The sequence below is a fragment of the Panthera pardus genome, unplaced genomic scaffold, assembly GCF_024362965.1.
Source record: "Panthera pardus isolate Hobbes unplaced genomic scaffold, ASM2436296v1 HiC_scaffold_1, whole genome shotgun sequence".
Lineage (NCBI taxonomy): Eukaryota > Metazoa > Chordata > Mammalia > Carnivora > Felidae > Panthera > Panthera pardus.
Window position 1 is genome coordinate 79,009,195 of NW_026526654.1, and position 72,089 is coordinate 79,081,283.

Sequence of the window (72,089 nt, forward strand, 5' to 3'; positions counted from 1 at the left end):
AAGTTAATTCGTTTTTACCATAAAATAAGCATATGGAAAGATAATAAGCAAAATTAGAAACTCTACCAAGGATTTTTGAATCACATAAAAATTTAGTTAATGGGTCTTCAATTATTCAATAACAATATACAAATTTCCGTGTTTCGTCTGTGTCATTAGATTGTTTCCAAAGAGCAGATGGCGGAACACACTGATATAGAAGCATCTTCTGCCAAATGATGTTCAGGATTCTATCAATTCAACATTCATAAAATTCACAGCCAAGAAAGTAATCTGGTATTATTAAGTAACTGTGGGGATTCATATTTTTAGTCTGGTTTCACCCATGGGCATCCTAGGACGATGTCTATTCAAAGTCACAAACGAAATAACGAAGGGACTTCAGGGTGAATTGTATTAACTGTAACAGTCCCTGGTCTTACTTAGGGTCTTACTTACTGAGCTCTGAATATCTGATTAACAAAAAATCATACGCACATTAAAAATAAGTGGAATCAATCCAGAAAAACATGTCTGGTGGAGGTGCTTTATTTATTGAATAGTTAGTATGCTCAGCACTTTGCTATTATAGACATTCCCATTTCAAAGATGAAGAAATTGAGGCTCAGTGACATTTTGGAGGCAGGTCTACTGACTCTTTTCTGTCTGCCTTTCTGCATCAATTAATAGGTAGGTTGAAATTTTTTCCTTCTCTAATCTGTTTTCTTCTCTAATCTATTTCTCAAACTGAGGCTGGAATATCAGTCACCAAGCCTTTTCTGGTACGTAGCAATTACATCACAAAATAAATTTCATTTGTAGGCGTCCTATCACAGGCAGTAGAGTATTTCCACCATTTACTCAAGGTTCCTTGTGGTTTTTCTTGACCTCTTTCTCCTTGATATCAAACAACGGGTATTTACCACAGATGTATGAAACAAAAATGTCCCAGGAAATGCACTGCCACAAACAAAACTCTAACAATACTTAATGGTTATAAAAATGGAAAAATATAACAGATCTGAGAAAAAAGCAACATATTCTTGGAAATTGTATTTCAAGATGACATAAAGGAGTTCCTGCTAGAAGAGGAGTACCCTGGTACTTATTTGCATATAAAGAACTTAACCTATAACAGTACTTGCAAATAGAATACTGATTGGCTAAGGGACAATGTGAATAAGAAAGAAAACAAGTTATAATCCTCTCACTCTGTGATTGGTCTAGGGGTGATGACTTAGGAAAGCCGTGTTACTGCCTTGTTACCTAGAAAGGCTATCAAAGGTTATCACATGGAAACTTGTGTTCCTTCCTCCGGATACACAGAACTGATGCTGTGTGGCATCTAACACATGGCAATTTCGGATTCTTGACAGTCTTTATTAAATGTGTCTCTGGACAAAGGTGATGTCAGGGAGCTAATTCTGTTAATTCCTGTATTCCGTCATTCATTCATACATTTATTCAACTAAACAACATTTACTGAACAATATTTTATAGGAGGCTCCGGGCTAAATACTAAAAATCAAAACAAAACAAGAAGACATGGCCTCTGATTTCCCTTTAGAACCAAGACTCTCTGTCAAGGTTGGTCCATGTCATCTAAATTAACATTCTCCTTCCCAGGCAGAAATTTTGAGCAGCATTGCTCAATATTAAATATTCAATGGCGATGCTACAAGACAATATAACTGCTCTATTCATTTGGAAAAAGGCAATTTGAATGAGAGAAAAAATGGAATTGTAGATTTATGTAGAAACAAGAGCAGTTGAATTCCACCACCTGAAATACTGCAAGATTCAGAACTAGTTACGGAATTCTCCCTTCCCTGAAGATGTTTAAAAATATTTGTCTTAATCAATAGTTTAGCTTAATTGTAAACTTACTTGCCAATTTATTTCCATGGACTGTAGAGCTGGAAGACTCTTGAAGAGTTTATTCTTATAGTTCGTTAAATATTTGGGGTATCTTAATTATGCTAGTAATTGACTTGGCAGAGCAAGGCTTTCTTTACAGACTTGCACTGTCCAGTGGGGCGGCCATTAGGCCACACGTGGCTATTGAGCACTTACAGTCTGGCTAATCCAAATTGAGCACGGGATGTGCCATACTTGTAAAACACACACCAGATTTCTAAGACTTAGTAAAAAAAAAACAGTATGTAAAAATCTTAATCATTTTTATATTGATTACCTATTGAAGTTAATATTTTGATGATGTTGGAAACATAATGTATACCATTAATCTTTATTTTTTCCACATTTTTAATTTTTTAATGTGACTACTAGAAAATTTAAAATATGCAGCTTGCATTATCTCTGTGTTGGACCGCATTTGGTATAAACAGTATAAAGGAAAAGCTTCCAAGGCATTAATAGATTCTAATTCTTGTCTGTGGAAGATGAAAATAAAATGAAAAGTGTCCGTATTGAATCTGAAAAACCGTCCATGCAAACCCAGGCAAAAGGAACTGGGCAGAAGTGCAAGGGGTACACCGGGGTCCAAGAAAGGAACTGCGAAGGCAGAGCAAATACAAGTGTGGCAGAAATTAGCCCAAAGGCCTCAGAAAACCACAGTACCACCTAATGCCCTTGCAGAGTTGGCCCCACAACCTAATGAGAGGTGTAGGAGTTCCAGGGGAAGAGTCTCTACCTTCAAGAAAATATGCAAAGTGGTGAAGTACCCAGCACTAGTGAGTAAAATACTAGAACTGATGCGGAAGGAGAGCGGTGGACAGGAAGTCCCGCCCCTGACCCCGCCCCCTCCTCCCTACCCCTTCCCCCTCCTCCCTACCACTTCCGCCTCCTCCCTACCCCTCCCCCCTCCCGCGGTCTGGGCGGACCTTTGCTCCTTTCCTGCTGCTGTAGGGAGCCACTGACCTCCTAAGGTCAGTGAGGACTCAATGTTAATATGCTGCTCTCACTGTGGATGGTTTTGAGATGTCATTTCTCCTTGAGGCTTTGGCATGTCTGTTTGGTCTCTTTCGGCTCTTCTTCTATTTTGCTTTCTCAGTGTCTGAAAGTCTCCGCTCAACCACAGGGATGAGCACGAGGCACCCTCCACCCCCTTCCACCTTCCACCCTGGCTGTCCACCCGTTTCTTCACTGCTCATAGCCTATGTAATTCAGTCAACTCAAAAACCTGTTTTTTAAAGAAATTCATCCAGCAGCCAGTCAAATGATTATGAAAGCAGTAAAGTTGCAGGCAGATTTATTACAATACTTCATCAAGGGACAGAATTGCTTCTGTCTACACTCAAGGGAATGAAAATTAATATGGTAGCAAGAAAACTTTTAAACAACATTATTTAACAGTAATTTACAATAAGAAACTAGTTCAACTGATAGGAATGGTTAAATAACTTGTGATAAATTTGTATAGTGGAATTACTCTACGACTATTAGAAATCATGTTTTTGAAGACTAATGACAAAGGAAACACAATAAAAATTAATAAAGATACACAACTATTTACAATATGATCTGACTCTAATTATGTAAAATAAAATACACAGGCTACGGTAATAGTGACTACCTGGGTGCGATGACAGGTAATTTTCTCTCTTTACGTAGAGTTTCTGTGTTTTTAAAATTTTTTTACAATGAACATATATTACTCTTATAATCAGAAAAATATATATACATAAGAGAAACTATTGTTCTCTAGTTTCTAATTTTAATAATAAGTCCCATTTTTAAAAGAATACCAACAAAAGCTTATCTTTCATGGAAAAAAATCATACCACCTCTAAAGATGATACATAATACAGTACAACATTTTATTATACACTATAACCCTGTGTCGGCAAGATTAGTTATGCCTGCTACGATAGTGGTTTACCTTGCCTGATACGATACTGGCTTATCTATAAAACAAACATTATGATCGTCCACAACTCCAGTGTCATAGAAAGACCCCTGTCTGAAAATCAGCAAAACTTGTTTAAGGGGCATTAAAAGATAAGACCTCATTAGCCCTTTCTAGAAATCAGTAGCATGTTTCAGTGTGAAAGTTCAAAGCAAAACTACTTCAAAGCTAGTTCCACAGAAGGTGCAGCAAAAATAGAAAATAAACCTCAGCGATCACAGAAATAAATCTTCCAGTGTTATCAGACCAAATGCGAACCTAGTAAGAATTTTTAAAAACTCGATTCAAAGAAATCAGGGCACTTTCTAAAGAACAGCAAGTGAAGTCACTCTTCATAGGATGAGTGATTATTTCGTTCTTGTTCACTCAGGAAAGGTCACATCATTCATGGAAAGGAGTGCTCTAAAATCAAAGGGTTTCTAATCAAATTAATCATACTGTTGCTCATAATATGCCCTTTTTCCTCCTTTCCTCCTCGCCACGCAGTATAATGAATTGCACGATCAGTTTATGCTTCCTGAAGAGTCCGACATCTCATGATTCATATTTATTTTTCTGCACACATTTAAAGCCCTCTATGTACAGACCCTTGACAAGGCCCCAGTGACACAAAGCCCTCAAGGACCCCAGGGCCTGAAAAGCGCCTTGAAAGTCACATAAAATAAAATTCTACAATTTGCTCTGCTAAGTACATCATTAACCAGATATGTAAATTAATATTAGCAGCATTTGATAGAAACACTGCTTTTAAAAGGAACGTTCTAGCCTAGGGCCCTCTGTCATGTCTCTAATATTCTACCATTTCTTTTTCAAGGGAAACTGGGTCCAACAGAGACCATTAGGCATATCATGGAAGTTTAGAGATGGTTATTTGGGACTTAACTTTTTATTTCCACATTTGTTTTACTTCAAGATAATTTAGGAACGGGCACTGATCTTGCTATTCCATTTCTATAAAAATGTTCCAGAATGGGTCCCACTTCCCATACATTTGTTACAGAATGTGTTGCAGAGATGATGGCCCCTAACCGTTTTTGATCATCCTCCAAGAAAGAACAAATCCAGGCACTATTCACATTATTCAGTATTTTACAATCACCTATGCTCACTTCCATACCTCTGTCATACGCCACACATTTTTTTTCTAGAAGTCAGATAAGTGAAATCCAGTCTTACGGCACTGAGAAGTGCAAATGGTGAACAGCTGATGTGTGTGCATAATCATTTCAAAGTAAATGAACAGGAAAAAGGTCAGGACTACTTGTAACTTCTTTTGCCTTTCTTAGAGTAGTAAAAAATCAGAGAAAGAGAAATAATAAAAGCAAAAAGTAGGAAAGCTATGAAAGCCAGTAAAGATTTGCGGGTATGAAAAAAGCCGCATTCGGTGCACAGGGTCAATTCTTCTGGACAAAATCTCCCCAGAGTTTCAGGACCGGAGAAGCCATTGTTGTCAATCATTTTCCGATAATGTTTCATGGACGGTTTGGGCTCAAACTGATTTGCAGCATAATGATAGAAGCCAAACTTTGGAGCTGTGCGATCATTGAATGAATAAGCAAAGTATCCACAAAGATTGACACCATCCAATATGTAGGCTAGAAAAACAAAAGGACAGAATAGTTATTAAAATTTTTTGCACGCAGCACTTCACTTTTACACAGCCTTGGTGCATCGGAGAAAATTTCAATACTATTTAATAAAACTAAATTAAGTTTGATCACAACAGGCTTCCTTCATGCGAGGACAAACACTGAGCTACAGTTAACGTAGAAGGTTTTACATAAGTAAACCTACTATGATGTACTTGGGTTAAATCTTCATGCACAATGAAGGAGGTAAGACTGCTGTGAAGCCGTCTGAAATGGGGGACAAGAAAGTCCATGCTTTTACAGGCCCCAGCAGGTGCTAGGCATCCCCCGCCCCCCCCCCCCCCCACCGCCCCCAGCCTAGGGTCTTCGACTTTTAGCTAAACTCCATTATCCTGAAGGGAAAATACTCTCTCTTGGACTTTTTCAGTGTGGCAAGGAATGGATAGCAGGCACTTTGCTTCCCAGGCGACAGTGGGTGTATTCGTTTGAGGGTGCCTATGGAGTACCACGCCCTCGCGTGACATACGCTTCGAGGGGCTGCTGTTTCCGGGGCTCCTTACCTTTCAGAGCTTCATTTACATAATTTTGCATGTAATACACCCTCAGCTTGTCTTGCGCTGCCTGCGGATCATCGTCTATGCCGTTGGATATTATATACATGGGGAGGTCTCCGTACTTCAACTTCAGCCAGTTGAGAATTTTGCGTAAGCCCCAGGGCACTACTGCCACCTGACTGGGGGAGTTGAGCCACGTGATGTCGGTCATTTCCTGCACCTCCAGGTAATCGTTGTATTTCATTGGATCTTCTTTTTCCCAGTCGACGAGGATGGTGGTGTAATGGCTTACAGCCAGAAAGTCGAAGGAACCCCGGATCAGCTTTTTTTCATCTTCAGTGAAATAAGGTAGAAGGAAATTGTTTCTCTGCGTGAGCCAGTCCCTCATCACACGCGGATAATCCCCAGAGCCGAAAATGGGCTCGGCCAGCCAGCCAATGTCAAATTCCAAAACTCTCTCTGCCACCTCTTTGTCCTTTTGGGAGAAAGGGCAGGCCGGCTCTATCCAGTCGGCCTGCAGGGCTATGGATATTTTCCCCTTCTGAGAGCCCCGAAAGTTTTCATCGTACACGCGCCAGGCCAACGCGTGAGCCTTCAGAAGATTGTGCCCCGCGCTGTAGGTCATGTTCCGTGTGTACGGCTCGCCCATCGTGATCCAGAACTTGACGTGGTGGCCGAGATCCTTGAAGCACAGCCGGGCGTACTCTGCAAAAGCCGAGGCGGTGTGGGGGTTCTCCCAGGCTCCGTGCTTGGCCAGGGGCCGCGGCAGCCCTTGGTGCGGGGCCGCGGGTCGCCAGAGCGCCACCACCGGGGTGATGTTGGCGCGCACGAGCTCGCTGACCACGCAGCGGTAGTAGTCGAGGACCGTGTGGTTCACCTGCGACTGGTTGCCCAGCGGCAGGATCAGGGCCCAGTCCAGGGAGAAGTGAAAATGGGAAACGTGCATGTCCTGGAGTAAGGCTATCTGGGGCCGGATGGCAGCAAAGTCCACGCAGTAGGACTTCCGCTTCTTGGTCACAACCCCGTCCACCTTAATTAGCCTCTTACTGTGGTGGACGTCCCACAGGTAAACGTTCGGGTCGGTAAACTGAGACAGAGTGGTGTCCACCTGCCAGCAGAGGAGTAAGCGTTAGCTTCACGAAATTCCACGCAATGCCTTCCGCGAAACTAACAAGCAAGAGGGGCAAAAATAGAGCCTCCCTACCCATTTCAACCATTCCTCCCAAGTCGTTAAGTTCCTGGAAAACAAAAACAAAAAACAACATTCCACTCTTTGATGCATATTTGTTTTACCCCTAGCTCTAACTCTTGATCATTTCAGATGACGATGTTTCTCACACACCTCTGGTCTGTGTTAAGCAAGCATGTTTGAACGATTGCATTTTAATATAAAAAAAATTACTAATATTATGAGACTCCCAAATTAAAAAAAAAAAAAATGGATGAAAAGATAAAGCCTAAAACCTGAGTTAGCATCAGAAAATGCAGAATGGTATCTAAAAAATTAAATCGTGGGGGCGCCTGGGTGGCTCAGTCCGTTAAGCGTGGGACTCCTGGTTTCGGCTCAGGTCATGATCTCACGTTTCCTGAGTTCGAGCCCCATGAGAGGCTCTGCGCTGACAGCTCAGAGCCTGCTTAGGATCCCCTGTCTCTTCCTCTCTCTCTCTCTGCCCATCCCCCCCTTTCTCTCTCTCAAAATAAACGTTAAAAAGTATATTTTAAAACATTTAAAAAATTAAACTAAATTGTACTTCTTAAAATCATGTTCCAAACTGAAGTTTGCTGTAGGTAGAGACCATGCTAAAAACCAGTGACTTGCTTTTTATTGCCTTTAGTGTCAAAGACCAGATTTAACCAATTCAATCTGATGGTAAAAGTGATAGAGAATGTGGTAATGAGGAACGATGTTGTCATTTCCACATATCGGGCTATTTTAACATAGTTTTTAAGTTTTTCTACATTATTTTTCTGTGATGATCATGACAATAATGGTTGTCAATCATCTGATCCATAAGCCTCCAAAATGGAAATAAGTATTGAGGAAGAGCAGACGCGTTGTAAAACTGAAATCATAAAATCCTCCCTCCACGTGTAAACCATGGAGGAAAATGCAAACTGAAAGTTCATCCCAAGGAACCACTTGATGGAACCAGTTTTCTCCTCAGAAACAATCCTGTTCAAACAGGCCCCTTGGTTTGACCCTCTGTATGCAAGCTGGGGTCTAACTCCGTTTAGGGACCTCTAGCAGAAGTTTTGTTGCATTTCGCGGGCCTGAGTTGCTGTTCCTCTGGAGGGGTCAGTGCTGTGTTTATAAAGGAAAAGTAATAAAAACCCAGCGTGTCAGAGGGAAATGGCTTCCTCTGGAGAACCGTCTTTTGCAGATCACCCACGCATGCGTGTCCCCTAGTAGGGTGGGAATGCTGTGAGAAGTATTTTTCCACTGTGATGCACCCGCAAATCTTGTTTCCTCAGCTTTGCAAGAGAAAATATTTGCATGCTCTTTTGAAGTGAAAGTGTTCATAGCTTGAAGGAGTTCTTTGGCTTATTTTTATAGAGCTCTGAGTTGACTAAACTTATACATTTTCTGCCACAATTTTTCCAAAACAACAGGTTTTATTCAGTCCATCTGCAAATAAATATGAGAGACTAAGGTACAATTTCTGGGGGGAGGGGGGAGGCGGGGATCTGTTTCTTGAAACTACAGGACGCTTAGAAATAAGTACTTAGGCACAATTCTATCTAACCTCTATTAATTTGTCAACTTTTCTTAATAAAAAAATGAAAAAATTAAGGGCAGCCTTTCAGAAATGGATATAAAGTATATATTTCCTTTATCATGGAAGAAACCTTCTCCTATTAGTGGCCAATGTTAAACAGGCTTTATGTCCCCAGCATGTGGCAGGTTCTGTACCTATATTGACTATGATCATTAGTGGTTGTCCAGGGACAGTGATTGTCCTTGGGTCCAGGGACAGTGACCCTGGGAGTCACTGAAATACCAGCCAGGAGGGAAAAGATAACTTTCAATGGTTTAAAAATTACTTCTCAGGACTTTAATTCAATGTACGAAAAGTAGAGAGACCAGCTTGTAAATGAAAACATAGGCACACACTCCTCAGAACTGCCCTAATTTTACTTTGTCGGTTAGGAAGTTCCCTCAGGAAGTGGCCCTGCCAAAATAATGCCAAGCTCAAGGTGAAAAGCAGGAAGAACAAAAGAGCAGTGGCAACCTTTTCCCACTAGAGAGCTTCTGGAGAAGTTTTACCCACCGGGGGTCTGAGAGTGAGTTGTTTTGTGTTGGGCTGGTTCGGTGTGGGAGAGACTGGGGAGCTCCAGTGGGTGGAGGAACAGAGACACCCCCCCCCCCCAACCACCACCACCACCACAACCCCGGAAGTGATGAGGTAAAATGGCAATGCAGCGTCAGGGGAAGGGTCCGGGGCTAATGTCTCGTTGGCATCAGATCAGATTTGAAAACAACTGCCCCCGAGGGGTAGAAAAAGCAGTTCTCTCCCCCTCTGCCCTCCTCCTCCCTGCCATACTTGTTGCATCTGCCTAGAGTTTCCCTGCTCTCTTGAGGAAATAGGTGGTCCTCTTAAAACCTTCTCACTACTTACCGGTTCCCAAGGCAAACACAGTCCTGGGGTGGGGAGCAGAGCAGGAGGGAAGGAGTTCCCTCCAATGTCCAGTCCCTCCCAAGTTCATGCTGCCTGCACAGAGGTGCTGGCGGAAAACTGAAGCGGGAACTACCTGCCCTGCTATTAGACATCAGGGCGGAGCATGAGCCCTCAGTGACCAAGGGCACAGAGCCTGGCAGGGAGCCGGGCCTGGCACAAGGTCATGAGAGAGAACAAAGACCAGGGACTAACCTGTCCAGAGCAGAAATACAGGGGAGGGAGGAAGGATGGGGAGCCCATCTCACCAGCCACTTCTGCACCTCCAGACCCTGTTTGAAGCCCACTGTGGTTCCCACTTGCAGGAGAGAAATTAGGAAAAGGAGGTAGGAGCAGAGGCTGAGGGAGGAGAGAGAAAGAGGGCGGAAAACCCCAAACCCAACAGGGCAGAGCTACACTCAGACATCCTGGCTAATACATGTCCCTCAGTCTCCTTTTAAATGTAAGAAGGGATTTAAGACTGAGACTTAAAACTAAGTTTTTTCTTAAATGTTTATTTATTTTGGGGGGGAAGGGGCATGCACAATCAGGGGAGGGGCAGAGAGAGAGAGGGAGACACAGAAACCGAAGCAGGTTCCAGACTCTGAGCTGTCAGCACAGAGACTGACACAGGGCTCGAACCCGTGAGATCATGACCTGAGCTGAAGTTGGAAACTTAACTGACTGAGCCACCCAGGTGCCTTAAAACTAAGTCTTTTAAACTGAGGTCTTCAGAAGACATAAGAATAATACAACCCAGCAAAAAATGTATGAAGGAATGTGTTATTTATTTCCTTATAAAGGACTGCCATTTGATGTTTACAAGAAAACAGCAACCCAGCTCAACTGAAAGACCCTCCCTCAGATCCAACCATTCTTCCAAATACTTGTTTTGAACTGAAGGGTAACAGAATATGCCACCCCAAAATGTGACCATAGTTCAGGGCCTGCCAGCCCAAAATATGCCCCTCTGGTATACTATTTTGAGCTGTAGGCACTCAAATAATAACATGCAGGGAAAGGCTTTCTCTGAACTCCCCTTACCTGCCTAAAGACAGATGCTCCGGAAGGAACTCTGTTCTCATCAATCCCTCCCAGGAGTTTCATCACCCAGGGAAGATCGAGTCACGTCACAGGAGACCAGAGGCCACCATAAGACCCAGACAGACTTTGTTAGAAACTCTTGTGGCTCCCATCTATCCTTCTAAGGGCCCATCCATCTTTCCTAAAAATTGCTTATTCTTCCCTAAGAGACATATATCCTACCTCTGCTTCCAGCTTTTTCTATTAAGCTGGTATTTAAGCCTGAATTCTAAGTCACCTCAAGGACTTAACTCATTTTTGTCTGAGTATCTCTCATGTATATATCAGGTACACATGTTAATATACTCCTGCTTGTGTTTCTCTTTTTAGTCTGTTTTTAATTTTCCCTATAATTAAAGAACTCAGAAGGGTAGAGGGAAAGTGATTTTCCTCTCCTACTGCACCAGTGAGTTGGCTAGAAGCATCTGACAGCATGCTAAGTGCCAAATGCCTTTGCTTGTCTATGGATACCACACTTTGTCTCTGTCTTTTATTTTAATATTTATTTATTTTGAGAGAGAGGGAGTGTGTGTGTGTGTGTGTGTGCAAGTGGTGGAAGGGCAGAGAGAGAGAGAGAGTTCCAAGCAGGCTCGTGCTGTCAGCATGGAGCCCAACACAGGCTTGAACTCACAAACTGTGAGATCATGACCTGAGTGATCACGACCTGAACCAAAATCAAGATTCGGATGCTTAACCAGCTGAGCGGCCCAGGCGCCCATGTCTCTGTCTTGATTTCTATTTTCACACTCAGACTTTTCAACAACACCCCACCAGCACCTGCTCACTTAACACCATGCCCCATGCACTCTATTATATTATTTGTACATCAATCATTTTCCCTCAGTAGACCTCTATGAGGTGTTTGTTTGTTTTTTTGTTTTTTGTTTTTGTTTTGAGACAGGCTGCAAATAAGCGAGGGCAGAGAGAGAGGGAGAGAGAGAGAATCCCATGAGGTGCAGAGAGAGAGAGAGAGAGAGAAGAGGGGCTCACCTGAAGCAGGGCTTGTGTTCACCTGAAGCGGGGCTCAAGCTTACCCTATGCGGGACTCTAAATCACAAGCTGTGAGATCATGACCTGAAGCGAAGTCAGATGCTTAACCAACTGAGCCTCCCAGGCGCCCAGCAGTAGACATCTTTGAAATCAGGGGTCAATCTTACCCATGCCAGTGTGCACTCCCCTCTACGGAGCATCCCCGGCAATGAACACAGGGCTTTGTGCATGCTAAGCACCCAATAAGTGCCTCCTAAAATAGTCCATCAAGCTCCAGAAAACAAATTCCTTTAAAATTGGGAAGTTAAAAATATACTGAGGATTAACTAAATAGTAAGTGCTCAATAAATATTGGTTGACCATTTTGAAGAACTTCCTTACCCTTTCGATAACTAGTTCTAGAAATGAAACTTCAAGCAGTGAACCATTGGAGCAAGAGTTTTCACCGCTTGAGATGCTTCTGCAACAGGGTGCAGCCAAGCCCCGGCAGGGCTCTGCCTAATGTTCCTGCCTCAGACTCAGCAGCTCCACTGAGATCTCAGAAAATTTGAAGTTGTTTGTCCTATCTTGTTTATGGAAGAACTCAACTGCTTATTTAAAAAGCATCCAAAACCACTGTATTAAAAGGGAGTATTTTTATCGTTTTACTATCTTTTCAGATATTAAATATTCATATATTTTAAATCTGTTCCTCCTTTGGGACTGATTTAAAGTGCAAGATGAAGCTAGGAAGATTTGTGGAGAGAAGGGTGCAATGTTCCAAATTGTGCCCTTAATGTTCTCATTAAGGAATCACGTCTGGCCCAAAGAATGGACAATGTGTCATGACAACCTAATAAGGAAGCACTACTTACTAGCGATAGGGCTTGGTGAGACTGCTGATTGGTTTTGTCAGCTGACTTACTTGAATGTAGTTGTCAACAATTCCCCAAGCAAAGTCACAGGGAAATGTCCCTTCTAGAGGTTGATTTTCAGGTAAAGGAGGGAAGCCATTTTTCTCTATCAGCTTTTGGTAGAACAAGGCTGAAGATTTCGGCAACAGTTTCTTATCCTGGCTTAGAAAGTCAACATAGAAGAGTCCACGCCTGATGCTGTAACCTCTGTGCCATTCGAAGCCATCCATAAGGGACCAGGCCGTGTACCCAATGACGTCCACCCCATCCAGCCTAATGGCTGCAAAGAGAAGAGAGGACAAGAACAATGTGACCCCTAGCCAGGCACTGGCCTCATGTGTCAAGAGCATTTGAGGGGTTTACTACTTACGGAAATAAGTTGCGTATAATGGTCACTGTTTGGTAAACCAATGACCTTTCTTACTAATAAAAGGCTGTCACACTTGGGTAATTCTACAAACAAATGTCTTCACCAACATGCTTATCTCCAGTATGTTTTTACTTGGAATATTTTTATTTCCAGTAGGTGTTCTTTGGGCCTGAGATGATGGTCTTGCTCCATTTTCTATCCTAGCATTGTGCTTGCCACAATAAGTGAACACAATCTTTAAAAGAATAAACTACTTAATATTTCCTTCAGAAAGGGTTGATATTCTTTTTTCTTTAAAAATTGTTTTATTCAGTGCAAATAATAAGAACCCAAAAACATGTACAGAGATCTAGATGTCCTGGGATTCACTTAATCCTTAATATAATCTAAAATTCTAGAGTACTAACTCTGAAAGTCAAGTGTTTTCACACATTATAACCCAGTTTCTCATTTTCAAAATGAGTTTAAAAATGAATTTAAGTTCCTCAAGTCCCCAAGTGAGAAAGGTGTTACATAAGTGCATTTCTACTATTGCCAAAATGAATTTCTTCATTACAATTAAAATCTATAAATTCACATAGTTTATTACAGATCATCTGAAAGATTTTCCTGTTGCTTTCGGCAAGAAATTAGAATTTTATCCCCAATCCTACCTTTTAAGGTTTCCATTACAAATTTTTTGAGGTAATACATATATTTGGCGTCGTCTCTCTTGGTGGTCCCTGAGACAAACCAGCCATTTTCCACAATAAATATTTGAGGGTGGTTATATTCAAGGTCAATCCAAGAAAGGAGTTGCCTCAGGCTGGGAGATTCTAACTGGCGGAACTTCATGTGGGGGTCCAATAGTTGAAAACTCAAGGTTGGTCCAAAAGAAAGAGCAAAAAAGTCAGCTGTTCCCTTAATGAACTTTTTCTCAGCTTCAGTAAAATCAGGCAGAAGACGTGAAAGATTATTCTTCATGCTCTCAGGATAGTCACCATCAATAAATATGGGTTTGGCAAACCAGCCTAGTACAAAGTCAAGAGACTTTTGACATTCTTTGATGCTGTGGTCGGTCATTCTTCGAGGATTGATCCAGTGGGAGCTTAGGGCAATGGAGACCTGGCCTCCCTGAGTTGGACGGAAAGAAGTATTGTAGAGATGCCAGATTTTGGCATGAGCCTATAAAAGAAAAGCCATGGTGAATTTCTCTCTGATTGCGAGAAGAAATATGTAATACATTTCTGAATCCTCAACTCTATTGGTGTCTGTTTCACATCAAGCCTAACTTAATGAATCACCCCACAATGTAAAAGTCACCTGGAAACAATAAATTATTTCAGGGGTAGGTCAGCCCACAGTGAGCTGCTACCACGACTGGAATTATTTCTATTGTTTTTCAGTAGCCAGTGGAAAATGTGAATTTCTTGTCTTGAAGTCATTATTCATACTTTGAGAAGTTAATGAAATAAGAATTTGTTATAATGTCTTACTACTTAATTGACTTTGGATTATGTAATTTTTAATTAATAGGCTTCGTGAAAAGAACCAATCCTGCATTATGATCACACCAGGAATTTCTAAATAGGATTATATATTTTTTATCCTAAGAGACTGGGAGTTTTCGAGGTGACTCAAGTTGTTGGAGTCAGTTTGATATTTTGTATTCATCTCTCACAGCTAAAATTCTAACACGTGTCCCTTTATTCTTAATTTTTATTCTTCCCTAAGAAGAATCAGCACAATAAAGTAAAGGGCCAACTCCAATATCTAGCCTCGGCCCACCCTCTGGAACTCTGGGACAGTGTTGGTTCGCACAGGACCCAGAAGTGCGAGGGTACGAGCCAAGAGCAAGAATCACCCAAACTTGGCTTTGAGGAGATCAGCTGTCCATAGTTAGTCAGCACTCAGCTGGGAGTTTCCTACAGCAATGAAATGGGCTTTGCTTAAGATTAACTTTATACTCCCATAAAATCTTACTGACTTCTGATATCTCATTTTCGCTTGTTTTCTTTGTATTTATGAAGACCAGTGAGGATTACAGGGTTTTTCCTCCCTTATTTGAATTTTCTCTTCACTTTGAATTCCTTGATTTACTCTCCATATTTTTCTACAAACACAAGGGCTGTTTATTGGCCTTTTACTCCCCTAATATATCCTCCTTGAAAACCTCATTCCAGTTCTCTGTTTGACTCATATTCTCCAAAATGATCATGCCAATTTCATCCCGCTCCCTGGGCCTGAAGAAGTTCTTTCACTCAGTATGCCAAATATGCTCTTCATTTTCCCTAAATACTCTTCTCGTGGTTCATTTCAGTGCAGGTGTCCAAGAATGATCTTATCACTGTTCTTATGAGTTCAGCCAAATATTTCAGTGGAATAAAATAGTTTATGTCTAACTTTCATTTTTAGTTTCTTAGTAAATGTCTACTATGTTTCATTCCACTGAATATATTTTTTCATGACCTGAAGCATCTACCCATATGCTAAGAAGGAAAGGGAGAATAAAAGATTGATCAGAAGAATAGTAGCATTCACCCATGTGGTTCAAGGGGGGGGGGCTCAGTCATGCTACGCTGCTGGTCTTGTGGTGTCCCCCACCTTTATCTTCCTCCCCTCCACCACCCGATATCTCTCTTCCCCATTGTCAAGACATCTCGTCATGTCGCTTAACAGTTAAATAGAAAAGAAAAGGAACATCTCAGGCTAGTCCTCAGAATGTCAGATCAGGGCACTTTCCTAACTTGGCCCAACTGAAGCCCACAGGCACTCGTGTTCTAAGTCTAACAGACACACCTCGACAGACCAGCTGCTGTGATAGAAATAAGAGGCCAGGCAAGAGTGAGAGCAACCCAAGAATTTCCTAATCTGGGTCAGTTTTGCAGGTAGCAGAAGTAGGAGTCCTACCATAGAATAGCCTACACTAATGGACCACTCCTCTAACCTTGGATACTTTGACAAGGTGCAGAGGAAGTCTGGCTAGGAAACCAATGCCCTGGGCCACACAGAAATGTACACGTGGTCTCTAATGTCAGATAAACTTCCTGCCCTGTCACATTTTCGGGTGCCTTTAACCACACTACCTAACCTGGCAGGTGAGACTAACTTCCTTGTGTCTTTCACAGAGATGTTATGACAATTAAATAATTTACATAAAACACCTAACACAGAGTCTGCATTCAATAAGGTCTCCATGAATGCTTACTCCTTCTCTCCTTAAAGGATGAACAGAAAAAAAAAAAAAAAAAAAAAAGGAAAGCATAGCAGGTCCAGGGAATATCACCTGCTAAGGAATTCAGCCCAAGAGCACCCAAGTGAGGTACTGATACCACCTGGGGTTTGGATTAGAAGAGACTTAGGGCTTAGGTTGGGATCCCATCTCCCCCATCCATTACCAGTGTGAGCCTCAGGTACTTCTCAGTATCAATGGGGACAGCATCTATTCTCCTGCAAGGACACGATGGGGATCATGTGATATGATGCAAGTAAAAATGTCTACTAAGTAGTTTATTATTTTAGAGAAGTATATATTTGCAGCATTGGGAAGTTGATGGTTAATTTTATGTGTCAATTTGACTGGCCTTAGGGCCCCCCAGATAGCTGGTAAAATGCTTGTCAAGGGTTTAGCTAAACTATGCCATGGTAATGCTGCTTCAGCAGCCATTTTGTTTGGCCATGCAGCCTTGAGGGACCTTGACCTGACATCAGCCCCTCCTGCAAGTGCATGCCCTAGACAGCAGCCTGCAGGGTCACAATCAAATTTAAGGTCCTGACATGACCTCCCTAACCGCCCTTGTGATCCAGAATCTCCCCTTGCTCCCAGCCCCTGTATGCCTTATGGGCCCTTTAGATAGACCACCATGGAGCTTACTAAAATCCTCTTTCTGGTTTGAATTGACCAATCTGGCCCTTGCCTAAGAACCCTAATCAAGCCATGTATTTGGGTTCTGCCTCTCTCTTTGTCTGTACTCTGCCTTGACCTCCCCATGTGGCCCCTTAAGGCCGAGTACTTCCTCCAGGACCTGTGAGTAACAGACTTCTCTATTTCAAGTTCTCTTGTGCTCTGTTGTTGAACTGGGGCTCACCATACAGCACTATGCTCCACTTAACAAATGTTAATTTAACAAAACCATAACAACATTATTTCTGGGTGTGTCTATGAGGATATTTCTGGAAGAGATTAGCATTTGAATCGGAAGGCTGAGTAAAGGAGACCACCCTCACCAATGTGGACTGGCATCAACCCATGCATTGAGGGGCTGAAGAGAACCAAAAAGGGAAGGAAGGGTGAACTATTCTTCTGGAGATTGCAAACAAATATAGAAAGCATCTTGGATGTCACTTGTCTTAACCACTCACCCTACTCCCCAAACCCTTACTTGATCTGTTATTTGACTGCTCTCCACCACAGCCCAACTTGGTGGTCATCCCACTCATGGAGGCCCCCCACCCTCACCCCAACCCAACCTGCCACACTGGGCTGCATGTCCCTTCTCTGGGTGCTCTCTGAGTCTCAGGCATACCTCTCTTGCATCTACTGCAGGTAATGATGCCTTCCTCCCCAGACTGAGCTCCCTGGCTTCCCTCATCCCCTTCCATTGCCTGTTAAACTGAACTGAACCTTGCTTCATTCACCTTCATTCCATTTTCTGATGGTAGATTTGAGTAGTCGACTACTATAAGGCAAGGTGTGGGATGGTCACTAAAGGTGTGGCAACAACTAAGGACAATTAAGAGGGACACATGGTTATGTTTGGTTTTGCGTTGCTTTCTAATTATTCCAGGTACGTTAATCTTACAAACTTGTTATTTTAAGATTGACATTTAATAAAGCTATTGACATAGACTCAGGGAAGTAATTAAGGGTGTATGTAAGAATGTTTATCTATGAACTATTTCCAATAGCGAAATATTGAAATAATTGAAATGTCCAATATTCAAATACATTCACACCCATACGTGCATTTTTTAACACATTATGGTATGACTAAAGATATACTACTATTCAGACATTATAAACAATACGGAAGAACGTCCATTTACATGTTAAAACTGTTTCTAAAATACTAACTGAACAGAAAAGCAGGCTACAAACTAGTAAGTAGAGTTTAACAGAATTTTTTATTAAAGGAAAACACATACAAATCTGAAATGATTTATAAGTTGTTAAAAGAGCTTTTGTAGCAGGATTGTGAGTGGTATAATTCTCTTCAATTTGCTTATCTATATTTTTTCATTTCCTACCATACACATGTATTGCTTTAGAGTTTTGTGGGGTTTTTTTACTTAAAATTTAAAAATGAAAAATAGCTCATAGGAGCTGGATGGCTGGCCCTGCTGAACTGTCCGTGATAGTAATTTGAAAGCCGTGATCTAAATAACCCCTGCCTAATTTTTCTTTTTTGTGCCTTATGGTCTCTGCCTCAAGTCCTGAATCCCGGGTGCATGGAACTCTCCACAAAGGTCTGAAATCGCTAGGCTCTCATGCCTTCATGGGTGCATCTCTCTCAAGTTTTCCTATCCCCAGTCCCTCCAGTTCCACCCCGCTTCAAAACTCAGCTCAGACATCACCCTTCTGGGAAGTCTTCCCTGACATCTTCCCTCTCTCTGCCCTGAAGTGTCCACTCCATGTGTCTCCACAGCTGCCCTCTATTAAAAGACCTTCACCATATTGGGTTGCATTCATTCAAGTGTCTAGATTGTAGGTGTTTCCAAGTCTTTGACTAGGTCTTTTATGTGTCTATTCCCAGATTCTAGCAAAGTGTCTGGGGCAGAATAACAAACAAATATGGAGGAATGAAGTCTGGCAGTGAAAAACAGACCAAAGAGTGTCGACACAAGCAAACATTTTTCTGAGCCAGAACAGGAAAACTCTCATCATATACCCTGGTTGTATTTTATTTCTGAGACCTTGAAAGACAGAAAACTTTCAGGTGCACACCATCACAAAAATAAATTAGAATGGATTTGGCATAGTAGGCTCTTAAGAATAATACTGCATAGTCCCAAGATGTGCTAATGATCTAAAGTGGGGCATATGACACGGTGTATAATGTCCTCTCCACTTCCTTCCTAGCCTCATTGTTGATTTTTTAATCTACGTTCTGAAAAATCTAAGAAAAAAAATTAATCTTATATTTCTTTCTGCCAATCAGCTAGTATCACCACATTTTAGAAGTCAACTGAAATATTCTGAATTCCATAAACACATATAAACATTTTCTCTCTGGTTAAATGACTCCTTGTCATTTACCTATTTGTACCCTTCACAGAGCTCAATGAAAACTTTCACACAAACTGGGTATTTAAAAATAGTGAGGGACGGGAAACATGGGAGATGAACCCCACGTCCACTCCAGCATTCTACCGTGGTTCGGTTTCCAGACTTGGAACACACAGCAGCACCACTGAGCTGAGAAGGCAGAGCTCAGTGATACGGGCTGCTGAAGATCCACATGTCGAAGAGAAGGGCACAGAGGGAGGGCCCAGATTTCTGCATGAGGATTTTCCGGCAGTCCTTGGCTATGAAGAAGACGAGATTCTGCAGGGCTTCACAAAGAGCAGACGCCACAGGTCTGAGAGCTGAATACAAAAGGCTGTACCTAGAGAGCCACAATAGAGAAACATGGCTGAATACTTCAGACATTCAACCGAAATCCATAAAGGTCATACGTGAGGAATAAGGACAAAACTAAGACACACCAGCTCTAACAAAGACTACATCCAAGCCTAGTGGGTTCAAGAGAATCCTTGGTAAAGTAATTGCCTGGCAGAGCAAAATACCACACCCTTTAAAGGAAGTGGCATAAGCCAGACTTCCTATCATGTGTTATTTATATTGTCCAGGCTTAATAAAAAAAATTACTAGACATTGAAAAAGCAAGAAATAAAAATCTTAATTAAAAAAAAATCAAAAGGACAGAAACCAAAGCCAAGATGACCCAAAAGAATTTTAAGATAGCTATTACAAGTATGTTCGAAGATTTCAAGAAAAAGATAGATATAGAAAGTGAATGATGTGGAATAACCGCATATAACAGAGAAACGGAAACTCAAAGAAAGCATGACATTCTAGAACTGAAAAGTAAAATATATAAAGTGAAAATTTTATCAAAGAGGATTAATAATATTAATTCTACATAGACTATATAATTAGGGTGAATAATCTCTATTTTAAAATTTTTTCATGTTTCTTTATTTTTGAGAGAGAGAGAGAGAGACAGAGCGTGAGCAGAGAGAGAAGGAGACACAGAATCCGAAGCAGGCTCCAGGCTCTGAGTTGTCAGCACAAAGCCCAAAGCAGGGCTCGAACTCATGAACTGTGAGATCATGACCTGAGCCAAAGTCAGATGCTTAACCGACTAAGCCACCCAGGTGCCCCAGGATGAATAATCTTTAAAGAAACCACAAAAATATATTAAATGTTTACCTTAAAAGCCAGTAGGATAACAAAAATGAAATACTAAAAAATATTTGATTCACCTAGAAGAATGCTTAAAGAAAGATACAAACAAAAACCAATGAAATAAATAGAAAGCAAACAGCACAATGGTAAACACAAACCCAATCGTATCAATAATTACTCAAATGAAAATAGACTAAATGCTCCAAGTAAAAGACAGTGTCTGCTGCTGACAGCACAGAGCCTGCTTAGGATTTTCTCTCTCTTTCTCTCTCCCTCCCCCTCTCTCTGCCCCTCCCCACTCAAGCTCATGTGCATGTGCCCTCTCTCTTTCTCTCTCTCAAAATAAATAAATAAACGTAAAAAAAAAAACTCTAACCCCAGGTAATTTCACTAGTGAGTTCTATCAAAGACTTAAGGAAAAAATATACCAATTCCACAAAAATTCATTTAGAAAATAGAAGAGAGGTTGTTCTCAATTCAACTTGTGAAGTTAGTATAACAGTGATGTAAAAATCTGCCAAAAAATTTAAGAAACGAAAATTAGAAACCAAACATCCCTGGAATAGATATGCAAAAAGTAACTGAAGGTCAAACACAACAATATTTTTTTAAATGTACCAAAAGAGGGGTGCCTGGGTGGCTCAGTTAGTTGAACACCCAATGTTGGCTCAGGTCATGATCTCACAGCTCATGAGTTCAAGCCGCATGTGGGACTCTGTGCTGACAGCACAGCCTGATTCAGATTCTGTGTCTCCCTCTCTCTGCCCCTCCCCTGCTCATACTCTGTCTCTCTGTCCCTCTCTCAAATAAATAAACATTAAACATTAATAAACATTAAAAAAAAGGTTTTTTTTAATGTACCAAAAGAGAAATGGCATGGCATTACTAATATGAGACAAAATATAGTTTAAGTCAAAAATTGTTATAAGAGACTTGGGGCGCCTGGGTTGCTCAGTTGGTTAAGCGTCTGACTTCAGCTCAGGTCATGATCTTGCAGTTTGTGGGTTCGAGCCCCACATCAGGCTCTGTGCTGACAGCTCAGAGCCTGGAGGCTGCTCCGGATTCTGTCTCCCTTTCTCTCTGCCCCTCCCCTGCTCACACACCCTCTCTCTCTCAAAAATAAATAAGCATTAAAAAAAATTAAAATAAATAAATAAATAAATAAATAAATTGTTACAAGAGACAAAGAAGAACATTACATATGGGTAAGAGGGTCAATCCTTCAAGAATATATAACAGTTACAAACATTTGCACACGAAGAAGAAAAGAAAATTAATGAAACAAAAATTGATAGAATTGAAGAGAGAAATATATCATTTGGTAATAACTGTTGCAGACTTCAATACTCCACTTTCAATAATGGACAGAAACTCTAGACAGAAGGTTAACAAGTAAACAGAGGTCTTGGACATTACTAGAAGTCAATCCGAGCTAAGAGACACACAGAACACCCCACCCAACGAGAACAGATACACATTTTTCTCAAGTGCACATGAGACATTCCCAAGAATTGACCATATGTGAGGACTCAAAGCAATCCTTAATAAATTTTAAAAGATTGAGATCATACAAAGTATCTTCTCTGACCACAGTGAAGTGAAACAAGAAATCAATAACATTCATAAATATGTGGAAATTAAAGAACACACTCCTAAAAATCAACAGGTCAAAGAAGAAATCACAAGGAACATTAGGAAACACTTATGAATAAAAACAAAAGCTGAATAAAAACAAAACCACAATGCACCAAGACTTAGAAGACGCAGCAAAAGCAGTACTCAGAGATAATTTTATACCTGTAAATACTATATTAAAAAAGAAAGACCTCAAAGCAAGAACTTAACCTTCCACCTTAAGGAAAAAGAAAAAGAAGAGCAAACTAAACCCACAGCTGGCAGAATAAAAGGAATAATGAAGATTAGAGTAGATAGAAACAAGATAGAGAAGAGTGTCTAGACAATTATCTGATAAATTATCTAGACTAAGAAAAACAGAGAGAAGACTCAAATTACTAAAATCAGAAACAAAAGTGGGGACGCTATTACTGATCATTTCTGTATATCTATTTCCATAATAAAAGGATTATAAGGAAAGATGGTAAAAATTGTATGCCAACAAATGAGATAACCTAGATGAAATGAACAAATTCCTAGAAATACACAAAGTACTAAAAATGGCTCAAGAAGATGTAGAAAAAGGAGAAGGATATCACTTTCTTTAAATTTTATTTTATTTTTTTAGTTCTGCCTTTCGGTGTATGATTTCCTTATTGTTTAGGCTCAGATCTCTGGTACAAGGTTGGATGGGGGAGACACCATGTTTACTCACTGGAAGATTCAACACTGAAACTTATCCATCCTCCCCAAACTGATCTCTAGATTCTGCACAATCCCATACAAAATTCCAATACATTTTTTTTGTAGACATTAATGAGTTGTTTCTAAAATGTATGTGATTATTCAGAGGACATAGATAAATTAAAATAAATTGCAAGAGGAAGAACAAAGTTGAAACATTCACAGGACCTGATTTCAAGACTTACTATAAAGCTATAATATTCAATATGGTGTGATATTGGCATAAGAATAGACAAATAGATCAAAGGAGAAGAATAAAGAATTCAAAAATAGACCTAATGCAAATTGATTTTGAACAAATCCTTAGATGGCAAAAAAAAAAAAAAAAAAAAAAAAAGCCTTTTCAACAAACTCTCTTGCAACAATTGGGAAACCATTATGGGGAAAAGTGAACCCAACCTTACACCTTGCATAAAAATTCATCTGAGATAGACCACAGGCCCAAATGTAAAATATAAAACTATAAACTCACAGAATAAAACATAGCCTCTGGATCTCACAGTAAGGATTTCTTAGAATTCAGAAAGCACTAATCATAAAAGAAAAAACAGATGAAGTGGACTACATCAAAATTAAAATCTTCTCATCAAAAAAGTTAACAAAAAAGACAAAGCACTGAGGAGAAATATGTATATGTATAATATATATATATATGACAAAAGAGTTGTATTCAAAATAAATACAAGAATCCTATCAATTCATAACAAAAAAAGAAATCAACCATATCGCCACCATGAACAACAGATCTGAGCAGACATTTTCACAACAACATCTACACCAATGTTCAATCAGCACATGGAAAGGTACTCAACACCAACATTATCAGGGAAATGCATATTAAAACCACAGTGAGCTATCATATGCACAGGAATGCCACAGCTGAAGACTGACAGCAAATTCTGACAAGGATGAAAAGCAGCTGGAACTTTCATACATTGCTGCTTGGAGTGTAATTAGTACCACCACTCTGGAAAATAATTTGGCAGTTTCTTATAAAGTTAAACATGGGCTTTCTCTATAACCCAGAAATTCCACATCTAGGTATTTACCCAAAAGAAATGACAAAATAGGTCCACAAAAAGACACAATGTGAGGATAAAAACAAGAGTGAACGGTTCAAGGATGCTTACAATAGCATTATTCACAATAGCAAAAAACTGAAAATAACACAGATGTCCATCAACAGGAGTATGTATAAATCCTGTCTGTTTTTACAATGCAATACTACTCAGCAATAAAAAGAATGAACTGCTGTTAAATGCAACAATAGGGATTGGCCTCAAAAATATTATATTTAGCAAAAGAACCAAGACACAAAGAATACATGCCTATGGTTGCATGATTCCATTCACATAAAATTCAAAAATTAGCCTGCTGTGATAGAAATCAGAACAGTGGCTGCCTATGGTGGGTGAAAATTGATTAGAAAGAGTCACAAAGGGGGCTCCCAAGTGGCTCAGTAGGGTAAGCGTCTGACTTCAGCTCAGGTCATGATCCCACAGTTCATGGGTTCAAGCCCTGCGTCGGGCTCTGTGCTAACAGCTCAGAGCCTGGAGCCTGCTTTGGACTTTGTGTCTCCTTCTCTCTCTGCCCCTCCCTTGCTCACACTCCGTCTGTCTCTCTCTCTCTCTCAAAAATAAATAAACATTAACAAAAGAAAAAAGAAAAAAAGAGTCACAAGGAAACTCTGGGGTGATGGGAATGTTCTGATCTTCATTGGAATGTTGGTTACACAAGTGTATGCAGTTGCCAAAATTTATCAAAGTATACATTAAAATATGTGCATCAATTTTAAAGATCTATAGAGAAAGAAAGAAAACCTTAGTCATAGGCGAAGCTATTTCGGGGACAGAAATAGAGTTATCTAAGATTTACATGGCAAGAGAAAACTGATTTTCTCTGAAACACTAATTTATTTCTGAAACTACAGTAGTAATTTGTTGCTTAAAAAAATTTTGCAGCTGGGGTGCCTGGGTGGCTCAGTTGGTTAAGCATCCGACTTCAGCTCAGGTCATGATCTCATGGCTTGTGAGTTCGAGTCCTGTGTCAGGCTCTGTGCTGGCAGTTCAGAGCCTGGAGCCTGTTTCAGATTCTGTGTCTCCCTCTCTCTCTCTGTCCCTCCCCTGCTCATGCTCTGTCTCTCAAAAATAAACATTAAAAAAAATTTTTTTTTAATTTGTAGTTATTTAGCTTTTAATTAAGGGGATCAATACTCATTTATTCACTCACTCATTTATTCATTCAACAAATGTCCTAGGCACTTGTCTAAGTTTCTAGAAATCAATAGGATTCAAAATAAGATTCTGATATCATGCAGCTTACATTCTAGGGAGGAAGAGAGGTCCTTGAAATAAAGCTGAGTAAGAGAATCGGAGGTGGCAGGGGTCAGGACGGGGGAGTACAGTATGAAAGCCTTCTTTGAGCAGGGATGTTTGAGGAGAGGTCTATCAATAACATGACAAATGAAGGCTGCTAAAGGAGCCCAGGAGGGGAAAAGCATTCTGGGTAGAGGATGGGGCCAGTGTAGAGATCTGTGGGTCCTGTGGGCATGTGGCAGGTTGGAGGTAAACCGTACAGAAGGCAAAGGGAGAATCTCCTCAAAGAGAAGATCAGACAAGACACTGAGCCCCCACTCCTCCCACCTCCAAGCCGAGTGGGCTGTTGGCAATGACAGACAGGTGTGGGAGTTCAAAAGTCCACCTGAAAGGCAACTGTGGGATACAACTTACAGTCCAGAGGTCCTGCAAGGGATCAAGCTGAAATGGCAACGTAGCTTGTCTTTTCCCTTTCCCTGTTCTGCTCTCATGCCCTCACTGACTTCTCTTGCAAGCACTTTTGACTCAAGATCTGCTTCTTGGGGAGCCAGACCTGCGTCAGGCTGGGACGCGGTTGTCTCAGCCTCATAGGGCGCAGTGAAGAGTTTGATTTTATTCCATTTTTTTTTTCTTTTCAAGTTTTTATTTAAATTCTAGCTAGGTAACATATATGGTAAAATTGGTTTCAGGTGTAGAATTTAGTGATTCATCCTTTACATAAAACACCCAGTGCTCATCACAAATGTCCATTGCCCATGTAGTCCCTCTCCCACCCACCTCCCCTCCAGAAACCCTCAGTTTGTTCTCTATAGTTAAGAGTCTCTTATAGTTTACTTCCCTCTCTTTTTTTTTCCTTCCCCTATGTTCATCTGTTTTGTTTCTTAAATTCCACATATGAGTGAAATCATATGGTATTTGTCTTTCTCTGACAGGCTTATTTTACTTAGCATAATACACTTGAGCTCCATCCATGTCATTGCAAATGGCAAGATTTCCTTTTTTTTTTTTTTTTTTGATGGCTGAGTTGTATTCCATTACACACATACACACACACACATACACACACACACTCACACCACATCTTCTTTATCCATCCATCAGTTGATGGACATTTGGGCTGTTTCCATTGTTTGGCTATTGTTGATAACATGCTGCTATAAACATCAGGATGCATGTGCCCCTTTAAATCTATATTTTTGTATCCTTTGGGTAAATACCTATTAGTACAGTGCAATTGCTGTGTCATAGGGTAGATTTCATTCTAAGTTAGGTGAAATTCACTAGATAGTTAAGCTGAGTGATTAAGAACATGGGCTAGGTCAGACTGTTCTAAATCTGTACCCTTATTAGCTGTGTGACCTTAGACATATAATCTAACTCTCTGTGCCTCTGTTTCCTCATCTGTAAAATAAGAACAAGTATAGCACCTTATATTCATATCCTTACGGGGATTAAATAAGTCAATATATGAAAAAACTTATGATTGTGACCCATCGGGTAAGTTTATGAGTCAGTGTGGTAGTAATGGAATTTAATTTATGATTTTTAAGAGATCACTGACTGCTACGTGGCAAACAGACTCCAGGAGGGCAACATAGGAACAAGGAAAGCAGTTAGGCAGCTATTGCTGTGGTCCCAGTAAAAGATGATGTTGGTTTGGACCAAAGGAGGTAGATAGAAGTGGCCAGATTTCAGCTATCACTGAAGGTGGAATCAATCAGTAGAACTAGCCGATGAATTACACGTGACTTGTGAGGCAGGGAAAGAATCAAGGACAACAGAGAAAGCAACAAGTAAGGGACTTGGGAAGGAAAGTGATCAAGTCCTGTTTGGACCGTGGGTCTGATATTTGGGTGAAGATGCCTGGTTGATGGCTGGGTGTATGCGTCGAAAGTTGGAGAAGACATGGATGGTATTAACAATCATTCAAATACATTTCGGAGGTAACACTGACAGGGTCACTTTTGGCTATCATTCCTCAGATATATTTTTTAAAAAATGAAATGGAATAATTCTTAACAGATTAACTTAATCCTACAAATAATCATAATTAAATTGACTGAGACCAGTGGCTAAAGAACTGAAATGCAGCCCATAAGCAAAAAATAATTCAAGCAGCTAATATCTGTCTACTTTCCACCCAAGAACAGACCTCGAAGTGTTGTGTAGTTCTAAATTAGAGGTACATTCTTTTAAGAAAGGTCAAAGGACTAGACAAATTTTGGAGAGCCCCAGAGATTTGCTATTTTCTCCTTTTGGCATCCTTTTACTACAAGAACAGTATCACGATCACTTGTCTAAGGACTTTCCTAAAAGTCACTGCCACCCTGTGCTGTTACACAAGTATGCCAACTATCCAGTGTTCGTGTTTGTAGACCAAATTAATCCTTTTGTTTCTATGAGCACAGTTCTGTGGATTATAAACTGTTGTTACTACAGATGGAATTTCAAGCAGACTCCACAAAACAACAATTTAAGAGAGCACAAAAATAATTTCCAAACATAACCCGCTAAAATGTTTAGCCACAAAAATACCGGGACCAGTAGTCTCTGTGTGTGGTTCCTCAAATGTTGCTCAGGACCTGACTCTACCATCCGAGTCCCGACCTGTGCCCAGGGCCTCAGCTCCACCTTCCCTGACACCCAGTGAGATACATGTATGGTAATAAGCAGCCGCTGGCCTTTCTCGCCTTCACTTCGGACTTCCGAGGAAGTAGAATTTCTAGCTTGAGCACCAAGCCTCATGGCCTCTCACAAGTTAAGAAGTAGGACTAGTATGGTTTCATATCCATATGAGGTTCATATCTCATCCCTTCCCGACCAGCTCTTTTACCACAGACAAGTCAATTTCTCGATACCCCTCACCCGGGGCTCTACCTTGGATGACAGGTCAATCCTGAAATGGCATTCTACTTTTCCTCTGTTATCTGTGGCCCTCCCTGCCTCCTGTTTTGAATTTGTTTCTTCTAAGAAGAGTTCATAATTAACCCTGCTTACTCTTAGTGATATTTTCCTGAGTTACTCTCTGTAAAAGTCCACTCCTTCCAAATTCAGCTCAATTCTCCTCTCCTCTGCGAAGACTTGTTTGGCGTCCTGGATGCATTTAGACGTTCCTTTCCCACCACACCCTGAACATATGTAGCTGGAATACAACCATGCTTCTTCATAGTTCTTCATAAATTAGTGGCTCTTCAGCAAGGCTCTACACTCCTCATCAACAAGAGTTGAATTGAACCAGCCTGAACATCTAACAATATGAGATTATTTATTTATCCTTTTAGTCAAATATTTATTGAGTAGCTACTATGTGTCAGACATAGTTCTTAGATTAGGTGAAACAATCTAAAGGGAAAACAATAAGGATTAGTTGAAATAATCCAGGACTGAGGGATTAAATGGAACAAATTATTTGTTAGCAAATAATCAAATGATCATCAAAAAACAAATGATCATCAATAATTTTCATAAATTATAGTTAGCTACAGATAAAGCCTGTGTAGTATTACCTAGTTTATGGACTCATCTGTACTTATATGAAATAAATAGACATAAAAGAGGATTCAGTTTCAACTTCAAGGTGAATGACCCAAGGCAGACCAATGAGAGATTCTCCCTGAGATTTTTCTGCTGTAGTAGAGGCAAGGCTCTCCCCTCCTTCTGGAGTAAATCTGGGGTTGTTGGTATAGGAAGAGACCCTCTGCAGTGAGATGTAAAGAAGCCAAGCAAACCCAAGTGCAAGACAGAGAGAGAGAGGGAGGGAGAGAGAGATTGCCACCCTCAGCACCCCCCCAACATGGTAATAATTACCTGAAAGTCCAATTCCTAAAGTCCCTGGAGCTTTTCTCCAATTCTGTGAATTATCCCAGTGTCTTTCTATTAAAATCTCTTTTCTTCCTTAATCTAGTTTTAGCTGGGGTTGGTCATTTGCAAATATAGAATCCCTAAATACACATATAACCAAATTTGAGATTCTATAAGACCTCACTCAGGTAAAGGTATGCTTTTAAACTAGTCAAGACAAAAGCCAAGGTAGATTTTTTAAATCATGGCATGATTTTGGAGTTTTGTTACCTATAAGCATTTTGTCTGGATTTTTCCAAAGCAGGTTACATAAAAGGCCTTATTCATTTGTTTTTAAGCATAAACTTCCTTCAAATGAAGTAAAAGGCATTTCATAACTCATTTTGAGTAAATACATCAATAAATCAGAGATCAAGTTTCTTGCCTCATTTATCTGTACAGAACTAATCAACATCAGTTAATTCATTCTACTTAATACTAAATCATGCTGCTCTAAAAATCCTTCCAAACCACTGATGCCAGGTTGTTAACAAAATATCTGGCTTGTGACCAAAACCCACCTAGTCCACTAATCACCATGTTATCGGAGACATAGAGGAGTTCCAATCCCTGGATTTTGTATCTCTGTTTTTCTAATAGCAACAAAATGAGAATGGTGAAGGAACAGGTAGGGAGGCATAAGGCTAGATGAGAAAAAGGGACAAGAAGATAAAGAACTCATATAAGGGATGTTTATCACACAGTCAGCAAAAGCATCCTGTGGTTCATCCATCAGCTAGAATCTTTTCAGTAAACATCCATTACTAAAATCACCAACGTAAATCTATAATACCCTCATGACACAGCTGCTCTCCAATTTCCACACAACCGAGAAAAGTATTTTCCTCGTAATAGTCAGCTTTACTTTCTAAATGTTTTACCTCTGCCTCTTCTCCTAATTCTCCTGCTCTGAATTATCAACAGCAGATGCCAACTGAGTGACTCTCTCTGAGACTTTAAGATCATTTATCAGTTCACAGACTCATTTACGGCTCTTTGCTTTCAAAATAACTCAATTCCCCTCGCAGGTAGAGAACACTTTCCACCCAAAGAAAAAGTGACATGTAAGCGTGCGAGGGTTTCTGTGTTGTCAGATGGGGTAAGATTATGGAAATATAAAATATGTTTTGTGGAGTAGCCAGTAGAAGTTTACTACCCCTCCATTTCCGCCCTCTTTCCCATTTACCTCATGTGGTGGCAATTTCTACCACAGTTCCTTGTCGTTTTTTCACGGCAGAGTCCAGTCGTGGCATCCAGTTATGAGGAGCTACAACAATTTGGAAAACCTAGACTAGGACTCATTAGAAATTATCAGAGTGTGCCGTGTAGAGTAAGGGTAGGTAAGTGCTGCTTCGTGAAAGTTCCGTTTCAGTTACGACTATGTCAATTTTTTACCGTGGGTCAAGTTCCAAGCACCTGAAAATCACTGGTCTAAGTTAAGGGATGTTCTCATTCTGCAAGTAATTTTGAGCTGCCTGTATATTTATTTATTATATAATATGTATTATATACTAAGCCTTTATTTACCTGCCTGGCTCAGTTCTAGCATTTGGGGAGGCAACAGCAAACAATTGGGCAAAAATTTCTGCCCTTATGGAGCTTCTATTTTAGCAGAAGAGATAATAAAGGGCAAACATAATAAACGTGACTATAAAGAATGTTAGAAGGTGGTAAGTGGTACAGAAAATTCAGAACAAAATAAGGGTGGTCTGGGCGCCAAGGAGAGGAGATGCATTTTCTTGGTGGTGCGTGCAACAATCTTTCATTTTTTCCCCCATTAAATATGTTGTGGTGTTAGTCTCCTTTGACATCTCTATAGGGCAAAATCCATATGTGTTCTTATTGGGTAAGAATCATCTCCATTAACACCTACCCTCACAGAACTTAAAGTACCCCTAATCCATAGTGAATAACAAATCAAGCAAAGGCACACCAGGAAATAAGGATCAGAGAATGGGATTGACCCGGGTAGGCCAGCTCCAGGCCTCAGCTCAGGAAGATACCCAGTCATTTGGCCCCATTCCCATATCTAGGAAAATTTGTCTGTGATCTTAAATAATCCTCAAAGATTATTCTTTAAAACAATTTTTAATGTGTTTTATCTATTTTTGAGAGGTAGTGGGGGGGAGGGGCAGAAAGAGAGGGAGACACAGAATCCAAAGCAGGCTCCAGGCTCCGAGCCATCAGCACAGAGCCCGACGCGAGGCTCGAACTTGTGAACCATGAGATTATGACCTGAGCCAAAGTCAGACGTTTCACCGACTGAGCCACAGGCGCACCCCTCAAAAAGTATTCTTTATCCGCCACTGCCCCTCCCCAAACTGCTCTCCTTGGGCTTTGGTAGGATTCATTTATGATCTAGAGACCTTCCAATAATCTTCAAGGGGTATTAATTAGTATGTATATGACACTCGAACAACTACTAGGCCTGGAGCTTCTGAGGATTGCATAAGAAATGGAAGATTGCATTTTTAATAGCCGCTATTATGCCAGAGGGATTTTGTTGGTTTGCTTGCTTTGTTTGTTAATAGCTCTTATAGGGTCTTCTATTCTGAAGCTAAAAGCCAAGCCCCCCAAATTCTTCTTCACACATTTCATTTGCAGTACCTACACATTTGGCGAACGGCCCTCTACACAAGCCTCCCGGGATGTACTTCTTGAGCCAGGAAGTGGGTCTCTCTACTTCCTTCACAGGCCAGGTCTCTCTGGGAGAAGCAGTTTTGGACGGCGTGGTCAGGCTGTGCCTCACTCGAGAAAGTGGCTTCTGAGCATAGGCTTAAAACAGGTGAGGAAGCTGTTTCTGTGGATTTGGGGGTCAGGTGGGATGGGAGAAACATTCCCAAGGCATAATAGCAAGACCTTCAGCAGGACTGGAGGACAGTGAGTGAGGGGCAGGAGTTAGAGTTGAGGCCAAATGTGTTAGTGCCTGCAAGAGTGTTTCCAGAATGGGGAAATGCCTGATCTAGCCCCCCTCTGTGACGAAAGGGAAAATTTAAAGGGGATTAAACATGAAACGAAAAGAAGCTTTTTAATCAAATTGTAAATGGCATGGTTTTTACCCCCACCCCACCCCCACCCCTTGTTTCTCACAGATTAGCAATAAACACAGGGAGGCAGCCTTAGGCAGTTTCTGCTGTAACTCCTGAGAGATTGCTTCCTTCCAATGTTTCTGAAATTAGAATTGCAAAGGAAAATCAAACAAGACCTCTGAATTGAAACACACTTTTTTCACAACTATTATATGTGTTATCGTGTAATCATTATTTCACCAAGCAAACATTTAAGCAACAGGCAATTTGTGCAGGGCAGATAGTGTGGGATCAAAGCCCACGTACACAAAATGATTGTGACATAAGATGGAAAATTAAAGGGCCCGGGTGCCTGGGTGGCTCAGTCAGTTAGGTTAAACATCCGACTCTTGATTTCGGCTCAGGTCATGATCTCACAGTCGTGGGATCGAGCCCCAGGTGGGGCTCCACACTGGGTATGGAGTCTGCTTAAGATTCTCTTTCTCCCTCTCCCTCTGTACTGCCCCCACTTGCGCTCGCTCTCTCGCGCACTCTCTCTCTCAAATAAATAAGGTCTTCAAAAAAAAAAGAAAATGAAAGGGCCATAAGAAGGATTAAAAAAAAAAAAATACAATGGAGCTTCAGAGAAAAGGAAGACTCCTTCCTGTGGAGAGGTCTTCAGGTAGGAGGTAATTTCCAAACCATATATTGAAAGATGTGTAGGTCCCGGGGAGACGGAAAAAGACGTTTCAGACAGATCACTGGGAGCTGGAAAGCCTGTGATGTGTGGCAACTCATATTTTTCAAAGACAGAACATCCCCCACGATCCAGTACACCATGACCTTGCCACTCCTCCCCCTGAGGGGTCTGTGTTCCCCCTCCCCCTGACTCCGGGGGTTGTGACTGATCCGACAGAAGTGAAGCTACACGACACCACTTCCTTCTAGTTGGTTCTCTTGGGGTGCTTGCTAAGCTGAAGCTAGCTTCCACATAAGAAATGTGACCGACTTGAGGCTCACAAACTGTGCACTAACTGCCCATCGTGCGAGAGCCCAGCCCGGTCGAAGTGACATGACTGCAGAGAAAACTTCCCTAATCCCAACCCACCATGTGGAATCGAGTAAGTCCTGGGGAATGACGTAGCGATAATTAGTGGAGCTGATGTATATGGTTTAGAGTTTTTTTAAATATTAGTAATGGTGAGTCTCTAGATATTTAATGAAGGTAAAAAACACTGGTGACAAGTTAGGGCTCACATTCTCCTCCATTTCAGAGTGCTAATATGTGGACAAGAAGGGAACTTTCTCTCAGTCTAGACATTCACTAGCACACCCCCAAATGAAACTGTGCTCAGGCAGCCTGGATTAATGGAATGCGTGCTGGGAACCGGTTCAGGAAAGCTGGGTTCTGATCCCAGTTGGCAGCCACGGGAAAGTCAGCTAGACTCTGAGCCTCTCAACTAATTTACCTGCCCCCCCAATATACACAAGAGCACTTCAAGTTCCATAAAGCATTATTCAGTGGTACAGGTTTTTAAAAATTATTCTAATTACATAAATCCATTCATGTAGCTGGAAATCAAATAGTACCAAAGGCCAACCATGAAAAACAGTGTTTTCCACACCCCCTCAAACTCCCTCTCCTGCTCCCTGCAGGCAGCCACATTTAACTTTTAGCTGGTTTCCTCCAGCAATTACCATCATGGTCCTAAATGACCTGCTTCTTCCAAAATTTAATACAGCATCATGATATGGAAGAGAAGGCACTTTTACATTCCCCAACTTTCTTCCTTTATTCTCCCAAATGTCTGTTGTTATTTAAATCATTAATCAGTTCAAGGTTTTTATATAAATATTGGTCATTGCAAAGCCAAATAGGACACTAACAATATCCCCCTGCCCCCCACCGCCTTTTTTGGACAGTTTTTTATTTTCCCCTGAAAAAACAATCACCTCATTATTAAACCTGCAAAATATTCCGTGCGCTTAAACGCTTTCATGATTCTCCATCCTATTCACTGCCATACCACCTGTTCCACTGAGTACATTTCCACCTGCTCTGCGAGACCTTTCCATCTTCCTGGTTTTACCTGGACTAGATGCTGCCTAGCGCTGTGCTTGTCCTAGGACTTTTCTCTGTTTCTCATGGATGGGAGCCATACTCTTCTGGATCCAGTTTCTTCTTCTTATTTGCTCTGTAATTTTGCTGGTGCATACCTTCCATTAGAGTCTTAGAACAGATTACATTGAAGATAAGCTTTCGAAATCCCTCTACAACTGTGCATTCATTGTTCTAGGATCTCAGTTTAAAGCAGAAGGCTCACATTCAGTTTTGGGGCATTTTCTTATGTTATTTCTCTAGTAATTTCCTGCCCTCTATTCCATATTCTCTTTTTTGAAACTCCTGTTAGTCTGATGTTGGACTTTTGTATTGACCTTTTCAATCTTTTCCCCTTGTCTCTAACATTTCCATTTCGTTGTCATTTTGCACTACTTTGGGGGCATTTCTTTTACTTTACTCTCCAAACTTTTTACTAAACAATCACGTTGTGGAGGTCCAAGAATTTTTTTTAATATTCTCTGTTCTTTTTTCAGTTTGTGTGTATTTAATTTCCTGCACAATTTGCTTCTCTTGGTTTGCTTTTCTGTTTATTTATTTTATTCTGTTTCATGTTGAGCACTTTCTTCAAATACTTTTTGATGCTTGGCTGTCCATTCATATTTGAGAGAAAAGTACTTAAAAACTAGTCAGAAATGAATTTATATGATAGTATTGTTGCTTCTTGAATAATTGATGCTTGAAAGCTATATTTTAAGAGTATCCATTGATGAAGCAAAAATTTACTGGTTGCTTCCTGTCTAACACTGACAGGTGTTTGCAACACTAATTAATAGGAGCTGTCCCACTGAGGCAAGGTCACTAACAACAAGTAAACAGAGTTTACTCACAGTCCTATTTCTTTTCAACATTTTTATCATCAAAAGGATGAAAATTCACAAAGCATTAATCTGGAAATTTGGAAATTCTGCCAAGCTCAATTCAAAAAGTGTTCTACAGACCAAAATGTTACAAATAAGCACTATAACTAACAAAATTAAGGTTTTTAAAAATTTATTTTTTAGAGAGAGTGGGGAAGACAGGTGGGGAGAGAGAGAGAGAGAGAATCTTAAACAGGCTCTGCTTAAGAGTCTGAGCACGGAGCCCAGTGCAAGGCTTGACCTGGGGCTCAATGTGGGGCTCAATCTCACAACCATGAGATCATGACCTCAGCCAAACTCAAGAGTTGGACCCTAAACTGAGTGAGCCACCCAGGCACCCCACAAAATTAAGTTTTAAAGTGATGATAAAAATTTCGGGGGCCTGGGTGGCCCAGTTGGTTAAGCGACCGACTTCGGCTCAGGTCATGATTTCACGGTTTGTGGGCTCGAGCCTTGTGTCAGGCTCTGTGCTGACAGCTCAGAGCTTGGAGCCTATTTCAGATTCTGTGTCTCCCTCTCTCTCTGTCCCTCTCCTGCTCACAATCTGACTGCCTCTCAAAAACAAACATTTAAAAAAAATTTTTTTAAGCGATGATAAATTTTTTTTTAATTTTTATGCAACTTGTAACAATAATTGCAGTTCTGCCTATTCTCCAACCCCCTACAATCTCCCCAGGTCCCCTTGGCAGAAGTTAATACCTTTGACTCTTATAACTTTTGACATTTACACACTTCCATACTTCCACACTTTAGGCAGTATCCACTGACTTCCTGTTATGGTAGGTGAGGACTTAGCTATACAGCAGAGTTTGGTTTAAAAGACTAATGTTCCATAACTGACATTACGCTGCTAATGTGACTATTACTCACAGCTGGGCTTTATAACATGGTAATTAAGACTGTTTTCTTTCTTATTTTTGTTTTCCTTAAAGTTACTAATTGCATTGCTTTTTCATTTCCTTGGTTTTCTTTGTGCTTGTGTCTAATTCTTCCCACACTTTCCAACAGCCTGTCAGCATAAATTTCTACAAGTTCACATCAGCCTCCAATATTTTGCTTGGAGACACACTTCTAGAATCTTCTCCCCTTCTGGACTGGTTGCTCTTAGTTCTGCTGCACAGTTGACTTCCTGGGTCTACAATTCACCGTCACGTTCCTGGATTAGATTTACTGTTCTGTCTTCTTCCTTCTTCCTTCTTGTCTCCATCATGCTCCTGATGGAGGGTGCATGGAAGATTTAGCTTTTGAGACTTTGAATAGTTTGAAATTTCATTATTTTACCTTCTTAAATGATTGATAGTTTAAATAAATATCAAAATCTGGTTGGAAATATATATTAGAAAAATTCTGGTTGGAAATTCCCCTCTTGGGAGTGGCATTCCTCACTGGTGTTTGGAGTGTTTGTAGTAGCCATGAAAATGCACTGCTCAGTTTCCTGTTCTGAGAAGCATAACTGACCCATAGCACCAGTTGCTACCCCTTTGGACCCACTGCTTCATTGGCCCTGAGGTCATGCTTCTCACAGGCTACTCCCTTATGACTGAACATAGCAGGGGTACTAATGTAGACCCATTCCTGCAGGATGGGGACCCCTCTAATAGGCAATGTTGACTGGCCTGGCTGTATCTTTCTTAGATCTGTATTGCCATCTGAGACTCTTCCCACCTAAACCTACTTCTTGCCCACTCTCTTTCACAGATGTCAGGCAAGTCATGGTCTAAAGGCTCTGCCTTCTGTGCTCCTTCCTCTTTATCCTTCACAGTTGTTTCCTTCAATAAATGTTTTACATATCTAATCCTGTTCTGACATTTGCATCTCAGAAGACCTAAACAAACACAAGTGAGGTTTCACTACCTAGAAGGGAAAGAAAATGCCATTCTGGGTAATATTAAGGGGGCAGATAGTTTCCTGGCACAAGACGGTGTTCCAATTGCCAAATATTTCACCAGTGGAACCTGGGGAAACGTCATGGTGAAGGGGAATGCATCGTAGGTGCAATGATCCAGGCATTCCAGTGCCCACAAGGAGGGGCGAACTGACTGGTTCCTATTATACTGTACTGAGTCTCCGCAGAGAGATCATGAGGAACCAAGGGCCTTTAAGAAGCAAAGACTCAAGATGAGAGCCAGAGGGTTTCACTAGTAGCTTATCTGCTGAAGTGGAAGTATACACACAGCTTAGCCTCAGTCCTAGGACCTGGTAGAGATGCAGAGCTGCAGAGATGTTTAAATGCTCGGTTAAGGTGGGTCTGTCATGCCAAGGTCAGAGCCCTGGTTGGGAAAACCTAGGACTCTGGAACATGGGCCATAGTTGCTGGGATCTTCAGAACCCTTGGAACCCTGGGGGATTACAGAGGTGGCCGGCCCTTGCCTAATTAGAGATAGCACTTCCCTATGCTGAAGAGGCCTCACCCTTAAAAGACAGCAGGTGCCTCCCTCAGAAGTTGACAGGCCACTAAGTAGGGTTAAATCCCAGGTTTAAAACCTGGAGGCAGCTGGGCCTACAGAGGAGGCAAGACATTATATGCCAAAGTAGCTTCAAGATTTAGAATGTAGTGCGGCACCTAGCTGGCTCAGTCGGTTAAGCGTCCGACTTCGGCTCAGGTCATGATCTCACGGTTCAGGAGTTCAAGCCCCGCGTCAGGGCTCCGTGCTGACAGAGCAGAGCCTGCTTGGGGTTCTCTCTCTCCGCCCCCCTCTCTGCCCACTCCTCCACTTGTGCTTTCTCTGTCAAATAAATAAACTTAAAAAAGATTTAGAATGTAGTGGCAAGAACCCAAGGAGTACTACCGGGATTGAATTTGGAGGGCCCTGGATTCCAGAACTGGAATGTAAGACAAGACAAGACAGAATTTGTTGACTAGGGAGCACTCTCTCCAGAAATGTGTGTTAATGCTCTGGCCAGGGCAAACTTGCTGCTCGAATGGCTCTGAGAAGCCTAGAAAAAGTGATGGCCAGCGCTGAGTGGGCAGAAATGCTTGAGTTTCCCTGACAGCTGAGAAAGGAAGGAATACAAGAAGCTGAGAGACGTAGGCGTACTGGAATGAGGATATTATGTAAGGCCAAACAACCCACTGGAGTTTGGCGTTTCATTTGAGCGCCAGAGGGAGAGACACCATGCACCAAGTCTATTGGGAATATGCCAGTGAGGGCGCACAAGCATCACTGGTGTGGTGGCAGTTCTCTGCAGGTCAAGGCTGATGGTTGGAGAGGCCATCACAGAGCTGGGCTTGTTATCATCCATGGAGGCCATGACACCCTGAAGTAACAGAGACCAGGCAGTGAGTGGTGCTTAAAGCCAGAAGCCAGGAGGCCACAACTGCCATAACGTGGTATTGGCATGACTGGGCAGACTGCCACGCTTCACATGGAGCTGTGAAGATGTTTAATAGAACGTGGCAAAATAAAAAGCCATGATCCCTTGCTCATGGACCCATTGGCCCTGCTGTACCACAGCAGCTTTGTTCTATAATGACTCCCCAAGTACCTCATGTTCAGTATGGGAATTCACACCTTCCAGTTCTAGGAAATATCTTGGAATTACTTCATCATTTGCCTTCTCTATCAGTTATCTATTGCTATAAAACAAACCACCCCGGTCAGGGGATTGAAATAACAAGGATTTATGATTTCTCTGGTCTCTGTGGGTTAACTGGGCTTACCTGGACAGTTCTTGTGCTCCATGTGATGTAGCAGAGGTCACGCATATAGCTGCACTCAGCTGGGATCTCACCGGTGGCGAGAACATCCAGGGTGATCTTTGATCTTCCAAAGTCTGTCTTTACCTTTCAGTAAACCAGCCCACGTGCTGACACCGGTTCTCATGACGGAGCAATCCAGAAAGACTCTAATGTGAATGCACTTTAATTAAACTTGTGGTTGCTTCACATTCACTATGTTCCATGGAACAAAACACATCTGCTGTCAAGCCCACAGTCCGGGAAGGGGGAGGCACAGATCATGGATACTGGCCAGCATGGTTCATTGAGGGCCACAGCCTAACACCCTACTGCACCCATGCTTTCTCTTTCTGGAACTCTCATTATTTGAATGTTACACCTTTATCTCCCACCTCTTTGACTTTTTTTCCATTCATCTCTCTGTCTTCTTGCTACATTATTAGGTTTCATGCCTCACCTTTATGTTCCAACTTTTCTATTAAATTTTTCATTTCTGTTATAATGTATTTCATTTCCAAGTGTTCCCCCCTGCCATCGTGTTATATTATCCTTTTCTTATATCCTGTATTCAGTATCTTCTCTTATCTCAGACTCCCATTGGGGGTTTTAACATTTGTTTTTCTTTATTGAGCTATAACCGACATATAACATTATGTTAGTTTCAGGTATACAACACAGTGACTTAATATGTGTGTATACTATAAGTGATCACCACAATAAGTCTCATTAACATCCGTCACCACACAGAGTTGCAATTCTTTTTCTTCAGTTAAGAACTTTTAAGATCTGTTCTCTTAGCAATTTTCAAATATACAATACAATGTTATGAGCTATAGTCACCATGCTGTATATTACATTCCATGACTTATTTGATAACTGGAAGTTTGTACGTTTTGACTGAGGGTTTGGTAGGGGGGTTTGAGCATTTTCTCCCTGCATATTCTTGGTTTCTCCAAGTTTCCTTCAAAATTAGTTGATCGTTCTGTTGTTGTTTCTTTATTTGTGTGGGTCTCAATCTTTCGTGTTAGAGGCTTTCCTCAGATGTCTGTTGATCTTTGACTGTCTATTCATATTTAAGAAGGACAAACAAAAAACCTGACTGGAAGGTCTGAGCTACAGTGTAGGTGGGGTTTGCTGACTTTGAGTTTCACTGTAGGGGGATCTGTCTCATTTAATTGTTGTGGAAAACATTAGGATCAGTATCTGAGGTCTTTCCACATGAACTCATCAGATTCCCCGGAGAAGATTCTTCCAATCTCTACCTGGAGAGTAGGCCACACTGTCAGCCTTCTGAGACCCTGGTAGGGAAGATGGAGGGCGGGGTGGGGGGAAGGCTGGGGGTGTCTCAGCTGTCAGCTGCATATGTTCACTTACTCCTTATTTTCAGTATAGGACTCATGCCCTCAAATGTGCCTGATGTCCCTAAGCCCAGACACTTCCCATTTTTTACTCTCTAGAAAATTAACCTCTAGTTTTCTCCTGAGTGGAGAAGGGGCAGATGCCCAGCAGTGAGGAGAAGGGGGTGATCTAGGAATCTAGTTCTTTCTTAAATAACTTTCAGCCGGTTCTCCTCATGTGTGCACTTAACTCCCTTCTCCTCCAGATCCAGAATATTTGGTCTTGCTACTCTCAGAGCCTCTTGGAGATTCTGCAATCCTAAGATTTGTTCTTGGCCTCTCTTACTGCCGACAGTCTACCTTCTTAGGCCTGCTCAGTCAATAACACTCGTACATCTGCTTTTCAGCTTCCGAAGCTTTGCTGCTACTCTGCTGTCTCCACTGTGTGGGTCTTTGTCTCCACCCCCTTCCCTCCTTCTCTCCTGCCCTCACTCCTCCCCCACCTTCATTCTTTAGCAGTTTCCTTACTACAGTTTCATGGGGTTTCAAGGAAGAGAAAAAAATTTTAGTGGGTAAATTCAATCTGCCATATTTTTCCAGAAATACTACTTACTATTTCTCTATCACAAAAGTAATACATTTTGCTTATAGAAAAATTAGAAAATCCAGATAACCAGAAAGCAAAAAAAAAAAAATCATCTGGGGGTGCCTGGTTGGCTCAGGTGGTTAAGCATCCGACTTGGGCTCAGGTCATGATCTCTCAGTTCGTGGGTTCGAACCCCACGTGGGGCTCTGTGCTGACAGCTGGAGCCTGCCTCAGATTCTGTGTCTCCCTCTCTCTCTGCCCCTCCCCGCTCACACTCTATCTCTCTCAAAAATAAAAAATTTTAAAAGTCTTCTGTAATCCCACCATCCATAAATAACCCACTGTTAACTTTTTTTCCTTTCCCCGTTCTTGGAGGGGGTGTATTCTCTCATTCCTGCAACAAACATCTGCATGCTCCCTTGCATGCCTCCCTTGTGAGGCTCCAGGTATAAAACAGCAAGATAAACATGGTCCCTGGCACCTCAAAGCTGAGGTCTGTCGAGGGAAGACAAGCAAACAAATCACTTCAGTAAAATGGGTCAAGTGTGGTTAGAGAAGTAATACAGGATTTTATGGAAGCACCAAGCAGGAATGCCAAATCTAGTTTTGGTTATGTCAGGAAGGGGCTAGAGAGAGCCCCGCACAGCCCAAGAACTGTAAAGTGCTCACTAGTCACATGTCGTTATCAGCAGAGCTATGTAAGAAGCATAATACAACTGGCATTTTTCTCTTAACAACATCCCATGTGCAACTTTTTAATCACCATATATCAACTTTTTAATACCCAAATACTATTCCACTGTATGCACGTCCCGCTATTCCTTTAACTGAATCATCCATCGGTGGTAACTGCCTTTGTTGCACAGTGAAGATGAGATTTACTAAGATTAAAAGGTCAAAAATAAACAACAAAAGATTTCAGGAGAGGTCTGGCTTAACGGCAACTTACACAGGGAAACATTAAAAAGCCCGAGAGGCTTTAACTGACTACAAACTAAGCCAGCCCACGGGGAAGTGACAGCCAAAACGGTTAATGCAGTCTTGGACGGCATTATCCTCAGTCAGCGTCCAGGAAAAGAAATGCGCCCTAAACATCTGGGGCAGCTACAATTGGTTCTGTACCTCAAATTCTAAGAGAGGACTTGAAAAATTCTAGGTTTGCTTTTCCAGCTTCTTTCCCTCCTTTCCCCCCAATGCTTCAGCCCTTCCAACGACTGATCCTGTGGGGAGAATTGCCACCTACCCCAACCGCATGCCGCTCTCCCGGACCATCACAGGCCCTTCTTATGCTGGGTGCCTGCACACCAGCCCCAGCAATAGGAGCCCACAGCTATTTTTGTAAACGAACCGTGCCCATTCATTTACAAGTTGCTTATGGCCACCCTCTAACTGCACGGACACAAGCGAGTGCTTGTGACAGACACTGCCATGACCCACAAAGCCTAAAACCTGGCCCTCTGCAGAAGTGCTTGCCAGCCCCTGATCTCACCAGCATAGTTCTCCCCGACTACCCCCAAAACTCTTACCCATCCCTCCTTTCTTGGCACCCGCGCTGTCCCTGGTACTTACTTCTATGAAGGCACTTACACATTTCAATGTAATTATTTGACAACCATATCTCCCCTACTAATCTGTAAGGGACATGAGGGCAGGGGTCTTACCTTATCCTTCTTTTTGTGGAAATGTGAGAGCCTTTCCCTTAAACCCTTAAACCGCCATCACTCCCCCCAGCCACAGCCTCTCGTATATCTGGAGCAGACCTGCAGACTCAGAGAGAAATTTTTGTCCTTTGTGGGTCCAGGGAGGTTGTGACATGTCACCCTGACCAGGAAGGGTGGAAAGGGCCAAGCAATTGGTTCAGGGTAAACACAGCCCACGTTAGGTAAACAAGAGGAAGCTGAATCTCTCACGCAGCCCAAAGAGTGTACTTTGAAAATATCTGTGCTATGACTTCCGTTTGGCTTCAGATCACTTCAGGGAAGATGTACCTGATCCCAGAACGTAAGAGCCTGCCACCCTTCCTTCCCCCTGCCTCTGCCAAGCCCCAGCAGAAAGGCCTGACATTGAGTAAAGAGAGGCCAGCACCAGGAGAGAAGTAATGTCACTGATAGGGGAAGGGGCTGGAGGGAAAAGACCAAATGATGAGGAATCCAGAGAGAAGGGGGTGTCAGACAGGAAGGAGGAGGAGCACCCCCTCCCCCAAAGATTTGCAGGCGCCTGGAGATGACATATATTCCCTACCACCCCTCACCTCCCCTGTGGCTTTGGAGCCATCCCCTGGTCCCTCACAAAAAGAACGTGTAAATACAGCCAGAGGTCCCTATTCTCGGCAGGATCCGGAGTCTGGAAACCTCCGGCCCCTTACATCTACACCCATCTCCAGCCCCTTGTTGAGGATGGTGGGACACACGCAGGTCTGACAACCAACCCTGGAGGGCTCTGCTCCTTGAAGACCATGCCTTTCTTCCCACCCTTGGAGAAACAGGAGGGTCAACTTTTCCACCTCCCACTCGACCTTATCCTCAAGTGTGAGAAGATACAGAGGCCTCTCTAGGGTCATATTTGCATTCTCAGAATTCAACAACATGCCTGCCTGCCACATGGCAGGCTCCCAAGAAGGGGGCCTTGGCTAAATGTCCGGCTTCCTCTAATTCTCCTTGAGGCAGACTTCAGCATGAAGAGAAAATACTTAGGAAGAACAAAGTGGCCTTTTCAGATATTTGAAAGGCTATCTCATCAAAAAGCAGTTCATTTTATTCTTTGAGATTTGGAAAGGCCAAGAGCCAACCAGGAGTAAGTCCTGTACTGAAGTCCTAAAATGAAGAGACAGGCTTCCCACTCAATATAAAAGATGAGAATGAGTGGATTACTTGGGAGGAACTGAGTTCCTCTTCCTGCAAATAGTCGAGCAGAAGCTAGAGGACCCCAGGAGAGTCACTGTGAGTGGTTTGTCCTGAGATGAAATGTGACCTGGGATTTCCCCAGCCCCTTGTATTTCTTTCCTTTTTTCTAATTTTTTTAATGTTTATTTATGTTTGAGAGAGAGAGAGAGAGAGAGAGAGAGCACAAGCAGGGGAGGGGCAGAGAGAGAGGAGACACAGAATCCAAAGCAGGCTTGAGGCTCCCAGCTGTCAACCCAGAGCCTGACGCAGGGCTCAAACTTGAGAATGGCAAGATCATGACCTGAGCCAAAGCCACCCGGGCGCCCCTATATTTCTAACCTTCTAACCATCAAACAAAGATGCACTACAGGCATGGAAATAGTATTTGCTTAACCACTGTATTTCACTTAACGTACATCACAACTTTTAGTTTATTTTGAGTATTTCATCAAACCACAAAGATAATGGCTCATGGATGATGTTCTGACATCTATACTTTAAACAATAATGTTATCAATAAAAAATCTACTCAGACTGAGACCACAAAAGTTCACTTTAGTTTGGTCAACATATCAAATTATAGCAGTTGTAAACTTGAGTATATTTCTTTCAAACACCAAACTGGGTCCAAACAAAGGTAGTTGGTAATGTGTTTTGGGTAAAATAGATTATTCCAAAAATGATTTGAATAATCTTTGGTCAAACGCTATTGCAATAACTGTGAAAATTTTGTTCCATTGAGTGCTATAAGTTGCGTGTGAAGAAGTTAAGTAGGGCAACAATTTCTAAAGTATTTGTCTAATTCTTGTCTCCTAAATAGCTCGTGGTTTTGCTTTTTTTATTATTGTGATTGACAATAAATTCATACCTCACCTCTGTAGAGTTCTTTCCATTTTTCAAAACATGTTGACATTTATGATTTTGTTTTCCTTCTCACAATATACCTGGGAGATAGGCGGTGTGGCAGAGACCCCTGGTTGCCTGAAAGATCTGGTTCCACCTGGTTTCAACACAACTAGAATTATCTGCTGAGCTCCTGGCTATGCAGCGGGACAATAAGTCCCAGGCTCCTTACACCACGTGACTGAATTCTGCCAACGCGATGTGAGTAGAAAGGACGTACAGCCTCCAGGTGGGGCACTTACACAGCCACATTCTTCCCCTTCCCCTCTTTCTTTGTCACTGGATGAAATGCGGGTATTATTTGCCCTGGAAATGCACAAAGGTCATACACCTATCTGGGCAGGAATTTTTTCCCTGTTCTTCCTCACGGTTTTAAACTCCTCCCCAGACACTGTGTGAGAAAACAGACTTTAAGTATTCAATTTAGAAGAGAGAAAAAAAGGACATACGTACTGAAATAAGTAGAGATGATTTTACATCTACATTTATTCCTTCATTAAAAATCCTATCAATCGTATTCTTCTGTGAGGTAAGCACTAAAAATTGAAAAATAAATATGATCTTACAGTCTGGGACCTCAAGGAGTCACAAATGAGTAAAACAATCCACTCTTCCTGTTGTTAGCACGTAACGGAAATATCAGCGTGGAGTCTTTGAAGGCTAAATAACAGTTTGTCCCAAGATGGAGCGGCAAAGAAGTAGATTCAGATTGACTCTGTAGCAAGATGGAGCATACAAAAGGTAGACGGTGCTTCTCTGTGTAAGTACGAGTGACAAGTGTAATTTAGGTAGTTTCTGAGGAGGTGTGGACCCTGGAGGACTCACTAACACTGTGTATTTTTACTCATCCACTCTTTGTTTCTTGTCCTCCCATTAAGCATGTATTCTATTCTCCTCCTACACCTAAACTTTCCCTGGTGCCTTGAAAAGATGACATTCATGGAAAGAAAGGCACATTTTGTACGAGTTAATTATAATAAAATTCTGGCTTAGAGCAACCATATTGTCTGAACACTTAATAGAACTCGTAAGACTTCTATATGCCAAAGTCATGACTAACTACACAGCCAGGTACACAGTTGAACATTCATTCACTTTGTACTTAAGAAGTACACGTGGACATTATTTGAAGGTTGAGTAGTTTGTACTTTTCCTCTTTTTTATTAACACTGTTAAACATTGCTACCATTTTGAAATTATTTGAAATTATAGTCCTTTTTCTATTCTTAAAATTCTTCTTGGACTTGACTGTAACCTTTAAAAAAAAAACACCGTGTTCAGTCAGCTATTCAAAGAAGAGTGAGTCAAGCTCTTTGGGAGATATTTTTAACTATTTATGATTAAACACACTAAGGAATTCAGCAGTATTCTATAAAATACTTTAACGTTCAACCCAGTTGATTATTCCATCTATGCAGCAAATATATTTCAGTGAGAGGAAAATTGGTAAAGTGCCTCCCAAAAGTACGTGGCATATATAATTTGAGCATGTATCTGCCAGATAAATTGCCTCCACTATTACTTGGGAAATGAAAACTCAACTAGATAACAAAGCTACTTCAACACACTACTAAAGCCAGCCAGGAGATTTCCCCCACCTCCAATTCTGGAAACTTCTTCATAATATTGCATAGGGACTATAGTTTTTAATTGTTTGGTAATCTTTACAATGGAATCATAAATCTGATGAACCTTAAATTTTTACTGAAAATGTCACGTTCTGCCCCATTATGCTTGCTGATCTTCTACACAGTTAGGATTTGGCACTCCTCATCCCATTGGAGAGTGGCTAGAAAGACTGACAAAGAAAGAAAACCCTAGCAGCATCAGATTATAAAGGCAAAGTCAGGCTATTAAATGGCCAGGAGCACTCACTGAGCACCTACCAAGGACAAGATGGCACTTTAGGAGAGATCAAGTGAATATGACTTCCTTACTTAAGGAATTGCCCAGCCAGTGGGGCAGTGAAAGGAGGAAATGGTCACATGAAGGAGGCGTGTGGTAGAAGGCATCAGAAATGAGGCACAGTGGGGTTCCAGGGAAGGAAGATAACGGCATTTGGGTGTGGAACCAAAGGGAAGACCAGTTCAAATGTGAACTGGTTCTTCAAGGAAAGGTGGGATTTTAATAAATGAGGGACTTTGTCTTGCTCACACAGGACGATATCCTTGAGAATGTCCATCATGAAACACCACAGGGCGCAAGGGCATAAGCAAGGGCATCAGCTACGAGTCTATTCCAATTATCCAGGCAGAATCTGACAGGGACTTGGATCTGTAGCTCCAGATAGAAGGAGAAGTGGTTGGATTCTGGGTACGTTTTGAAGGTAGGTAGGGCAGTAGGATTTGTTGATAGATTGCAAGTAAGATGTGAGAGAAAGGGAAGAGTTAAGGCTTGGGGCCCGGCCAACTGAAAGTTCAGAGTTGCCATAATGGGTACGGGAAGCACAGGACCGTCTGGAGCTCAGAGCACAAGTTCTGGCTGGAGACTCCAAACTTGGAGTCATCAGGATCTAGAGCATTCAAAGAGTTCACCTGGAGTGAATCTAGAGAAAAGGTGCCATGATGGAGCCCTGGGCCCTCCAATATCTAGAGGCAAGGTGAGGAGGACACGGAAATCTCCAGTGAGCTGAGAGGGGAAGCAAGAGAGTCAAGTTGAGGAAGTGTGTCAAGAAAGAGAACAGTGTCTAGACAAATGCTGCAGACAGATCGGCTAAGATGTGAGCTTTGATGTTAACGCATAGCTTGCTCGATGCCAATCATGTCTGTACCACCCATTAGCATCCCAAGTATTCTTGCCTAAGTGAAAGAAAGTGTCTTTTTCCACAAGTTCCCTGTACAAACATTTGCAAGACTCCCATATGGGAGGCCCACGTGTACCTTCAGCTCGGTCCTGGCCCTCTCAGAAACCCATGGGCAGAATAAAAACTCAGAGGCACTGCTGGGCCAGAACCCCAACTACAGGCCTCAATGCTAGTTTTTCAGGGGACATCAGGAGCTGTGAAGGTATAGCAGTCTGTCTACAAGTCACAGAGAAAAGGTGTGTCCTCTTTCTGGGTTACACTCAGATGAGCAAAACAACCCGGGGTCCTAGAGCTCTCTGGGGAAAACCTTTTAGTTCTGTTTCTCCCAGTCTCTGACTCTGGCTGTCTTTTAAACACACACACACACACACACACACACACACACACACAATTTTTTCAAGGTTTATCTCAGTACCAGGAACCCAAAAGAATATGGAGACTTCCATTTTGAGCAGAACCCTCCATTATTCAACCTGCTGTTTGTTTGACCTGCTTCCTGTCCTCCAGGCCATCAGACAACGATTCTTGGATTCTTGAACTCGGGGTTAGCACAGGGGTGAGGGTGGGCGGCTAGGAGAGAAGGTTGGTTCAAATCCCCAGTCTCCCCGGGGGGGGGGGGGGTCTCTTTAGTCTGCAAATTAGTGGAAGCACACAATGGGGCAGGGAAGGGGTGCTGGCCACTTTGCTCCTTCACCAGCATCAGATCCCCAAATGGAAAAGAATATGCTAGGGGCTTAGTGGCCTTAACAGCAATATCTAAGCCCTGGCTGAAATGTTCTATTATCCATATATGCACAATAGGTCTTACCTTTTCAAATAAGGTCCAAACTTCCCTACCTTCCTCTCCCTAACACAGCCACCAAGAAAGAACATTGAAAACACAATGAAAATATCTCATATGATAAAATTAAGCTATTGTTTTTGATAACGACAAGTTACCTCTTCATAGTATGTAAGAATGGCTACATTCCAAACCAAAGAAATTTGAAAGCAAAATTAATATTTTACAGCTACTAGCATTTTGTTTGCAGCCTCAGCAAAACCAAATGTCCACCTGCTAACTAATTTCTTATGAATACAAAGTCCACTGTGTTTCTGGGAAGGATGGTTAGTGTTTGTCAAGTTTTTTGTGTGTAAAGACACAAAAATATAACTGAAAAGTTAATCAGAGGGCCAAGAGTGGGAACAAGGATCAAAAAAAAGCATGTTTACCATTTCAAATACCAGTCTACTAGAAAGCTCCTTCAGTCCCCAGTCCTGATTTTATACGTGAAAGGATCATGTAAGTCACTGCAATAAAAACTGATGACTTTTTGTATACATACAGAGTTTAATACATGCACTCTAAAAATAGAACTTGTGTGATTTAAATCTAAAGTAGTGATTTTGCAGGAATGGTCGATCGGATCCTCCAACTGGTCTACAAATTTCTTGTTTGTTTCTGGTATGAACTAAAATTTGCTTCTGTTCTCTTCAAAAGAGGGACCATTTCTTCCCATACCTTTTCCATCACCAACAATGAACAGGTGGTGTTTAAGGTATTTTGGTTCCTTAAAGAATTGACAGACTGATAGAGTTTCTTACTATTGCCCTAAAGTATCTTAATGAGAAGAATATGTATCAATCTGAAATCACAATTTTGTTGTCAAACAAATCCAACATTCTTCTATGCCCCGTGGTAGCACACAGGAGCTGACATCCAATCTTATTTAGCCATTATTACAACATTACCAGGAGCTCAGAGTGCTTAGTCACCTCAACAACCCAGTCCTGTTCTGCCTCAGTGGCTTCCATGAAAAGTGTGTAGAAGTGGTTTTCATCTTGAATTTGTTCAAAATCTGTGGCTTAATTCTCAATTTAAAATAGGTCTTCCGTAAGCCCCACTAGTCACCAAAATAGAGTACGAGAAGTCAGACATGTAAACACTTTTATTAAAATGTTTGCACATATGCAGAAAAAAAACTCTTTCTCTCATGGTATAAAACTCTGTACAAAATGTGCCAACGACTGACATTATCATAAAGGAACCCTCAAATCAGTGGGACCTAATCTTGAGCACTGAGTGAAGAACTAGGAAGAAGAACTGAGAGACAACCTGATCATGGCATATCAAGAACTCCTGCTGTCAGGATGTACTAAGCCTTCTGCACAGGGGTGTCAAAATCAATTTCGTCAGGCTAGTGATCATCTCATCACCAAGGAGTCCTCTGAATCGGAGAAAGGATCTTGGGAATACTGTTGTTGTAGGGCACAATCTAGATCATCCTGTAGTTGCTTCTGTATTTTTACGGCTACAGCCCTGTTTAAGATTGTCCAAGGGGTCTTCACTGCCCTGATGATTAGTATGGTTGATGGGCGCAGTTCTGCCTGCCATAGAAAGAACTTCCAAAGACAGTTTAAGCTCAGTTCTCCAGGAGATGCCATTTTGAGACCTTTGCATCTGCTGCACTGTGAACATGGGTCTCTCTCTCTCTCTCTGTCTCTCTCTCTGTCACACACACACACACACACACACACACACACACCCACACACACACCAGATCTTACTGGAGTAACACTGAACCCATGACATCTCCACAAACTAGCAGAGACTAATGCCACCTGCACTTCTTCCTAACAAACCTGTTTCTTTCATCCACCCTCCTCACTCTCCCCTTAGCTACTATTGGGAAATCGTCCCCTCCTTACCTCTAGGGATTCCCATACACCCAGAGAAAGGAACTTTCCTTTTTCTCTCCCCGTTGCCAAATGCCTGGCTTCCCAGGAAAGCCCCAGCTGCTCAGCTCCCCCCCCACCAAGATGCCAACCCTAGGTGACTTCAGGAATGTGTTCAAATGGAACTTCCTCTAGGCTGAAGGCTCGGCCCCCCACTCTCCCCTGGCATCTCCAGAGGCCCTCTCCCCGCGTGGCCCTCTGCCCGGCCCCTCGAACTCACCAGGAGGAGGTTGTGCGCCACCAGGTACCCGAGCCGCGCGCTGCCCCGGACGCCAGGGGCCAGGCGCCCGGTGGCATAGCCGTGCCAGGCCACCACGTAGGGGTTGTCGATGGTGATCCAGTACTTGACCTGGCCGCCGAAGTGGCGGAAGCAGAGCTCGGCGTAATCCCTGAAGTGGTCGGCCAGGGCGCGGTTGGCCCAGCCGCCGTAGGCGTCCTGCAGGCGCTGGGGCAGGTCCCAGTGGTACAGGGTGACCACGGGCTGCACGCCCAGCTCCCGCAGCCGCTCCAGCAGGCGCCGGTAGTAGCGCAGCCCCTCGCGGTTGGGGGCGCCCGCGCTGCCATTGGGGAGCACCCGCGCCCACGAGATGGAGAAGCGGTAGTGGGTGACCCCGAGCTCGCGCAGCCCCTCCGTGTCGCGGAAGACGTTGTTGTAGCCGTCGCTGGCCACGTCCCCGGTAGCGGGCGGGGACGGCGACGGGGCGCCCGACGGCGGGCGGGCTACCGGGGGGGCGCCGGGGGGCGCCGGGGGGTGGTGGGTGAACGTGTCCCAGATGGACGCGCCCTTGCCGTGCTGCCGCCAGCCGCCCTCCGTCTGGTAGGCGGCGCTGCCCACGGCCCAGAGGAAGCCGTCGGGGAAGGTGTCGTGGAGGAGGCCGGCGGCCTCGGGGGCCGGAGGCTGCGCGAAGCGGGCCCAGGTCTGCGCCCCGTCGCCGGGCTCGGCGCGCAGGCGGCGGCCGCCCAGGCCCAGCAGCAGCAGCAGCAGCAGCGAAAGCGGCAGAGGCCGCGGGCGGCGCGGCGGGGCGCGGGCGGGCATGCTTCGCGGGAGCCGGGCGCTGGGGCGCCGCACCGCGCCGCGCCCCTTTATGCCCGCGCCCCGCCGCGCCGCCCGCCCCTGCCGCCGCGCCCACCCCCGCTTCCCCGCCGGGCCCCGCTGGCAATAATTACCTGCGAGCCGGAGCCTCCCCGCTCCCGGGAATGGGGAGGGCGCGGGGCGCAGAGGGCGAGCGCGTGCCGCGGAGGGGGCGCGGCAGCGAGCGAGGTGCAGCGGGCGCCTCTCGGGGACGTCGGAGAAAAGGCACCTGTCCTTCGCTGCTCCCAGGAGCGCGGGGGGATGTTTGGCGACGCAAGCGGCCTCCCGGCCACCTTCTCTTTCCCCTGGGAGAAGCCACGGAGCGGGTGTTCGTCGAGGAGGGAAGGCGGCCCACCAACTTTCCCCGAGCTCAGCGCGGGCTCTTTGCCTGCCCTCCCGGAGCCCGGCGGTGGGGGAGCACCTGCTTTCTCGTGGCCTCCACTCGAAGGCCGAGAACAGCTTTAGGCCGACATTGTTAGAGCCGTTTGCCTGAAACCGATTGGGAGGGTAAGGTGGGGAAAGCCAGGTGGGAACTCGGAATGCCTTGAGACAGCGACTGGTGGCGGACTTTCTTAGAGTCTTTAGGGAGAGCAGGGACGTGCAGGGACGGAGGGTCGGTCCCCAGGGACCCGTGTAGAAAGCCTTCAAGGAAGACAAAGGAGACGCGTGGGTTGCATTGACACTTTGCTTTACTCTCCCTCATACGGTTATCTTGTAACCATTTCAAACCAGCACCGGTCGTTGAGTTAGACGTTGCAGAATTACTTGCCCACGGCCCAAAGGAAGGGAAAGGTGGCGAGTTCCTGTCACGACAGTTTTGATTGTTCTTATTACACATTTTTGTTTTTTAAGAACAAACGAAGTACCAAGGTTTCAACTTTGAGTAACTGTTATTTACCTATTAAAAAAAAAATCCTTTTATGAATAATCACGGTTTAGCTTTCAGCTCTGACTTATCAAGTCACTTATCTGTGTAAAGTTTTGCACGCAGCTCTGCTGGAGCCCAGGGTCCCAGGGTCCCACCAATGCCTCCTGAACGGAGAAGGGAAAGGGGAGGAGGGATTTAGCCCAAGCAACCACTCCCACCCACTACAACAAAAGAGATTGGTGACTTCAACCCAGTTGAGAGAGAGCCCTTTTGACAGGTTGTGGGGACACAGTATCCATTTGAAGATGTGTATACATGACCTACAAATAACTGATGTCCATCTGGTGGCGGGTGGAGCGACCTGGGCTCCACCTCTGTGATCTTGGAACCATCTCTTCTCCAAGGCTTAAGATTCTCACATGTAAAATGCAGATGTCTGTGTCTGCTCTGCCACCTTTGACGCCTGTGAAATGCAAACGTAAAAATGTGTACACAGATGACTCCATCACAGAAAACGCAGACAAATGTAAGATCCTGCAAATATCTCCCTCCCCCTCCAGTACCGTGGGACTCACTCCCAGCACACCTGTGCCTGTGCTGAATGACTAAGATCTCCGCCGAGGTATGAGTACATCTGTTCTTGTGGGATGATCATCCCTGTGCTGTTTCTTACACATTTAAAATTGGTGAAGTTTTGAACATTGCAAATGCAGGTGCTTTTATTAATTTCCTTTAAATGTTAGCACAATAAATTTATTCCAATATTTTATTAAATATTCCCAACTCCAGCTAGCATATATTATCGTGATTAGTAAGATTAAGCCACCGGACTGGAACAAGACATACTGCTATTCTTTTACATGTGGCATTTACATTTTTCAATAAATGTGAAATAACAAACAGTGACACTTAAGCAGTTAAAAAAATTATACCACACAACTGTGCAGGCACACTCGCTCCCCGCTAAATCAAAAAGCATTTATGTCTGCATGCAGGACCACATTTCCCTTCTAGAGCTGACGACTAGAACATTTGCTGGATCGTAGCTTGTTAAGTTTCAATTAGAAATGCATCATGGGTCTCATGGAAAAGTAGCTTAGGCTAAGTGTTCACTTATTGATGTATGGTCTGTTCAGGGCAGATTGTATTTATTGCTACTTTTATTTAACCAACAGTTTAAAAAGACAGAGAGAGGTGGTTTTTTGTTGTTGTTGTTGTTTTGTTTTGTTTTGTTTTGTTTTGTTTTTTTTTTTTTTGGAGCCGTGGCTAAAAAGAATGACCAAGTTGATTAATGCTCACATTTGAAGTTCATCTCTCCTAAGTTGGACATCAAAGGCTCCGAATTTGCAGAGATATTCCCAGGTGAACATTCATGATAATTAAGGTTTATTTCCAGAACTTGCTGTTTATCAAGTTTCTGTTTGTGGTTATTGACCGGCGGGTTCCTGAAGTGTGAGTAACTGCTCGCATTGCCCCTCATTTGTTCAGTTTTATTTTGGTTCTCGTCTTTCACAGCCACCTTCGAATTCTAAAATGTGGGTTTCATTTAGTGCTTTGTTCTCTGGCAAACAAGAGATTAATTACTTGCTGTGCTTTGAATATGAAGGTGAAGTTATTGATGCATCCAAGGAAGGGAAATTTTAACATTTACTTACTGAGATCTGTCACGGTGATGATTTTCAACAACCACAAGGTGGTTCTCAAGCCACCCATCATCCACATTCCTTCACCCTTCAGTCCCTTCTTATAAGTCCTTCTCTGTGTGCTCTGTCAGCCCATGCCAGGCAAGAGAGCAGAAGGAAGTCCACTGACCTCCGTGGGCCCAAACACAACCCCAACCTCACAAGCTCTCAGCTCCTCAGCCACAACATTCAGCCTCTATGGGGAGGAATGGATATCGTCACCAACAATCTCTCTGAGTAGCAACCATGGGCAAAGCAACCATGAGGAGCTGAAGACTTCAAATCGTAGCTGACCCCTCACCCTGCCTTCAAAGACAATACTGCATTGGAGAAACAGGATAAAGAATGTTGATAATATGTTGTTGAGTGTTCACAAATGACACACATGATACCCGTTCCAGGAATTCAGAGGAAAGAGAAATTATCCTATTTTGAATTGGATGGAAAAGTTTCATAAGAGGGGCACCTGGGTGGCTCAGTCAGTTAAGTGCCAGAATTCAGCTCAGGTCATCATCTCACAGTTTGTGAGCTCGAGCCCCACGTCGGGCTCTGTGTTGACAGCTCAGAGCCTGGAGCCTTCTTCGGATTTTGTGTCTCCCTCTCTCTCTCTGCCCCTCCCCCACTCACAGTCTGTCTCTCTCTCTCTCTCAAAAATAAACATTAAAAAAATTTTTTTTTAATTTCATAAGAAATGTGACAATATTTGGGGTTTACAGAATAAAATTTACGAGGAGATCTGGAGGCAAGGATAGTAGAAAAGCAAAACATGAAGAAAAGAGGGCTCACAGTGTATTTGTGGTAAAAACACCTATTTGTGCAGGGAAATAGACTAAAAGGGCAGATGCAGCCTGGAGATTTGGACCAGACATTCTGATGCTGGGATGGCAGATAAGATAAGGGTGTTCCGAAAGAAAGAAACAACCAAAAGCCAAGGGCTGACTGTTGGTAAGGGTATCCATCTATGAGGAGAGGTGGTGGCATAAGAAAGGAGAAGAAAAGAAAAACAACCCACAGGGGAGTGCCAGAGGTCCCAGGATAATGTGCGTTTCAAGCTAAGGAGAGGAACACTTCAAAAAGGAGAGATGATCAAACTTGTTGAGAAAAGACAACTAAAGAGGGCTCAAGCTGGACTGCGGTGTGAAGCATCAGAGAGTGTGGGAGGCGAGGAGATAAAGGCCGTCTGTACCTCCTCGTCTGAGGAGTTGGCCAGTGGAAGGAGTGCAAGAAGATGGTCACTTGGGGGGTTCACAGAGTACAGAGAAACTTTTTCAAGGTGAGGAGGTCTGCACCTGTTTGTGCATAGAGGAGGAAAGGTCAAGGAGAAGGAGAATTGGGAGTCTGGGAGTTAATCTTTTCGATGAAGCAAAATACTGTGCAGCACCAGCTGTGATCTATAGTAGATGATTCTAGACTTTTAAGGTCCCAGCAAAATAAACAGGGAGACCATAAAAAGACCACAGAAACAAAAGCATGCAGCTGGAAAGCTCAAAAGATGGAGAAGGCAGCCTATGCAAGTGCCCCAGGGCAGTGGACCAAAAGCTACTACCAAGGTGACAAAGAGAACTCTATGAAGGCTTCAAGACGCCAGCAAATGGGTTCCTGGGAAGCTGAAGCCCTGCCAAACTCTCTAGAGCTGAAGTACCTCATGGAGACACTAGATTGGGCTCTGGCTGCTTCTGTAGCCTATGGAAACTGAGCATTTCTGGATGGTTCCATCTCTTCCGAGCAGAGGGAGCCTGAGGGCTTGAATCCTGCACCTCCTCCCCCTCCCCACTGTGTCCTTCTAAGTGACACTGCTGCCTCCATAGTCTGGAACTAATTTACACCCCAATTAAACATGTTCTGACACAAGGCTTATATCTAGAAGCAAGAAGCATGGCACCAGGGGCTGAGGGCACTGAGTTGCTGGAGTCAAGATGTCTTTATTCCCCGGGGGTCCCTGGGTGGCTCAGCTGGTAAAGCTCCAAACTCTTGTCTTCGGCTCAGGTCATGGTCTCACAGTTCGTGGGATGGAGCCCCATGTCGGGCTCTGTGCTGATAGTGGGGAGCCAGCTTGGGATTCTCTCTTCCTCTCTCTGCCCCTCCTGCACTCATGCTATCTCTCTCTCTCTCTCTCTCTCTCAAAATAAATAAACATTGAAAAAAAAAAAAAAGATACCTTGCTCCCTTTCTCTCAAAACTACCCTCAATATGAAGAGGATAAAAGGCATATCTGCTTTCACTGAAATTGAGCGAGGTATATGGAAAGGAAAGGAAAATGAAGGACTGGTCTGTGAAATTAGCTGAGGAGGATATGTATGAGAAACAAGATGATTCGCCTGGCATCGCTCCAGAAAGGCTCAAGGTCTGAGATACTATGAAAGGAACAGGCAGCTGGAGGCCTGAAAACGGGATCAATTATTCCAATTTTCCACTCTTAACACAGTCTGGCACCACCCATTCTCTAGCCCTACAGGGAACTTATTCTCTCTGAAGAAATGGATCCAAGGAGGCAGCAGCTTTGGGGACAGCACATTTGGAGAAGAGCACGGGTGGGGCAATTAGGAAAGTAGATCAAATTCTGCATAGCAAGAGTGAGACCCGCAACCCTTTTCGCCAAGCTGGCTCCAGGACTCCATCAGAGCAGCTGCCAGTAAAGCTCTCTCTGCCACAAGCCCTGCCTCTGCACATAAAGCTTCCAGACAGCTTTATAGTGACTCATTCTTGAATATAAAAGAACAGCCAAGAAACACCAGATATATAAAGGAAAACTCCTCATGCAAGAGTCAAAAGTGTCTTTAATATTTTCAAGAAAGATAAGATTTTGCATCTATGGTACAAGAACAGGATAAGAATAAATAGGAACAATAGAGATCCAAAACAGAACTCTTGGAAGTTAAAAATATGCCAAATAAAAATAAGACTTTAAATTTGGTACAAGTATTGGAAAATAAGAAAATACCTTTAAAACTAGTAAGAAAAATAAAGCATTAGAAAATAGGAGAAAGATCTTTTTTTTAATTAAAAAAAATTAAGTTTATTTATTTATTTTGAGAGAGAGAGAGAGAGAGAGGGAGGGAGGGAGGATAAGCAGGGGAGGGGCAGAGAGAAGGAGAGACAGAATCCCAGGCAAGCTCTGCACCATCAGCACAGAGACCAAAGCAGGACTTGAACTCACAAACTGTGAAATCATGACCTGAGCCGAGATCAAGAGCTGAGTGCTTAACCGATTGCACCACCCAGGCGCCCCTAAAGATCTTTTAAAAGATGCTTTCAATGTATCTTTTTTCCCAAGCTATGAAAATATGTGCTCCACTAACACAAGGAAGTAAGCCAAAAAAGGAGAAAACATGAGTTGCATGAAACAGAGGTAAGAAGGCAGATAAAACATGAAGGGAATTTGTAAGACTGTAGCAAAAGGAAGCTTCAGGACTTAGCCAATTTAGAGCTCAAGCATTCCAGACGGAAGCGGGAGAACAGAGGGCTTCAAGGGGGATGTCTCCAGGAAACAAAACACATGCACCAAAGGTAGATATCTTATAAACTTTGTTGAGAGAGATTTCATAGGGTTTTCGGAGTAAATATGAAAGCTTAGCAAGAAATTCAAAGTGAAGGATTTCAGGTTTCTAGGCTGACATGTAAAAAGCTTAGAAGTCAGGACTCCCATCCTCACAACAAGAAAAACCTTGAACAAATTGAAAATCAACAATTCTTCTTTGAGGCAGCAACCTTTAAGCTGTAATTGATAGCTGAAGATTCAGTGTGAACAAGCTTGGGAGTTTAAAACTCTGAAGGGGCCCCCCACACTTCTGTGAAATTTGCCTCCACCAGCCCTGCAAGATTCTCACTGTGAAGACAGGAGAAAAGGCATCTCCTGCTTCTGACAGGAGGAGGGAAAAGTAACAATTCTGAAACAGCTCATACCTCTCAGTTCTCCTTAATAAGACCTGCTCTCAAACTGCTTTACCAGAGCTAACCAACTCGGGGGTTACCAATGCCTAACCATCCTAGGAGGCAGGAAATACCCAACTTCAGCTCCCACTAGCTTTTGACATGGAGGAAGAGATATATCCAAATCAGGTTCAGTAACAGATGGAGACCCGGTCATGGGACTACAGAATGATTCCCCTTCCCCCCACACCTTACCGCCACATCAAAGGACTCCTGTATAATAACAGGGGATTATAAGCAACAGTACTGTGAGCCTCAGACTCTAAGAAGTTTCTATGGGCGCCTGGGTGGCTCAGTCAGTTGAGCGTCCAACTTCAGCTCAGGTCATGATCTCCCAGTTCATGATTTCGAGCCCCATGTCGGGCTCTGTGCTGACAGCTCAGAGCCTGGAGTCTGCTTCGGATTGTGTGTCTCCCTCTCTCTCTGCCCCTCCCCAGCTCACATTCTGTCTCTCTTTCTCTCAAAAATAAATAAACATTAAAAAATTTTAAAACAAAAGAAGTTTCTAGAAAAAAATGAAAGATGATAAGAGAGACAAATAACAAAGACACTGGAAGAAATTTTAGCTTCTGATACCACAGCTACGGCAAACGGAAAACACAGCCTGACTCCTAGCCAGAGTAAAGTAAAACCTCACAATCAAACCTCTCGGTTCCTTTGACCACATAGATCATGTCCGGTGTTCAACAAAACATTACAAAATTACATGCTAGAAGGCAAAAACAACCAAACACAATCTAAGGAGACAAAACAAGCATCAGAACCACACTCAAAGAAAGAAAAAAAATGAGGTAATCCCTTCCTTAGGAAAAAAAATTTAAAAGTTGTATGATAAAGGAAAAGTTATAGTACACTACTTGGCTCCACTGTGAATGACTTTTACTTATTTATACTTTATATGAATGTAATAGAGAATTATGATTATAACTATATTGGGCAATTGTATCAATGCCTCAAGAGAAAGGGGGTACATACACATCATTTTTAACTGTGTGGTGAAATACCAAGAAAAAACAACTGGAAGAGTTGAAAGGGGCAAAATCAGGAGGTTTGGTGATTTCACAATAAAACCTTTCAACATTATCTGACATTTAAATTTGTATGCAAATTAAAGGAAATATCAAGTCAATACATTTTGGTCCAAAGTGAGGAAGGATTATATCTTCTTGAGAGAAGAAAAGAAGAAAGGTAGGTACAGCTACAGACAGAGTTGGAGGCAGAAACGAAGGCGTACACATATATTTTGAGGTGACAGGCTGATGGCGGTGGGCAGGGGAATGCCATGAAACTTAACACTAATGGTTTCTGTCTTCTAGTACAATAGAAGGCTAGGGCAGCTGCCAAGGGGGAGGAAGCTGGAGGACTATGAAAAAAAGTCAAAGCCACCATAGGGAACTTCCTGAAGAGTCAACAAAAGATGATTAAAATATCGCTGACCAGCAAGATTAAGGCTCCATAGCATGCATTTTTAAAGTAACTATCTAAACCACATTTATCTCAAATATTTGATATAGTACTTCAGGTTGTCTAAATGCCTGTGTTTAAATTCACAATATTATGACCTGTTTCTCACTGAGATGTATAGCTGTACTTCTCATACATTACGAAATGGAATTTGCTGTTTCTTTGCATATGGCCAGTCTCTGTTGTTGGCTAGGACCAAGGCCAATGGTTCAGAGTTGGATGGGCCCAATTAGCATCGTTTGGTCTACTCAATGATTGTCCCTCTGCCCCTGGCCACAGGCTTGAATTGATGTCCTGAGTCACCAGGGGAATTGGTTGAAGCAGAAAGTGAATTAATTAGTTGGAATATATCACTAGCATGGAAAAATGGCAGAAAATATATCACTCTTTAGTGTAACTAATACGATTTGGATGTAGGGTCTGAGCCCTTGACCGAGTGACAGCTGAGTTGCCTACAAATCCTCAGCCAACAGTGCTGATGTTGAACCCACACTATTTGGGCCATCTCCCTCTAAACAGAGAACCTGAAAGTCTTCTTTTTTTCAACAAGAACCTCTATGTAGCCTGGGCATTTTGATCTTTATAATTTCTTTTCTATGGTGTGACTTTTGTGATCCTCACTTGACACCTCTCCCCTTATTTACCATCCCCATCTCCTAGTCCTTGGCCCTTCATCCATCTCTCTCCCAACATCCTTCTTCTGAGAGCTCATCTATTCCTTCGTTGCGGTTGTGAGGGTGATTCACAAATTGGAATCTCTGCCGTGATCTGCCTCTGCTCCCACTCCATACCTACAGTGCCTGCCCTGCATTCCAACCAGGAAATTTCAAGCTCCCATCTCAAACTCAACATGCTTAAGTCGGCAAAGCACACAAAGAACAGACAGGAGAAAAAAATCAGATATATTATAAACATAAAAAATATTCAGTGTCAGAGAAGAAATGTAAATTGTGCAAGAGCAGTCAAAAATTGTGAAAGGAAGAATTTTCACTACTATAAGGGAAGCAATGTATTACTGGGATAGTGAAAAAAATAGTAAAACAGGGGCACCTAGGTGTCTCAGTCAGTTAAACATCTGTCTTTGGCTCAGGTCATAATCCCACGGTTCATGGGTTTGAGCCCCGTGTTGGGCTCTGTGCTGACAGCTCAGAGCCTGTAGCCTGCTTCAGATTCTGTCTCTCTCTCTCTCTTTCTCTTTCTCTCTCTGCCCCTCCCTTGCTTGTGCTCTGTGTCTGTTTCTCAAAAAATAAATAAGCATTTACAAAAATAGTAAAACATACTGGAATACATAAAACAGCTCTGGATGGATAGATAGATCCATAGATATAATAATTTTACAATAGTTTAACATAAGCTAAAATGGAGGGGGTGATTTTTTTAAACTGGTGAAAATGACCATTCATTTGAAAAAATAATAATAAAGTTAGATTCCAAATTTACACCATAATAACAAAATATTCCCAAGTGACTAGTTAACAAAGTGAAATAACGTGTAAAAATACTAGAAAAATGCAAGAGACCTTGTTTACAATGTCGTAGTGAAGAAAGCCTTTTCCAGCATGAAACAAAACCCAGACAACATAAAGGAAAAGACTGACAACGTTCACTGAGTGATCAAAGACACTACTTAGAATTAGAGACAAATGACATATCTGGAAGAAAATATCTGCAGAGGTAATAGCTGTGATCCATAGAGTCTCTGTAAATGAATACGTAAATAAGGCAATCGACTCAATGTGAAAATCATCAAAAAATGTGAATAGGCATGTCATAAAGGAAAAATTAACATTCCCAATAAATATAAGCAAATAAGAATGATCAAAATAGACAACAAAAGAAAATTGTTAAAAGAGATAACCATTTTTCACCTAAAAGCGGGAAAAAAATCACATTTAGTGTTAGAAAATGTGTACATTCATATACTACTGATAAATGTGTAAATATTGCAACTTTGGAGGAGCGTAATTTGTCATTATCTATAAAAAATACACATGCCCACACCTTCTAATTCAGAAATGCCACTTCAAGGACTCTATCCTACAGCCATAGAGCAACAAATGGGTGAAGATACATGTGAACAAATGCCTGGTAACACTGTGTGTGACCAAAGACAATAGGAAAATCCCCAATGCTCTTCAATAGGGGAAATTTACATAAATTATGTTACAAATTTAGAGTTCTTTTTTTAATCTCCTGGCTGAAGATATGCCAAATGCGTCCCACCTCTGAGGCATGGAATTGAAGGAGGGGATTTTTTTTTTCCTTTTATTTTTCCTTTGTAAATACTTTCTGCCCATCCCTCACCTCTGAGGAAGAAAAAAAAAAAAAAAAAGGAAACAAAGGAAAAGGTGGGCTAAGTCATCACCTAAGGATTAACTCAGTAGTGGAGTACCAGTGGGTAAAGTGATGCTGTATGAATGGAAACAAGCACTAATCTCCCTACCTCTTCTTTTCAATTCTTTTTATGTCCCAGAGAAAAGAGAGGGAATATAAAGAGAAATTCTGAACACGGAACTCGTATTCTTAGGAAAGCAATATCAAAAAAGAAAGAAAGAACAAACACAGAGTTGAGGAATGGACGCAAGCGGCACAGAAGGGAAGGAAGGAAGGAGCGAAGGAAGGGGAGAGGGGAGAGGGGAGCCGAGTCTGAGATCATTTCCAGCGGGCATCCACTCCATCTGGGTGACGACTCTTGGCGGCAACAGGAGTGGGAGTGGTTTCCTGTTCCCTGAAGCTCAGCCTCCATTGTGCTTTGAAATGTATCCCTTTCTGTGAGTGACTTAATGTCCTTGCAAGTCCAAATCCCTTCTCTGCTTAAACCAGCCAGGGTGGGTTCCATCCTTTGCAGCTGATAGTGACCCAGGTACTAATCATGTGTCTTTATCAGCCTGGTACCCCAACCTAATCAGAAAGAGAATCTTAGACTTGGAAGGAAGTTTGGGGTCACAGGACCGCAAGTCCCACCAGGTATGGAGTCTTCTCTGCCTCCCTCCTTCCTGCCCACTGCCCGAACATTTCTTCTGACCTGGAAATCACCACCTGGTGAAGAGTCCGCAGTGTCAAACCAAATCTTACTTGTTCCATAGAGTCTGCCTCCTTGTACCTTCTACCAGAGGGTCTCGGTTCTGTCCCCAAGAGCCACATAGAGCCTCTAGCTTAGAGTCACGCTCTTTACGGTTCGGAGGAAGCACTCGCTCATCTCTCACTCAAATCTGTGCTCCTGCAGCATCTGATCCACAGTGAACTTCTCAAGGGCAGAGCGTGGTGGCCTCATGCCCTGCAGAGTGCTCAGTAAGCACTGGTGGAGTGAATAAACATCTCTGCTTGGGTGCTGCAGTGACTCTAACACGATTGAGCTTGTGACCACTCACTCTTATAAACCCATTCCTCCAAATTAGGGTCATCAAAGTGCCAACAGTCAGCCCTGCTCCCCGAAGTAGGGGAGGGAGAGGCTTCCCCACACCTTTCAGGAAGCGTGACCTGTGGATGGTGTTAGAGGAGACGATGAGAAGTGTTGAGAGCCAATATTGTGGCACAGGCGACAAGATATTTTGAGAATCGAGAGGCCTAAAAAGCAGAAGTAGAGAATGAGGTGAGAACTGTTACCAGCTCACAATTTACAGCGAGCTCACTTAAGTTCTGTGGATGGACAGCTGACAAGGAAGAGTTTCAGAGAGCTGCCCTGGAGCTGTGTCACCAGACCAGGGCAAGGGGGGAACTTCCACAGCCAAAGTCCCCTGGGAACAATTAGCCACTAGAATGCCAGAGGCGAGGACAGTCTGGCCTGAAATAGAATTAAATGTACAGCAACCAGACCAAACCCAGAAATGTATTTAATATTCACAAGGCTTTATTCACCCATTTAACAAATATTCACCGATCACCTGCTGTGATAGGCAGTTATGTGGTGCCCACAAAAATGCCCATGTTCTAATCCCTGGAACCTATGAATATGAAAAGGACTTACACGGTAACAGGGACTTTGCCGATGTCCTTAAGGATCCTGAGAGAGAGATTATCTTGGATTATCTGGGTGCTATGAACTGAATTGTGTCCCCTCAAAATCCATACATTGAAGCCCTAATCTTTAACGTGGTAGTGTTTAGAGATGAGACCTTTGGGTGATAATTAGGTTTAGTTGTGGTCACGAGGGTGGGGAATCTCAGGATGGGATTAGTACCTTCAGGAGAAACACTGACACACTTGGGTGGGTCCAGTGAAATCCCTTATACTGGAAGTAGGAGGGCAGGAAAGCCAGAGTCCAAGAAGGAGGTAAGGTGATTCCGGCAGACCTGGTGGTGATGTGGGACCACGAGCCAGGGAATGGCCTCAGCCTTTAGAGGTGGAAAGAGCAAGGAGACACATTTTCCCCTGGAACCTCCAGCAGGAGCATAACCCTGCCAACACCCTGATTTCAGAACTGTAAGTTAATGAACTTGTGTTGTCTAAAGCCGCTAAGTTTGGGGTAATTTGCTACATCAGCAATAGGAAACAAATATGCTTACTACATGCCAGGTATTGTACTATGCATTTGGCATCGAGCAGTGAACAAAATAAACAAATTCCCTACCCTCGTGTCATTTATATTCTAGTGAAGACAGAAAATAAACAATAAGCGTATTAAGTAAACTGTTCAGTACATAGCACATTAGGAGGTGATGTGTGCTATAGGGAGGTAGTCAAGAAAGAGAACAGGACTGCCCTGCTGATGGAGTGGCTGCAGTTAACAGGGTCAGGATGAGCTTCGCTGAGGGGTAGAATTTCAGCAGAGACCTGAAGGAGGTGAGAAAATGAACCACGGGTATATCTGGACAAAGAACAAATGACACCGAGAAAAGCCAGGGCAAAGGGCTGGGCTCAGGGTGGACCTGGCCCACTCAGGACCAACAAGGAGGCCATTGGGGCAGGAACAGAGAACGTTGTTTCTCACTGAGTAGAGAAGCCGGCTTCTCAGTGGGAAGCCGCTGGAGGGTTCTCGGTGATGAGGGTTCACCTGATGTGAACTCGGATGGCTTCTAAAGGATCACTCTGCCTGCTCCTTCAGGAAAAGATGGGAAGTAAGCAGGCTGGAAGTGAGGCAGTAGCAGTAGAAGTGGCTAGAAGTAGTCAGATTCTGGATCTATTCGGAAAGTAGAGCCAAGGATTTCCTGGCAGATTAGATGTGCGGTTGAGAGACAGGAGTAAAGACTAACTCCAAATTAAATTAGGAGCATAGGGTTCAACCAGGAAGCAAACCATGTTACTGCTTGTTAAAATCCCAATTAATAAGTTCAGCATAATTCCATAACCATTAGCCATGTAAACAAAAAAAGGTACAATTTTCTGGCCACTAAAGAAACATTAAAAGGGAGAATACCCTTGGCCTTAAATTTGCAGTGTTAGCCAGGGTTTAGGCTAAGAGATGCTCTTAGGTGCTGTGTATATGACTTTGGGGCCAGCTAAGCTGGTGTAACAACAACAGTACAGGGGCTTAAACAATATAGAAGTTTGTTTCTCACTCACTTGAGAGTCCAGGAGGAGACAATCCAGGGTTTGAGCTGGTTCTGCCATCCTCGGCCCACATGTCCATGATGGCCCCCGTCATCGCCATTTCTCAGCCACCAACCAGGGAACTGACAAGAGAATGTCCAGAGTAAACATCTCTACAGGAAGGAGGCACGAGTTGCACTCATCCTTTCCTACACATCCCATGTGGCAAAACAAAGATATATGGCCATACCGAGCTGCAAAGGGAAGTAGGAAATTAATCTACAGCTGGGAAGCCGAGTGCCCAGCTACAACTTGAGGATGTCTGTTACTCCTAGAAAAGGGCAAGAAAGGGTGCCAGGGGAGGGGCAGCAGGCTCTGCCTCACCTTCCTGGGGGGTATCACTGGCACAGCCTCTCTGAAGGGCAACTGGGAAACACAGACTGAAATCTTAAAATGTTGAATCACAATTTCGTTTCTGAAAATTAACCTAAAGAACTCATCGTGGCATTTTACAAAGCATTGAAGATAGGGATTTTAAATTAAATTCTAAACAATATAATCTCAGAAATCAGAGAATTAGATTGTAATGCTCGCCTTGTAAATGTAGGCCTGCTTCCTTGTCTGTTTCCCCGCCCTGAGCCACATGAACCTTGGAGATAAGACTGGATCGAATTCACTTTTGATCCCATGGGCTCAGCATTCAATATGTATTTGGAGGATAAAGGAATGACAGGGAAAAAATTATGACTGTGAACAAATATTTAGCTATAAAACAGCTACTGAAAAACATTGAATGTAGCAAAAGAATGGAAACACCCTAAATATCCAACAAGAGAAGGTTGATATAACAAATTATCCATACAATGGACTACTGTGTGGTTTTTCAAAATGGCAGAGTAGTACACTATGCAATGACACAGAAGAAGGTTTACAACATATTAAGTGTTTAAAAGAAAAAAAGTAGGTTGGGGCGCCTGGGTGGCTCAGTCAGTTAAACATCCAACTCTCATTTTGGGTTAGGTCATGACATAGTTCGTGGGTTTGAGCCCCACATGGGGCTCCATGCTGAGTGTGGAGCCTGCTTAAGATTCTCTCTCCCTCTCTCTGCCCCTTCCTGGCTTGTACTCTGTTTCTTGCTTTCTCTCTCTCCTGAAATAAATAAATAAACTTTAAAAAATAATAAAAAATTAAAAAGCAGTTTATGCAATTTTAGGTAAAATATGATCTAACATATGCTCTAAAATTCTCACACAAATATCCATACATATTTGGGAAAGTGTATACCAAAATTTTACCTCTAATTACTTCTTTTTATTTTATATTTTATATAAGAGTTTATGTTTTGTTGTATAAATATATTTTATATTTTATAATACAAGAACACAGTGACTGTGTTGGTTTGGGAATTAAAAAAAAAAAATGTTTTCAAAAATGAAAAAAACTATTTTGCTTCCAAATCTAGCCCACCTGCTCATTGCTGTTTCTTCCAGGGTTGACAGCAGTCTCCCATCTCCAGGAAAACAACCTTAGAGTCCTCTCTCATTCTTCTTTCCCCTTGTCTCCTATATGCAATGATCAAATAGATTATTTTGGTTCTTTTCTCAAAATATCTTCTTTAATTGCCCTTTCCTTCCCTGCTTCCTTCTTTCCACACCTTCCCCATCCCATTCAGGCTCTATAACTTCTGCCAAAGCCTCCCAGCTGGCTTTCCTGTCATCAGTCTCTCCCACTCCAATCTCTGCTAGTTATTAATCCAGAGTCTTCTTTTCAAACTGCTTAGAAAGTCTTTTAAGGACCTTCCCTACATAGAGGTTGGCCTCGAGGCCTGACTCCATCAGGCCCAATGTACTACCCCACGTGTGATCAGAGAAGCATCTTCTCAGCCAGCCACACTCCTAATTCCACAAGAAAGTTCTCCTGAACAGCCTAATGCCCCTCCCTATGCCCAGCCCTGGTCATGGACACTTTTACTCAGAAATGACTCATTTACTCACTTTTCCAAAAGGCAGTTGAGGTTTTTTTCTTTTACGTTTATTTATTTTGAGAGAGTCAGAAACAACATCAGTTGGGGAGGGGCAGAAAGAGAGGGAGAAAGAGAATCCCAAGCAGGCTCTGCACTGTGAGTGCAGAGCCTGACTCAGGGTTCAAACTTATGAAACCATGAGATCATGACCTGATCCAAAACCGAGAGTCCAACGCTTAACCGACTGAGGCACCCAGGCGCCCCTGGGCAGTTGAGTTTCAAAGAATAAACATATCTCAAATCTTAATGTGAAATGTGAAAGCAGAATGCAAAAGCAGGCACTTGAGCAGAGCAGTGGAAAGAAAACAGACAAGGAACACCATGGGAACGTCGATTTGAGCAGAGGGATCCTTCTTCCTATGCCTCCTCCAGACGATGGTTTCTCTATCCTCCCTGCAGACCCCGGGAGGGGTGGATGCCTTCCAAAGCCATCGGACTGTAGCATCTGAAGGTCCTCGACAACCATATAAGCAACCACTCATTCACTGAAGACCTCAGCACCTGACTTGGTCCTTCTCTCCACTACTACTTTTATTACCCTTAAGGTTATTTGCTTATGCACTCTCGCCACCACTCTGGCCTCTAAATTCATTGATCGCCTCATCTCTGATGCTCCTGGCCTCCAGCCTGCTTTTTCCACAGACATCCACGCCACACCCTAGACTTTGTCGTTATCAATAAGTACATCACCTCTAACATCTCAGTTTTACGCACGCCACCCTGTAACCGCCCCCTGCCACCTTTCCGTCTTACTCCCACCAGTACTTGCCTGGCAAGGACTCGACGGCCCCACTAAGACTGGGAATCCTCTGACCCTACTACCTTGCCACTGTCCTACCATCTCAACCCTGCCCACAACCTCACTCCCCTCCTTCTAGAGCTGAGATTCCTTTGTTGCTATTCTAATCACGCCCTTGCATTCTTTCTCAATGCCTTTACCCTTCTCCCTTCAAAGTAGTAGCCTGGCAAAAAAATAAAATAAAATAAAAAGGCACCAGGTGGATTATCTCAAAATTTGTTACTGCAAGTCCCACGTGGGCCTTCAGCCCAGCCCAACCACCCTGCACATTTCCTGTGTCCTTTCTCTCCACTTCCTAATTCATAGCTTCTCCTCTTTCTTCAAGCTCTAACACCTCCTCCCCCATTCCCACCCTCAGAGGCTGACCTTGCTTCTCTTTCATTGAGAAGACAGAAGTGATTGGAAAATAAACTTCACAACCTCTCACAACAAATCTCCCATCCCACACGGCTCTGTGCTTACACTCTGCCTCCCATCTTCTCATAATGCAGAAACGCCCCACCCTATCCAGGGGTCAGCCTCTTCTCCTCACTGCCTTCTCACCCCATCCCCTCCCGATAACAAGGAGCTCCATTCTCATTCTTTTCCTTATTTACTGAGGCATCATTCCTATCAGCATCCGCACATACAAACTCGGGGTGCTGTGTCACAGGATACTACACCCCCCTCCACACCTCTGTGAGACCACTCAGCAATTCTCCTTGAGAGAATGATCTGCATCCACCGTCTCCAATTCCTTTCTTTCCATGGTCTCTCTCTACTAAATGTAAAATGTTTTTAAATGTAACATTTTATTCATAGAAAAGAATATACAAATTATGTGTGCAAGATGTAACACAGACTAATTTAATGAATCCACAAACCTATCACCCAACCCAAGAATCAGAAGATTACCAATGACTTTGATTTATATCAGTGCCTCTTGATTGTCTCCCTCTGGCAACCCTAATCCAATCCATCATCAAACTCTGTTGGACTCTATGTTCATAAATTATCCCAAATTGGACTGGTGCTCACCATATTCACCGCTATCACCCTCACCCCAACTGATGTTGTTTAATCCCAGGTCACTGCAATCACCTTCTCTCTGCTTCCAGTCTTGCTCCCTGATTCCTCAAGCAGCAGCCAGACTGATGCTCTAAAAATGTGAAGTCAATCATTTCCTGTTCAGTATCCCCCAGTGGCTTCCCATTATGCCCAGAGAAATTCTGAATCCTCGAGTGTGGTCTAGACCCTGCCAACCTCACCCCCACCCCTGCTATTCTTCCCTCATCCCATACGGGACTCCCAACTCTGCTTTGAACAGACCAGACATGCCCTTGACTTCAGTCATTTGCATTTGCTGATCCCCCTGCTCAGGATGTTTATCCATATATCCACACAAATTGTTTCCACACTACACTCAAGTCTTTAGTTAACTGATATCAGAAGAAGTCCTCCCCTAAGGAAGCAATATCAAGTAGCAGCCCTCATCTCATCAGTTTCTAGATTTTCTTTTTTTGTTTGTTTGTTTATTTACTTGTTTTTGAGGTGGGGAGGGGCAGAGAGAGAGGGAGACAGAGAATCCCAAATAGGCTCTGCAAATAGGCTCTGCACTAACTGCGCAGAGCCAGACGCGAGATTCAATCCCATGAACTGTGAGATCATGACCTGAGCCAAAAACCAAGAGTCAGACACCTAACCGACTGAGCCACTCAGGCACCCTTTGGATTTTCTTTAAAACATACCAAACATTATAGCGCATATTCATTTGTTTCCTTGTATACGGTCTGTCTCATCGTGCTAGAATATAGGTTCCATGAGAGCAGGGACTTCGAAATGCTCATGGCTGATGGCCTGTCTCTATCTGGTGCCCGGTGTATGCATGAGATGGGAAACCAGAACAAATCTCTGCATCAGCCTAATCGAAGGTCCCTGGGCCGTATCTCTGAAAGTCCCACCGCATTTCTGCGGGTGGACAGTCACAGCTTATGACATACCTGTGTTGAAGGCAGTACCTACAACATGAAGATCATTATCACTGAGTCGAATGAAATTCCTGGGTAAAAGAGAGCCCTGGTGGAATTAAGAGGATGGCATACAGTCAGCTAGAAGTGCGGCAGCGTGAACTGCTGATGGAACCATGCACGCAATTTCATCCTGCAGCTGGGCTTTGTCTCTCTAAGACTTCAGGGCTTTCTGATGAGAAGTTGAGGCAGTAATTGGAAAGGAGTTTTAAGGCATTGAATGAAGCCCTGAGCATCACTGTGGCTCAGACCGGTGATGCCAGCAGTGTTCACACTGGGCCAGGGGTTGGTGTACAGCCTATTAGGAGGTTGGGTGTCCCTGAACAGCCCCAGAACTTGAGAGCAGCTTCAGGACCCACCATGGTGGTCTCCCCCAGGCTCAGGTGAACCCACGGGTCTGAGAAGATCCTGGAGAATAGGACATTCCAAGCCCTTTCTCTCTTCAAAGTTCTGTTCGAAGAGTATAAAATGGGGGACAGGAGGGACATTCCAATACTTTCTTAGATTTATTTTCCAGAACCTCCTAAAAATGAAGAATTCCTCAAGAAATGTAGTGTAGTGTTCCTCCTCCAAATGGAATACTGGGGGAGGTAAGCAGGGCACTGCACTGAGAAGACCATCACTGCCCTTCACCTACAGCACTTACTAGGTCACGTTGTTCTTGGTCGCATTGTCAGGTACAGCTTTTCCTCATATTGTCCAAGGTCAGGGAGTGGAACCGCTTACACCAGACTTCCCACTTTAGCTGCCAAACCCTCTTTCAGAAAGCTTGACCAATGAACCATGATGGGTTTCTCTTCCTTCCATTTACCTGCCACTGGGAGGGCCAAGCTGGGGACAACTTCCCATACTCATCCAGCAAGGGTTCCCTTACAGTGCTCCAGTGTGTCCTCAAACATAAGAAAAAGGGACACCTGGGTGGCTCATTCGGCTGAGCATCCAATTCTTGATTTCAGCTCAGGTCATGATCTCACAGTTGTGGGTTTGAACCCTGCATCAGGCTCTGAGCTGACAGTGTGGAGCCTGCTTGGGATTCTCTCTCTCTCTCTCTCTCTCTCTCTGTCTGCCTCTTCCCTGTTCTCTCTCTCTCAAAATAAACAAATAAACATTAAAAAAAAAACTAAGAAAATGCACAGATGACTTAACATTTGATTAAGGAAGCAAGATACACCCTACCAAGACATCAAAAAAATATAAGCAAGTAATGACAAACATAAGATGCACTGTGAGAGAGGAGAGAGGAATGTGAAATAAGGGACAATAAAAGAATGGGCTTGGTTTCTTCAGGACACTTTTCTTGTTAGCTAGTCCTTTGTTAGGGCAGTCCTAGCTAACTCACACAGCTTCAAGCCATGACCTTCCTCCAAAACCAGTTTATTCTTCTGGCGTCCCTACTCCATTATTGTGGCCTCTGGTCTCATGGTCACCCAAGTTCAAAGCATCTTCAAAATATCATCAGAACTTTACCGATGATATAAATCGAATTAATAATGAAATGAAACCAAAAGACAAGAGAAAAGGCAGTGTTTTAAAGCTGGTTTAGAAATAAGGGGAGCATATATACATATATACATATGTATGACTGTATACTAGGGTTAGAAATATACACCAGCTAGATTTATACACTGACCAGAAAGACTCAGAATCATTCACTAATTTTCCCAAGACAGAACAATCAATATGTGATGGATCATGTTTTGAACATGAGAGTACATGGTCTTCCCTCTTTCCCAAGTCACCTGTCATTATTTGTTTGTTTTGTCTTCACTCACTGATCACCTATTATTAGAAAGCCCAGTGGGCGTACAAAGGTGCACCTGACGTGTTCAATTCAATTTTATTCCCACAAACTTTATTGAGTGCTTAAAATGAGTTTTTCTCCTGTATGAGGAAGCCCTGACCTACGGCGATGGCCCAGGCCCAGCCCTATCCTCAAGGGGCCGGGTGGCAGGGCCGGGTCATAGAGGAGGCGACAGATAAGCAAACAACCAGCAAGTATCTTGTGTGCCAGCTCAGTGGGACAAATGAGAAATTTGGCTGACACGATTCCAAAGGTTCTTTCCAGCAATGATTATTTCATGACTCACTATTATCCGTGCCATTTATTAGCATTAGCTTGTCTGTGAAATATTTATGCTACTATTAAATAGTACTTAACTTCTGTATTATTCAATTTTTCATAAGTTCAAATCTTGTATCCCAAACTAGATTTGAAGTTTCTTTTTTTTTTTAGGTCTATTTATTTGAGGGAGAGAGAGAGAGAGAAAGAGAGAAAGCATGTGAGCAGGGAGGGGCAGAGAGAGAGGGAGACAGAATCCCACGCAGGCTCCGCACTGTCAGCAGGGAGCCCAATGTGGGGCTCAGATTCACGAGCCATGAGGTCATGACCTGAGCCAAAACCAAGAGTCAGACGCTTAACCGACTGGGCCACCCAGGTGCCCTGAGATTTGAAGTTTCTCTCTCTCTCTCTCTTTAATGTTTTTATTTATTTTTGAGAGAGAGACATAGTACTAGTGAGGGAGGGGCAGAGAGAGAGGGAGACACAGAATCTGAAACAGCTCCAGGCTCCAAGCTGTCAGCACAGAGCCCGACGTGGGGCTCGAACTCACAAACCGTGAGATCATGACCTGAGCCGAAGTCGGATGCTCAACCCACTGAGCCACCCAGGCGCCCCAAGACTTGAAGTTTCTTAAGACAAAGTCTGTTCTTACTCTTTTTGCATCCCTCACAAAAGTCAGAATTCAGTAACTAGATTCACTGATTACGAATGTCCATTACTTGCAAATAAACAGATCTCCATGCTCTCTCCTCTTCCTATTTTACCTTCCCCATATACTAAATATTGGTGATGCAGAGTATTTATGTCTGGAGAGGTTTCTGACAAGGGATGGTCTCTCTTTTTCTGATACTTGCTCTATAAGCTTAAGCCTTTTTTTTTAAGGTATTTAATAGCATGGGGAAATTACACTACTAAGTAAAAAAGAACAGAATACAAAATAGTATAC

The 72,089-nt window shown here is 42.8% G+C and overlaps 1 protein-coding gene across 1 annotated transcript; it reads right to left on the minus strand.

Moving 5' to 3' along the window:
• Window positions 1-3,173: 3,173 nt before the first annotated feature.
• Window positions 3,174-50,846, minus strand: KL (klotho). Its single transcript, XM_019447805.2, has 5 exons — window positions 49,992-50,846; window positions 13,633-14,143; window positions 12,621-12,889; window positions 5,997-7,098; window positions 3,174-5,442 (listed from the first exon to the last, which is right to left on the minus strand). The coding sequence occupies exons 1-5, from the start codon at window positions 50,805-50,807 to the stop codon at window positions 5,105-5,107; spliced, it is 3,036 nt and encodes a 1,011-aa protein (XP_019303350.2). The 5' UTR covers window positions 50,808-50,846; the 3' UTR covers window positions 3,174-5,104.
• Window positions 50,847-72,089: the final 21,243 nt, after the last annotated feature.

Bases quoted from the DNA above. Each gene is read 5' to 3' on its own strand.
- KL (XM_019447805.2), bottom strand. From the start codon at position 50,807: ATGCCCGCCCGCGCCCCGCCGCGCCGCCCGCGGCCTCTGCCGCTTTCG. The intron at 7,099-12,620 runs GTAAGTCAGCTG...CTCTGCTGGCAG, and splicing joins TTGTTGACAACTACATTCAA to GTGGACACCACTCTGTCTCA. The intron at 5,443-5,996 runs GTAAGGAGCCCC...TTGTTTTTCTAG, and splicing joins TGTAAATGAAGCTCTGAAAG to CCTACATATTGGATGGTGTC.